The sequence below is a fragment of the Setaria viridis genome, chromosome 6, assembly GCF_005286985.2.
Source record: "Setaria viridis chromosome 6, Setaria_viridis_v4.0, whole genome shotgun sequence".
NCBI classification, from domain to species: Eukaryota; Viridiplantae; Streptophyta; class Magnoliopsida; order Poales; family Poaceae; genus Setaria; species Setaria viridis.
Genome location: NC_048268.2, coordinates 29,480,994 through 29,553,082, shown reverse-complemented (window position 1 = coordinate 29,553,082; position 72,089 = coordinate 29,480,994). Strand labels below are relative to the sequence as shown.

General features: G+C 43.8%; 4 protein-coding genes and 2 pseudogenes across 5 annotated transcripts in view; 5 read left to right on the top strand and 1 right to left on the bottom strand.

Annotated features, from left to right (window-relative positions):
• Positions 1–5,630: 5,630 nt before the first annotated feature.
• LOC117859899 (protein GLUTAMINE DUMPER 2) lies at positions 5,631–6,588 on the bottom strand. The gene has a single exon (XM_034743095.1). The coding sequence runs from the start codon at positions 6,469–6,471 to the stop codon at positions 5,953–5,955; it is 519 nt and encodes a 172-aa protein (XP_034598986.1). The 5' UTR covers positions 6,472–6,588; the 3' UTR covers positions 5,631–5,952.
• A 33,450-nt stretch (positions 6,589–40,038) lies between these two features.
• LOC117861517 (probably inactive leucine-rich repeat receptor-like protein kinase At3g28040) lies at positions 40,039–43,412 on the top strand. The gene has a single exon (XM_072294495.1). The coding sequence runs from the start codon at positions 40,944–40,946 to the stop codon at positions 41,421–41,423; it is 480 nt and encodes a 159-aa protein (XP_072150596.1). The 5' UTR covers positions 40,039–40,943; the 3' UTR covers positions 41,424–43,412.
• Positions 41,615–43,412, top strand: LOC140223243 (uncharacterized; annotated as a pseudogene).
• Positions 43,413–44,855: 1,443 nt separating this feature from the next.
• On the top strand, positions 44,856–48,030 carry LOC117860069 (uncharacterized). Of its 2 annotated transcripts, none has more exons than XM_034743282.2 (2): positions 44,856–45,074; positions 45,480–48,030. In XM_034743282.2, the coding sequence occupies exons 1-2, from the start codon at positions 44,962–44,964 to the stop codon at positions 47,203–47,205; spliced, it is 1,839 nt and encodes a 612-aa protein (XP_034599173.1). In that variant the 5' UTR covers positions 44,856–44,961; the 3' UTR covers positions 47,206–48,030. The 2 variants fall into 2 exon arrangements, with proteins under 2 accessions (XP_034599173.1, XP_034599172.1); XM_034743281.2 differs by having other exon boundaries at positions 44,859–45,080; positions 45,480–48,026.
• A 5,210-nt stretch (positions 48,031–53,240) lies between these two features.
• Positions 53,241–54,366, top strand: LOC117861886 (uncharacterized; annotated as a pseudogene).
• A 17,131-nt stretch (positions 54,367–71,497) lies between these two features.
• Positions 71,498–72,089, top strand: part of LOC117861017 (uncharacterized) — a 5,285-nt gene continuing 4,693 nt past the window's right edge. The window contains exon 1 of the mRNA XM_034744471.2: positions 71,498–71,635. Within this exon, the coding sequence (XP_034600362.1) occupies positions 71,559–71,635 (77 nt within the window). The 5' untranslated portion in view covers positions 71,498–71,558. The remainder of the gene's footprint in view (positions 71,636–72,089) is intronic.

Genomic DNA, 72,089 nt, shown 5'->3' with positions numbered 1-72,089 from the left:
GAAATTGTAAACGGTTGCACTGATGCGAGGTTCATAACGCGTATAGATTTGAGCTAGGTCTACCACTAGTAATTGTCATTAATGGAGTAATTTATATTTTACAATCTAAGAAAATATTTGCTATGAATATTAATGTAAGTAAGTACATTTTTCAATGATAAAAGAGCAAGAAATACTTGTTGGTGCAAGGAAAACTTTAGATGCTGAATCTATCTTACCGTCAGATCTGCATTAAGATCTTTGTGAGTCAATCTTGTGTGAGCTTTTACCACACTTTGCTAGGATTGATCGATGATGAGCTAGTTAAATTGCTCCAATATAATTGCAAGATGTGATGATGGATTAACTCAGAAGGAATTAATGTTAGCCACTAGTGATGTCGAGTGGTGAAAGAAATGCTTGCTAGCAAAAATAGGTATTACAATTAAGGGGGGCTAAACTTTAGCCCTGTCACATCGGATGTTCGGATACTAATTAGGAGGACTAAACAGAAGCTAATTACAAAACTAATTGCAGAACCCCTAGGCTAAATCGCGAGACGAATCTATTGAGCCTAATTAATCCATCATTAGTGAATGGTTATTGTAGCACCACATTGTCAAATCATGAACTAATTAGACTTAATAGATTCGTCTCGCGATTTAGCCTAGGGGTTGTGTAATTAGTTTTGTAATTAATCTAGGTTTAATACTCCTAATTAGTGTCCAAACATTCGATGTGACGGGGGCTAAAATTTAGCCCCCTCCTCCCAAACACCCCCTAAATGGAACAAGAGACCTAATGACGCGTGACAGTTAAAAATTCTAGAAACACTAATTAACAAAGTAATTAAGAAATAAACTCTTAAGTAATGAATTAACACAAATATACTTATGTTGTTGAACTGTTGGGTGAAAAAGCTAATTCCATGCGGTGACGGGGAGGAGGAAGGTGAGTATATATAGCGCAGGGCGATGAAGTTCATTGATGTGTCGAGCTCCTCCTTTAGTTTCATGGTTGCCTCAAAAGAAATGTCACCTTCATGGTTGTGTGCAGCTGCAAAAGGCATAGCTCACCCTGTCGCACCTCACTGCACCGCCTCCCATCGTGGCCGTTTGCAGCTGCAACATGCCAGCTCGGCCCCACCAGTGTCCACCAGCCGCTCGCCGCCAGTGATAAAAATTTCGGCCAAAATTTCATGAATTTCGCGAAATTCGGTCTTTTCGATGGTGACCGAAATTACTGTTTACCGAAATTTCAGTACTATTCACCGAAAGACTACCTTTTTAACTAGGATTTCGGCTGAAATTTCACGAATTTCGGTGATGACCAAAAATGAGTGAAAACGAAATTTAGAACCCTGCTCGCCGCCCTCCACCTCCACTCTCAAACGCGAGTAGATAAGGCATGCGGCAATGAACAAACATGTGAAGTAAAAATGCCGTAGGTTGAGGTATCCAATTTCGTCTGTTGGGCCAATGTATTTTCCATTCAATTGTTAGAAAAACTTGCCTCGAGAAAAAATTAGCCAATTTAATCTATCAAATGGACGATTTTGGGTTCCGAGTGGATGATGTAGGCATATTTTGTAAATTCTTGATTTTGGGGTTTATCTATACGAATAACATATTAATTAATATTATAAAATTCATAATTTTAGTACCATTTAATTACTATATTTGTTTTGCAAAACTGATTACTGTATGGTATCAAAGCTTTTCCAAGTGTTGAATGGCTCAGGGTCAGTTTTTAACAGTTTTTTTATCAAGTAGCCGAGAGGTTTCTAGTCTAATTTAGATATTTTTCGAAATAGAACAAATTAGCAACCAAGAATAGCTGACCAACATTTGCTTAAAGAAAATACATACATTTTCAGCATAAGGCCTACGCCGACCCGATCCGAACGTGAATCGAAACACAATTGACAAGGATGTATGTATTCTTGTACGGAGAGATTTCCTCATTCCAGCTTCTCAATGTTCCGATGTCGTGCCGTCCATCTTTGGTCCCTAGTCCCTACTGCCTGTTGGATGCCAAAAGACGTACCCGTTCCCAAATCGAGCGCTGATTTGGTCCCAAAGAAACTCGCCGGGTACTGTTATACTTCTTGTCAGGCACAGGCGCACAGCATGATACAATGAGATGAGGCGCGGAGAGCTGCGGCACTGACGCGGCGTCGCGTCGCGTCCCCTTCGTGCATGGTCCAGTGCAGAAGCGCTGCCACCCCCATGCCCCGCGTCGATCTGCGCCGGTGCGCCCGGTGCCCCTCTCCCTTTCCGGCATCTTTTCGCCCGTGGCTCCTCAGCACCTGAAGGACGCCGCCCCACGCGTCGCTCTCCGCCTCCCGTATTATTCCCCCACGCCGGATGCTGCCCATTTCCAGTGGCCGCTCTCGCCATGTCTACGTCGTCAATCCGTCCGTCCGGCGGCCTCGACGCTGATTCCCTTTCTCTAGACTGTCACAAGGCTGAAGCTTCGATCAATGAGCGTTCTAACTTGTTGCGGTATGACGAGAACATTATTGCCGTGCATGTGGCACGGCCTGCCAGGATACCTGAGGAGGTAATAGTTTCCTGACGTGACTGATCTTGCTGATCGCATAAGGATGCTGGATGCACAGCGAGCGCCGAGTGGCCAGACAACGATGACACAGGGCAAGTGTGTGACGGGGTCACAGATTTTGGATGAATATGAGCTAGGGTCGTGGCATTAGGTGTGTTGATGAATAATGGAAGAGCTATCCTTGTTCGGTCCTCTGCACTTCTGCAGCAAGGATACAACAAATCATGCAAATAGCGCACTCAGCGAAGGAAGGCTCTCATCCATGCGCTCGCACGCCAACCTCAGCGCCACCGTCGGTCGAGCCCTACGATCGCGAGGAAATAATGGGCGGGGGGGGGGGGGGGGGGGGGGGGGGGGGGGGGGGGGGGGGGGGCGGGGCGCTGCAGCACCAGCACTGATGCCGCCCGCTGCTGGTGTCAGTGCCATAGCCCATAGCTGGTGGCAACCCACGCACGGCGGCGTCCGCCGGTTGGATATGGACGCGACGCGACGACGCGGCGGTCTACAAGCCCGTCAAGGAGGGCGCGCGGCCTGGCCGGCATGTCCTCCCGCCCGTCCACTACGGCATTGGCCCGCCGCGCACGCACGTCGCGCACTCGCCCTTGATCACTCCTAGTCCATGCCCGGTGTCGTCGCTAGCTCGCTTCGGGATCACGCGATGTGTGGCGCCCGCGCGCGGCCGCGGGGGCACACACTGACACACGGGCTGCCCTGCCTGCCATCTCCCTCCGTCTTGGTCTTGGACTCTCGGTGGTGGTCCTACTCTGACACTTGAACACTTTGGTGAGTTGGTCTGCTGCTAGGTAGCTCTATACCTGGTTGCGAGCAGCCGGACAAGAAGCGCGAGAGCCACTTGGGGTCGGGGTGCCAGTGCCACACACCAAGTTGCTGATAAGGGACCATGGCATGGCCCATGTGTGAGATGGAACTGCACTTGGGAAACGAGTGATGATGCCGAAGTATGAACCAGCAGGAACACCACAAGAGCTCACAAGAATAATACCGGTGAAAAGAACACCACAAGAGCTCACAAGAATATAACCTCTTTGTTTGGTGTGAATCTCCATATACACATCCATGTGGTTCCCTTACAACGTACGGCTTTGGCCACAGTAGACAGTACGGCGTACGGAGTGGTACAAGTTTCAGATTCCTTTTCTTGTCTTGTTAAAAAACAATCCCAGAGGTATATAAATACTATGTGCAAAGGAAAAGAAAAAAAAAGAAAACAGGGGAAAATATGATCAAGAAAATGGAGGGGAAACCAGGCCGGAAATGTACAATCCGTGGTCATGGACGAAAGTTCCGGTCGTAGTCGGCTGTGATGCGGCGGACAAATTAGACGGGTGCGTGGTGGCCGTCGTCGTCGTCTGATAGCTCCACTGAATCTGCCGTGCAGCCTCAGTTACGTTCCATTCGTACCGCGGCGCCCATGCTGTCCACCTCCATTCGACATCACCATTACTTGCCGAGTTCATACCCCTCCCCCAAAAAACCGTCGTTATCCCAGGTCTCACAAGATCATTAGTATACTCTAATGAACCAAGAAACTTTATCTATAAAGAGCCTTTTCCCCGCTCCGGTGTGGAAGTTCTTGTGCAAGTGGCCTCCACTACCTCGATGGAAGGATGACTTCATAAAGCAGCAGCAGCAGCTTGCTTGCTCGCTGTGGCTAATTACTGTTTGGGTGGATCCATCAATCATGCATGCACTAACACCGGCATCTCTTTTGCGTTCCTGTTCCAAGAAATCGCCAACCACTAGGCGTCCAGATCGCCAAATTGAAGCCAAAAAAGCCATGGCCAGACCGGCCCAGGACGTCGTCGTCGTCCTCGCCGAGCTCGCCGGCGCACCTGACGACTACCGTGCTTTGACATGGAGAGGCACTGCTAGCTCCAAGTTCACCTACTGTGCAGGTGGCAAAATGGCTCTCGTCAGCGATTACAACTGCACGGGGCAACGCAACCTGTCTGGGGTTTAGAACTTGTGGTGTCAGAACCCAGCAGCAATAATAGAGCGAGCGATCAGTGTAAACTCACGTCTAAAGTACCTAGCAGGCTAGCACAATGCTTATCCGATCCGTGAGGACGTAGGTTATTGGACGCACCATGACGACTTGACGAGCTCTTTGCTTCAAACAAGAGCCTGTCGATCGAATTGGCTCTATCAAGTTCCAACCACACCACTATGAATGCTGTATGATTAGTATATTTTGATGGCGTGTTAACATTTGCAGACATGTCATACTGCCGTCCCATCTAGTAGTTAGTGACTTAGTGGGCTTTGCATCAACTCTTAATGCTGAAGGTTGCCTGCTTGACATGGACTACCGAGTACTGAGACACACAGATTAACAGATGAATAACACAATTATGATTTCAAAACTAATTTGCAGCTAACAAGTATTTCACTCATCAATGTGCTGAGGAAATGAAGTAACAGGGAAAAATCTAGTAGCAGCACCGAATTCTTTACCACTCTGAAATTCTTGTGTTAATCTACGCTAGCTCGTACAGTTGTGCTGCCAGGTAAATCTGGGTGAAACGTCCATGCACGTCAACATCATGGATTCATGGTGGATATCTCACATTGAGAGCGAGTTGACACGATTTACCCAGATTTACCATGAACATGAAACGTCCATGTCAGGAATCTGTTCATTATACCCTGTCTCCAGAATAAGGCTGATTGGATATTCTGAAAACAACAGTGCCACAATGAAACAGCTGCTGAATTCTCCATTTCTCCTCCAAAAGGGAGAATATTTGCACTGTTGTTAGTTGCTGCTGACCTGATCATAATATTCGCAATCATGAGACTTTGCCCATCGACACACCGCGTCCGGCGTCCTACCTGAAACAAATAATCCTCTCCTCATCCACTTTGCTCCTTGATTTACTCTACTGCCCCTACATGCAAAGTGCGTGCCCTACCTGATTCCCACTCCCACACACGCATACAAACATCCCAGTTGGCCACTTAAGAGGAGAAAAGAGATAAGAAAAAGAAATCTATATTCCCACTCCCATTCACTAGAGAGCGAAAAAAAAAGGCGACCAAGCACAATCTTTTCTCAAGAAACAAAAGCCTTAGGGAAAGATCCGCTTCTCGATCATGATACTATAATTTCATTCCCATTATAGCAAAAATTACATTTAACTGAGCAAAATTACGGCCTCATCAGCCCCCCATTCTTCTCTGTTCGTCATTGCAAAAATTATAGACAACCCCACAAAATTACGACTTCGGTCGGGGTTATCTTGGAGATGGTTTTCAGGGTCACCAAACCAACACAAAAATGTTCTGCCTTTTGTTTCGGCGTCTCGCTAACGATTCCAAACCACTCTGGTCACCATCTCACCGATCGGAAAACCAAAACAAACCTAAACTGAAATTTTTCAAAAGTGGAACTCACACCTCAGGGATGTGGTGCTCCTCTCTTTCTCGCCGGCTCTCACTGTGCTCACCATTCTGCTCGGCGTCCTTGATGCTAGCCATGGCGACTTCTTGCACCTTCTTCTCGGCCTCGTCATCGCCCTTGTTGCTCCGATCTCCAAAGGAGGACGCCCTGCTCGACATGGGCGTGGCGAGGTACGTCGGCTTCACGTCCCCAGCCATGATCACAAGTATCTTCTCCTCCCATATCGGCGGCGGCAGGTCCGAGGCCGCCGGCTTCGCGCCGTCGGCGCCGGAGCCGTCCTCGTCGCCGCGGCCGGCGCCACCCTCCAGGTACCCGGAGAGCTTCCAGTAGGAGCACGCGAGGATGAGGAGGGCGAAGGCTATGAGGCCCAGCATCGCGGCAAGGCCGCCGAAGAGGTACGGCACCGGCGAGTGCCATGCGGAATGCGCGGCGCTGCCGGCGACCGCTGGCGCGGCCACGGCCTTCGCTGCCGCTGCCGCCGTCACATTGAACCCTGCTCCCGGCCTCATTGTTTTCTGCTGTTCTTGTACGCCTCTCCGATCCTCAGGGCTTCTGGCTTTGAGTTCTTGAGAACTTTTGCTCTGCTTTGCTTTGCTGTAATGGTGTGTGAGCCTGCAGTGCAACGGGTAGAGGGGTTATTTATAAGGAGGGAAAGGGAAAAAGGAGGGAAATTTGTCACTGCTTGGGTGGAATTGCTAAAAGAAAAGTATAGAATAGATTATGAGGTCACTCAGCCACTTTATTTGAGCAAACTCTACACTACATGGTTTTTGCGTTGTAGAATTGCATTAAGGGGCTCCTCAAGCTGTAGTATTTGCTTTTTTGGACAACCATGGGAGTTGGCACAGGGGTGGCAATGCAAAATGGAAAGGAAACCTATTATGCTCTATGTTTCTCCTTTAGAGCCACTTTTACTCATTTTTCTCAAATGTTTTGGGAGTATTCTAGCCTTTGAGGAGTATTATATTGGACTATGTGGGATGATGTACTTATCCACAAGAATGGTGCATCTCCAACTATTGTTAAGTTGCTACAGGATAAGGGCATCGCTATGTGTTATATCGCACTAAGCATAGAGCACTACCCTTAAAATGGTAGGACTTTCATCTTGCTGGGTTTCGGCCTCAACAAAAGGGTTATTTGCATCAAATTACATCCTACTTATAAAACAAATTGATATCGATATAACACGTGATCGTGGTTCTCTGAAAATTTGTTTTGTGAAAGCAATAGAAATTGCAGATTTGCAACTTAGGAGTCGATCTATGCATAGATGTAGAAGCTAACAATCACTGCTCAGGCAATTATTAGGTCGCATAGTTGTTTTGTTACAGTATGTTGTGCTACACAGCATATGTGTTATGCGTACGCGCGCTTCGAGTTACTTATGGTTAGTGCAAGCAGAGATTTTATCTATGGTTCACAAAAGGCTCTTTTTCAACTAGTCGCTAGGCAAAATAATCACTTTGGAAACAAGTCCCACAACCAGTGTGCTTATTAGGTCTTAACAATCTTGACTGCATTTACTCAAAAAAAAATCTTGACTGCATAGTGATGCACTATTTTTTACAGAAATCTCAGAGACATTCCTGTCCCACCCAAATGTCTTCTTTTTTTCCTTGTGATGTGCACACTGTCAATGTGGGATTCTGTTCATATTCGACTTAGATACCTGGACACAATCTTATCCGGAGGAGAGAGGCTGGAGCACTTAGCCAACACTATAATTACTTTTTTGACGCAGGTCTTCACCTTTGATGACTTTGAGGGGCTATAAGATGATGCATGAAGGTCGGGACAGTAGCAACTTGCTCTGCCCCTTTATGGACAACTCTTCCCATGTTGATCAGATCAATGATGAGCAAACAACGGAAATGGATGGATTCTACTATTCTGTCTTACCCTTTTTTTGACCCCCTTTTTTTCACGTCGCTCTTCTTTATTTACACATGCACCGGTTAGTCCATGGGTTTCTAGAAGAAAACCTTTTCTTCTCAGATGAATCTCCAATATTTGCCGAAGCATGCATGATGTGCCAACCGCGCGACGACAACAAATATGAAGATCCTTGTAGTACTTGTTTTGCTAACTTGCTACCAGTAAAACAACGTATCATAGGAATTCCGTGGAAACGAGGTAAACGAGGTCCAGAAAAATGAATCTTTTTTGTTGGTGGAACTCGGTTTGCTAACTTGCTACCCTTTTTTGAACCCTTTTTTTTTTCACGTCGCTCTTCTTTATTTACACCTGCACCGGTTAGTCCATGGGTTCTAGAAGAAAAAACCTTTGCCTCTGTGATGAATCTCCAATATTTGCCGAAGCATGGTGCGCCAACCACCTGACGACAACTATGAAGATTTTTTTTGTTGGTGGAACTCAGTTTAGTTGCTAACTTGCTACAAGTAAAACAGCCTATTATAGAAATTTCGTGGAAACGAAATGAAAAAAAAAGAAAAGGAAATTAAATGAGAAAATGTTCAAAATGCCTATGGAAATGGGATATTTTTTTACCGCGGACCAGGCTCTAAATGGGGCCAGACTTTTGACGACGAGTCAACCCAACAAGGATCATACCTAACAATTTTTACAGTCTCAATATTTGTGCGGCCGGCATATGCCCGTGCATATGCTAATGGCGGCAAAAAGACAAGCGCTAGTGCCCCCCCAGGCGCTCAACCACTCCGCCCGGCACGCGCACGCCCGATCCAGTAACCCAGATCATAGGTGGTTCGGAGCACGGGTGCGGGGGGTGCACGTACCGTACATGCGCGCGGCAGCAGTAGATCACGGGTCCTTCCCCCCGATTTTTAACAGTTGGTGGACGCGCCGCGCAACCAACCCGCGCGCACGAGTGGCATCCGACGGCACCCCGCCCGGGCGCCGGCCGAGGGGACGCGGCTCCACTGGCGGCCTGGCAGGGCACGAGTGCGCGCGGCGTTGCGTCGGATGGACGTGGGGGCGATTCCGCGCTGGAAGTGGTGGCCGCGCGAATATTACGTTGTGTCAGCCGGGCTCGCGTGTCACAACTCACAACTGAGGACAAGGCGCATCACCAGAATACGCTAGCGGGGACAGAAACGTAGACTAGCAAGAGTGAGTGCGTGGGTGACCGACGTGTGGGCCCTGCATGACCAGGGACGAGCGGCGTATAGGCCAGCTCTGTATGACCAGGGACGAGCGACGTATAAGCCAGCTGTGTAACAGACTGAATGGACTATTCTCTTTCAGACAACAACGTTCAATAGAACCTGAGGAAAAAAAGGTGATCTTCCTCCTCTACCCTCCGAGATCCAATTCGCGCTCTTTGATTCCTGCTATACTGTTCATGCTCCTGGTTGATCTCTCCAGTGAGCCTACGGGTGGTTACAGTGGTATCAGAGATAACATCGATCTAGGGTTCGTCGTTCCGTTCGATTTTGTCAATGCAGTTCGCACAAATAGAGTCCATAATCCAGAGCCCGTCTTCCGAATTCTATCCGATCCGCGTGGTGGTAGGAGGTTGTGGCTCACTCACGGAAAATCCTCCCTTCCATCTGGATCCGTTAAGAACAACCCAAAATTTTCCCAAAATTTGACGGTCATTCGATACTCGCTAGGGTTGTAGACCAGATCTCTGCATAAAATTCCAGGCGTGAGTCAGTCAAATTCAATTCTGCGGTGGCAACGACGGGCGATGCTCTTTGCTGAGGGTTTTGGTGAGGGTTGCAGAACGAGTTTCTGTGTAAAATTCCGGAACCAAATTCGCATCGTAGGCGTGGAGTCTTGACTTGGCACACCTACGCTGGGTGAGCTGGCTCAAGCGGTAGGTGAAGGAGGAGTGCAAGGTGTGTTCGCGGGTGGTGTTTGAGGAGTTGGATTCATCTGTTGCCCATAATTGGGAAGTCTCAAAGACGTTCAATCACTGCGCCGACCAATCCGTCGGTGCAGACCTAGATGGTGCTTGACGAAATGGCGTGCAGGGCTGAAGCAGACGATTCGCACTGGGACAGCCTGCAAGAGAGCTTGGATCTTCTTTTTGCCAAGATCAGACACAACTCAGTAGCAGATGAACGCACAGTTGGACTTGACTTCTCAAGTGGTGGGTCAATCAGTTCGGGATCAAATCACACTAGCAAAGTAGATCGCAGAGATAGGCAGAGTAGTGGCTCAGCTATCTCTAGATGGTTGCAAAGCAACAATGAATGAAGAAGAGGAGAGCCCAAGACCGAGGTTTACTAAGCAAGGTAATGACTTCCATCATCGATCTCATCAATTTGATCACAAGGATGAAGTTGTTCACCCACATTGAGCTTTTGGAAACAGTGGTTTTGATGATCGTGGTTACAAAGAGTATAAACAACCACTACCAAAGATGAATTTTCCACAGTTTGATGGCAAAAATTCCAAGATTTGGATTGACAAATGCAATGACTACTTCGCCATCTTCAACATCCCCAAGTTTCTATGGGTCTCATTAGCTTGTATGAATTTTGATAAGAATGCTTCAAAGTGTTTGAGGGCATACAAAATGCAACATGATATTGGGACATGGGAGCAGTTTACTGCAGCAATTGAGGAGAAATTTGGGACTTATGATTACAAACAAGCCATGATAGAGTTAATGAACATGAAGCAGAAATGCTCTATGCAAGAATCAGCAATTTGAAGATGCTAAATTCCAACTGACCATGCATAACACAGGCTTGGATGATATGTTTTTCACCACACAATTTGTTCAAGATCTCAAAGAAGATATCAGTTATGTTGTGCAAGCACAAATGCCAAAGAAAGTGGAAAAGGCCCTCTTACAAGTAACCATCCAAGAAGATATTTTAGAGAAGACTAAAAGAAAATCATCAAGAGCTTATCCAAGTTCAAGATTCACTATTGGGGTCAGAAAGAAATCAAGACCCAGAATCAAGGTGGGGAATTGTGGAAGGCAAGATAGGCCAGAGAATATAGAAAAGTCAACAATTTGTGTTATTATTGTGCTGCACCTTTTACACCAGCACATTTGGATGTCTGTGAGAAAAGACCAAAGCCACAGATTCATGCACTGTCTGTGGAAGAGTTAAATTAGCAAGAGCTAAATGATAATATTCTTTTGCGACTAGAACAAGAAGATGCTATAGCTTAGGATCTCTTTCACTTGTCATTGAATGCCATATCAACTAGAGCTAAAGAAGATACAATCTGGTTGAGAGCATTGGTCAAGAATCAGGTAACGTTGACACTTGTGCATTCTAGAAGTTCTCATAGTTTTGCTAGTGCAGCTTTTGTTTAGAAATTGGGTTTGAAAATAAAACCTGTACCCAGGGCTCAAGTCAAAGTTGTTGATGGCTCCTCTCTCCTCAGCACTGCTTATGTACCTTAGCTGGAGTGGTGGATCCAGGGTCATACTTTCTAAACTGATATAAGGGTAATTGACTTGGACATACATGATGCTATATTGGGTTATGATTGGTTGGAATCTAGAAGTCCCATGGATTATCATTGGAAGAACAAAACAATTTCCTGGCAGGAAGAAGACAAATATATCAAACTCCAAGGAGTAGTGCCCCAGCAACAGCTTCAGATCCAAGAGTTACCAGCTAAACAGTTCCTGAAGTGGACAAAAGGAAATGATATTTGGACTTGTGCTATTGTTGAACATAACAATCACGTTCCAAAAGTTGACAAAGCAGTGAAAAACATAATCAATGAGTTCCAAGATTTGTTTGTAATTCCTAATCAATTACCACCTCAGAGAGCCTATGACCATACAATACCATTACTACCCAACTCAACTCCTGTCAACTCTAGACCATACAAATACTCCCCAGCCCATAAAGATGAAACAGAGAAATAAGTGAAAGAGTTATTAGAAGCTGGACTATTCTCTCACAGCACTAGCCTCTTTGTCTCACCAATGCTATTGGTGTATAAAAAAGATGGCATCTGGTGTTTCTGTGTGGACTATAGGAAGCTTAATTCTCTTACTATGAAGAATAGATTTCCCATACATGTAATAATGAAATATTGGATGAATTGGTAGGTACCAAATACTTCACTACTCTGGACATGAGGTCAGGGTATCATCAAGTGAGGATGAACGAAACTGATGAACACAAGACAACTTTTAAGACCCACCATGGCCACTATCAATTCAAGGTGCTGCCTTTTGGTCTAATTAATGCACCAGCTACATTCCAATGTATTATGAATACTGTACTTAATCCATATCTTAGGAAATTTGCACTAGTGTTTCAAAATGATATCTTAGTGTATAGTAAGGATTTGCAGTCACATTTAGTTCATCTTAGAGCTATATTCACAACATTGCGAGAAAATAAGTTCTACATCAAGGAATCCAAATGTTCTTTTGCTCAGAATTAGCTACAATACTTAGGCCAATTATTTCAGCAAATGAAATAGCTACAGACCCTAAAAACATTGAGGCAATGCATAGCTACAATACTTAGGCCAATTATTTCAGCAAATGAAATAGCTACACACCCTAAAAAGATTGAGGCAATGCAGAAATGGCATATACCAGCTACAATGACTGAATTAAGAGGATTCCTAGGTTTGATTGGCTACTATAGAAAATGTGTGCATCGCTATGGAATCATTGCAAGATCTCTCACCAATTTTCTCAAGAAGAAACTGTTTAGTTGGGATCACCAAGCACAATTGGCATTTCAAAAATTAAGCTATGGCCACAACACCAGTGCTAGCATTGCCTAACTTCAATGATACTTTCTGCTTGGAGATAGATGCTTGTGACACTAGTATTGGTGCAGTACTTATGCAGCAAGACAAGCCAATTGCCTATCTTAGCAAGCCACTAGCCCCTGCACATCAACACCTCTCCATATATGAGAAAGAGTTCCTGGCATTAACTATGGTAGTAGAAAGGTGGAGGCCATATGTCCAAAGGAAATAATTTATTATTAACACAGATCATAGAGGTTTATGTTATCTGGGTGAACAGAATTTACATCTGACTTACAAAGGAAAGCTATGACAAGGTTAATGGGTTTTTACAATTCAAGATTGTCTACAAGCAAGGGAAAGAGAACAAGGCTGCAGATGCTCTGTCAAGAGTGGGACATCTAATGACTACTCAATTGATCTCAGTAACAAATCCAATATGGATTCAGGATATTTTAAATTCTTTCATCACTGACCCCATAGCACAACAGCTTCTGGAATAGCTTTCAGTCAGAAGCCCAAATGAGCAGGATTATCATTTACAAGAAGGACAAAAAGATTTGGGTGGCTCAGAATACAACCATCCAGACAAAAATCATTGCTGCCTTCCACTCTTCTGCATTGGGAGGCCTCTCTAGGATCCAAGCTACATATATCAGAACAACAAGTTGTTCTGTTGGAAAGGTCTCAAACAAGTTGTGGATAGTTATGTCAAACAATGTGCCATTTGTCAACAAGCTAAGTATGAACATATTAACCCTCCAGGGCTACTACAAACTCTGCCAGTTCCCCAAGGTGCCTGGCAAGATATTACAATGGGCTTCATCAAAGGGCTACCAAAATCTGAGAGATATGACACTATTTTGGTGGTAGTCGACAATTCCCCAAATATGCTCATTTCATTGCACTGCATCATCCTTTTACAGCACAAACAATGGCACAAGCTATTTTTGATCAAGTGGTGAAATTGCATGGCCTTACAAAGAGTATTGTGTCTGATAGGGATAAAATCTTCACTGCACATTTTTGGACTGAACTATTGAAGATGATGGACATTAAACTGACAATGAGTACAGCTTACCATACACAAACTAATGGTCAAAGTGAAAGGGTGAATCAATGCTTGGAGATGTTTTTGAGATGTGTTGTTCACAATTCATCAAAGAAATAGAAGCAATGGTTGTCACAAGCTAAGCTATGGTAGAACACAAATTACCATTCTTCCTTGGGGTGTTCTCCATTCAAAGCATTGTATGGGTATGAGCCCAACATGATTTCTGTGCCTACTGAAGGAGAGTCCTCAAGCGCATCTCTAACTGACTGGCTAAAGGAGAGGGAGATCCATAATGAATTGTTGAGACAACACTTGCTAGCTGCTCAAGAATCAAGAACCAAGCCGATAAGAAAAGAACAGACAGAAGGTTCCAAGCTGGAGAACAAGTGTTGCTCAAGTTGTAGCCCTATGCACAAACTACAGTAGTTAACATACCTTGTCCCGATTGGCGTTGAAGTTTTTCGGGCTATTCAAGGTGTTGGAGAGAATTGGCAAGGCTGCTTACAAAGTGGCACTACCTGAAAGGGCTCAAATACACAACACATTCCATGTCTCTTAGCTTAAACCCTTCACACCAAACTATACAACAGTGTACAAGGATCTTTCTAAACTGATTGATGTGGAGCATGAACACTTGCAACCGGAAGCAATACTGCAACGAAGGCTCGTGAAGAAAGGTAACAATGCTGTTTCATAATGGTTGATCAAATGGACTCATCTTCTTGAAGATTATGCTACTGGGAGGATGCCAAGGTCGTCAGCAAGATGTTCCCTAATGCACCTGTAGGGTGCTGTCACAACTGAGGACAAGGTGCATCAAGAGAATACGCCAGCGGGGACAGAAGACGTAAACTAGCTTAAGAGTGAGTGTGTGGGTGACCGACGTGTGGGTCCTGCATGGTCAGGGACGAGCGGCATATAGGCCAGCTTTGTAATAGCTGAATGAACTATATTCTCTTTCACACAAAAACGTTCAATAGAACCTGAGGAAAGGAAGGTAATCTTCCTCCTCTGCCCTCTGAGATCCAATTTGTGCTCTTGATTCCTGCTGTGCTGTTCACGCTCCTAGTTGATCTCTCCAATAAACCTACGGGTGGTTACATCACGTCGATGGGATGGGACCACCGATCACCCTCCCTCACACAAAGACCGCGGCAAAGCACGCGCGCGGGGCGTTGTGCCTGGCCCCGCGGTGGTTCGCCATTCCGGCTCTCGTTCTCCTCCGGGAGATTCCCTGCCGATCTCGCGTCCGTGCGCACGGCAGCTCAGATCATAGGTGACAAGTGCTCGGGTCGCTGGTTTACCATGGCGGCCCGCCTGGACCGCTGGGCGCCTGGCTTGCTGGCCGCACCTTGCGCAGGTCGCGTAGTGCGCGCCGCCGCGGCGTACGTAGGACGGCAGCAGCAGCCAGCAGCTAGAGGTAATGGAGGTCCATCGCTCGATCTAATCGTCGTCCTCGTAATCGTGACATGTAGTAACATGCGTGGGTGTGTACATGTCTGTGGTCTGCCGGTTTTGGAGTGGGTATAATCTGATCCCATATCTTTTAGCAACGTACTACACGGATAGCGCATTATACCAGTACGTATCACACGGTGATTGGTCTAGCCCCGGGTAACGAACATTTCGCGTGTCCTCTGTCCGTGGTGGATTCTTCACTGACAGCGTGCTTAAATCTTAGTATCATAATCGTCAACTTCTGATGTCAGGTGCTAGCTTTTTCTGCGTTCACCACCACCTGTGCTACGCTTACCGCTTACGTATGTATGGGCTCACTACTACTACAGTACTACGTGCCTGTGCGCATGCTCCTCCACTGTGATCTTCTTGCCTCCAGGCTTCACTACTCGGCCGGAACTTAACGATTACAACCCTGAGCTTTTCACATATGAGGACTGGAAAAAGAAAAGGATCGTCAACAAAACAAACAAGGGTGAAATAATTCCGATTACCATATATCCACTCGGCCCACCGCTTTGTGCCCTGTCTGCCAACTCCCCTAATCGATGAATGATGATGATGATACACCCACAAGCCCTTGGGACCCACTTCATTTTCCCGATGCTGGGCCCACTGCCATCGTCACCTCCCACCATGCAAAGCTTATTCGTTTGCAGCCGAATGCGCCGCGTATGTGCAAGTAAACGTTAACTTCCGTGACATGACAAAAAGGCAATCTTATCGTACCCACACATTGCATACAAGTAATTTCGCGTGCAGTTTCTTGGAGACAGAAAATCATACGATGACACTCTTTTTTATGATGGAATAAAACACTATTCTAAATGATAGATGCGACTGCTTCCAAAAAAAAAAGGTTACTAGATAACTTCTTGGCATCCTTCCAAAAACACACTATAAAAAAGAGTGGTATGCTTTGACATTGTTTCTACGATATAGCATTGCTAGAGAAAGGTCCCCATTATGTTAAAGGAAGGTGTTTGTAAAAGCAAGGCCGGGGGATATATGTAATCTTAGTTCATGTCACAAGTTTACAAATGTGCTTGTGATTGAAGCTAATACTCCTATGAGAAAATTTTATGTTATATGGCATGTGTTTAAATGCCATAGAAGTCTATATTAATTAAGTTGTCATATCTATAAGATTATTAAGATTTTCCGAGTGTTATTTTACAAATGGCTGGTTATTGCTACTTTTCAAAAAATTTAAGTGACAAGGTGCTGGTAGTGCGGTATTCTAATAACTGGGACATTTCCTTGTGCATTTAACCAAAATTGCAACAAAATTAAGATCACTAACAAATATTTCTAACCAAAATAATGTTAGCTACTTAGTAAATATATTTTTAATGATCTTGATTAAACTAAAATCCCTTGGCTATTCGAAAATTTTCTAAACAGGGCCCATATAATAACCATCGGCCACTTAAAACCACACACTCGGGATGCTTTGAGAATCATGCAGTTTATGCATTGAAAGCAATCAACAATAGAACCACTGTTAGATGGTTGTGATTGCTGCAATTAAAATTTCAAACTTCTTCATGTAGTTCCCATGGCAATTCCCCAGGGTTTGTACTATATTTTGAATATTTTCCGATGGTGAAAACAAACTAGCAACAATGAATAAGCTAACCCATTTTTTTTTTAAAAAGCACATTGACCACTTAGAGTTAAAAGCGCTCAGTAAATGTCTTAACTAGACTAAAAAACTTTCTCCTCATCCAACAATATATGATGTGTGTATGCTGTCCTCATGCACCAAATATTGACATGGGTTACCTCAACTTATAGATGCAACCGCCATCCACTTATAGACGTGTAAAATGAAACACCTTCTTTCACGGGTGCCATGTAGGACACTGGCAATGACAATTGTCTTCACCCTGCCCTGTTTTGAATGCAAGCATTCAACTGAAATAATATCATTCATAGATTTCTCGAGTGATTTGTTTTTATGTTACGTCACAACATGAATCGCTGAAACGTAGAAGAAAATGAATTGATTATGAATCTTTATTATTCGGGTTTTGCTAAGGTACTCCAAAAACATGAATAAAAACCAATAAAAATATGTATAGTTAGGAAACTTGGTCAGTTCACCGGAACAAGTACTCGAAGGCACGCCAGATCAGTTCCGTGTTTCTGGGGCATTGTTGTGTGCTCCGCCATCTCTTTGTCGTCCCTTCCTTGGCCCTTGAGAGATTGGTTTGCCGTGAGGTGACACTGAACTGCAGACAGTGACTAATTAGCTGATAGTTTAAGAGGCCAACCATTCCACTATCCAGTGCAAAAAGAAGTCGATTCCAGCTTTCCAAAGTCATATTTATGCAGAGTTGCTTTTGGTTCCAATGCATCTAACCTAGCTTGCACCCAGCGTTCACGCATATTTCACTTCTGCGAGCTCATGATGACCAAATCTTTCCTGCAGGCAAAAGCGAGGGCCAAATAATGTGATGTAGCCAACCTTTGTGGGAACCATTAGCCAGCCAAATGGATTCCAACACATATGAGCTAAACTCACACCAGACAACTACACGCCTAGTCCCAATTTTGTACTAGAAAAAAGAGTGTTAAGCAGTTTACAGTTCAAGAGAACCAGCCTTACAAACCATTGGCAAGCCAGCAACATGGACGGAGGACAAATGCAGTTCAGAACAAAAAAAAAATACGAAGTCCATCGCCTAGACTCACAGTGCCACTACAATCTATTTCTTCACCATCACTAGTAGAGAATTGGCCTTTAGTCCCGGTTGGTAGGGTGCATATCTCCCGAAAATCCATCCGGGATAAACCAATCGGGACAAAAGGGGGGTCTTTAGTCCCGGGTCTTTTAACCGGGAGTAAATGTCCCCCTTTAGTCCCGGTTGGTGTCACCAACCAGGACTAAAGGGCCTACCACGCCAGGCGCGGGACAGGCCCTTTAGTCCCGGTTGGTAAAAGCAACCGGGAGTAAAGGGCGCCCCTTTAGTCCCGGTTGGGTTTCCCAACCAGGAACCCTTTACTCCCGGCTGGATTCCAACCGGGACTAAATGGCGCCCTGCATGGCACCTGCCTGGCGCCTGAATTTTTCTTGCATGCATCACGTACGTAGTACCGCGGCCCTTTTGTTAACCTTTAATAGTTGAGATTTTTTTAGAATGAAATCAACTAGTATTTAAACGAATGGGATTTGTAATTATACAATTACTATATATATACACAATTCATATACACAATTCAACTAGTACAAATCGATCATAATTAGCGCGTATTATATATACAAATAAATCAAAGTATCTATCTACAATCTTTCCGTCGAGGTGTTGCTGATCGGAGTGTCTAATTGTCGTCCATCATAATAAAATTCTCCTTTTGGATCTACCACCTCGTCCATTAGGAATCCAATAAGACCTTCACATATTGCCACTACTCTTTCTTCCTTCAAGAGTCCTTGTTGAATATTTAACATCTATAATTTGGAAATTTGTGAATGTTACACGAACAAATACATATAAGGAGCTAGAAAATAATTAACTAGTAATAGTTTTATTTTACGTACTTTAAAGTTGTGTGGCGTCATCTTTAGTCCCTTGGGTCCTATAAAACTGTGCATGTGCTCACAGATGTAGTAGCCACATAGATTATTCCTGGGTTCCTGTCTTAAGCACTTCAGTGCGGAAAAAATAAGTTATGAAATATTCGTGTTATACAATATAATAAATGTGCAGACTTCATACGTACCGGGAAGTCTGTGTTCCATGTAAGTTTTCTTTGAATGGACCTTTGTGTGTCCTTATGAATTGTTTCCATGCACCGCGGATTAGAATAATGAATGATATAGTGTAACAGGGATAAAATTTAGGAAACAAACTTTTGCATAGAGATAAAGGTCCAGAATTATTACAAGCCTAACATGTCTTGCATTTCTTGGTACTCCACCGGATCTTTCCTCAACGAATCGAAGACAGTGACGTGGCTTCTTTCAGGCTCAATTATAATAAGGATCTAGTGGAAGCTGCGTGCGTAAAATGTTCATGCATATTAGAGCTAACTAACATGTAGAGATAAGGAAAAAGACATCGAAAGTAGACGGTATACACACACTTACTTGAAGTTGTATGGAAGTAGTATGAAATCCTTGAATGTTTGTTTGTCTAGGAAATTGTATACTTCCACCAAGGTTTTTTCCGGCGCTAATTGTATCTGTTGTTGGTTAACTACAGATGGATCCATGAAGCCTATATGTAGGTACGCCTCTCGGCGGCATGTCTGAATTAGCATCCTACATGAAATGGAAGACGAAGTTAGTATGGTGACGCACGCCAAAATTTACATGTAGAGATAAACGGAGACTTACAGAACCCAAGCGCTGATCAGAGAGACATCCAGGGCATCATGATGGTACACTTCGTATATATCCTTGAAGTCTAGCCACAGCACTTTCTCGCCTTCGCCGTGAAAATCTATCGGTTTTACCTTCAGGCCGAGCATCTCCCTCGAGTCGGCGGATGCCATCATGTACCATTGATGGAATGCGTACATCTTTGTTGATAGCTTACGTACCAATGAAGGCTTTACTAGAGGTTTGCCTAGCTCATAAGGCCATCTCGGCTCAGGGGGCGGTGCAGTTGGCGTCTCAACTTGCCCTAGGCATTCATCAAGTCCCAGACTTGTTTCTTGCATGAACTTCAATACTTCTGCTTGTTGATCCAAGGGCATTGCTTTTACCCGTTGAGCGTCTTTTTTTGATAAATGACTGAAGTCGGGGACAGCACCGCTGGAAGATGACTTTCCTTTCCTTTTATCCTTTTCATCAGCCTTTACTAAAGCCCGTTCATAGTTTGATAAGAGTGGTATCCTTTTCTTGGCTCCTTCTTCCATCCTGATAAAAAAGTTTAAATCTCTTCGATTTACTGGCGATGGCTCCATCTCCCTTACTTTTTTTTCTTCGGCTTGTTTCTTGAACCACTCACTGGCCTCTCGTTGGATTTCTGCCCACTGTTACGCATGAGACATTGCCTCCCAGCGTTCCTTACGAGTCACTTCAGGCTCCTTTGTTTTCTTCTTTCTCTGTCTTTGCTTGGGAGGTGGTGCTCGTGACTTCTTTAGTGGTGGTGTAGGTTCCTTCATGGGGGCCGCTCTTGGTGCCGGCGACGGTGATCGGTGAGGGGTGTTGTTATTGTCATCGCCGCTCCCACCACCAGGATGTGGTGGAGATGGAGACCTTGATATAGATGGAAGGGACGGTCCTGGAGCAGGTTGTGCAGGAGATGACGGTCTCGAGCTATGAGGAGAAGGTTGCTGCTGGGGATCTACGGGGAGCAGTCTTGAGCTCTGAGGAGATGGCTCCGTGCCAGGAATAATGATGTAGCGTTTTTGCCATAAAATGATCCCATGAAGCGCATCTGCCAGTGTCATTTCCCCGTCGCCTCCCGGGAGGTCGAGCTCTAGACCTTCATATTGGCTATGAACTACTTGCTCTACGCGGACGCTGGCGTAGCCAGGTGGAATCTCCATGCCTTGACTGCTCTGCCCCGCCAGGGTTGCTAACGTACTCCCGTACGCTACCTGTACATATAGCAGAAGTAAACAAGTTAAACTCCGATCTCGAGGCGTGGATCAATTGACAAGATTGCATAAATATTATGTATAAGTATACCTTAATAGTGAGGTTGCCGACCGGTGCATGCAGCTCATATGTGGTGCGTTGCGTGATGGCATCCACGGGGAACCGTTGCTCCTCCACGGGTAACCTGGACGTCTGCGCATCGGGGACCCCTGTAGAAGCACAACTGCTCAAGAGGCGTTGAGAAGGGCTGGCGTTGTTAGGATTCGGCAATGCTCCAGATTGGACCAACTCCGCAACTGCGTGGGCCACTCGACGATTGATTTCGTCCATCATTCTTTGTTCTTGTGCCTGCACTTTGGATTCTAGCATCTGCCGCCAGCTCCCTCGATCTGTTCCTTTCTTCGCTTCCGGCTTCTGTACGAGGCGCTGTCGCCTCGGAAAGCAAACTTCCATGGAACGACCCCGAACCCTCGGCAACGTCCTGGGTGCTCCGGATTACCGAGGGCTAATGTGAGCTCATCATTTTCTCAGTCCACCTTCAACCTCCCAGCCTTAGAATCTTCAATGTTCTTCACAAGATGTTCGGCCTTCTCACGTATTGTGTCATTGAAAATCAACGTCCCATCCTCTTGGCTCAGGGAGCCTCCATGAGCGTAGTACCAATTTTTTGATCGTTCGAGCCATTCAATAGTTGCCGGTACGATTTCCCGTTCGATCAGATCTTGTTCCATCTTCCTCCACTTGGGAATTGCTGAGCCATAACCACCTCGCCCCCAGATGATGATGGTAGCCCTTCTGACTAGCATTTGTTGTGTTGGTCATGATCTTTTTCACACCGTCTTCACTCCTCTTATATTCAACAAATGCATCCCAGTGGTCCCTCAACTTTGGCCACGCGTTGAAGTCTGGAGTTCGGCCCTTCTTAATGTAGTGGGTATCCAGCATCTTCTTGAATGTCTGGAATTGTGTAGCCATCTTCTTAAGCTTCCACGCTTTCACATCCTTCTCAATATATCCTTCGGGGAATGTGAAATGTCTCTTGACGTCTTCCCACAGCATATTCTTTTCTGTCTCCGGGAGGGCGTATGGATTAGTGCTTCTGCCCTTCCATTCTCTCCCGGACGATTGCCCCGATCTGACTCACGTACTTCTTTGCTACTTTCTCGGGAGCAACCGGCCTGCCCTCTTTTGTCACTTCCGTGATGACAAGCCTCCCTTCCATCACCTTTGTACGACCTCGGGTCTTCTGCCCTTGCGTCGATCCAGAGGGCTAACAGTTCAAGATTCATTAATTAGTACGTAGTAGTAACGGTGGCGTGAAACAATACAAGAATCGTTATATATACCTCGCCAGAACCTTCCACCACGGCAAGGTGTTGCTGGGGCTCTTGCTCTTCATTCCCATCGGCGGACATGTTGAGGAACATGTCCACCTGTGTGCCCTCTTCATCGGTGTACGATAGTGGAAGGTTGTCGCCACTACCATCACCAGCGATTATCTGCTCCATGAGATACCTTGCGGTCTCATCGTCTGCCATTTCAACTATTGATTGAAACATACATGGAATCATACTGAAACATACATGGAATCATACATGACAGTTATAGAAATCGCCTTAGTTATATGTACATAAGGGTATATACATGAAATCATAAAATAACATGAATCCCACAAAGTTCGAAATATTTATACAAATTTCTACAAATTAGTAGTACTTTATAACGAATTTCTAGCAATAACATGAATTTGCACGAATTTCTAGCAATAACATGAATTTTGTACGAATTTCTAGCAATAACATGAATTTTTACGAATTTCTAGCAATAACATGAATTTTGTATGAATTTCTAGCAATAACATGAATTTTGTACGAATTTATAGCAATAACATGAATTTTTACGAATTTCTAGCAATAACATGAATTTTGTACGAATTTCTAGCAATAACATGAATTTTGTACGAATTTCTAGCAATAACATGAATTTTTTACAAATTTCTAGCAATAACATGAATTTGCGGAGGCCGGGGCGGCGGAACGGCGGAGGCGGGGACGGAGCGAGGTGGCCGCAGCAATGATTAATTTCTACTAAATTTCTACTAATTTGTCCATATTTATTGGAATTTCTAGCAATAACATGAATTTGCGACGGAGGCGGAACGGCGGAGGCGGGGATGGAACCACGGACGGTGCCCAGGTTGGGACGGTGGCGGTCAGGGCGGCGGGACGGCGGAGGCGGGGACGGAACCACGACGAAACATGATTCATTTCTAACCTAGGCGGAGCGACGAACCTAATTACTACTAATTTACACTAATTTGATTTTCTAACACATATACAAAAATCTATTGAATTTCTACCTAATTACTACTCCTTTCTATTTATTCTCTAACTTAAAAAAAAGGCCCTTGCTGACGCAAGCCCACCGCCTTGCGTCAGCAAGGCGGTACTCCTGGTGCCAATGCCGGCGTGGCGGACCTCGCGCGGGGTCGATGGTGGCCGGGGCGACGAGGTGGCCGGGGCGGCTGGGGCGGCGGGACGGCGGAGGCGACGACGGAGCGAAGGCGCGCGGGACGACGGGACGGCGGAGGCGGGACGACGACGAGGCGGCGACGAGGGGTGACGAGGCGGCGCCGAGGATGGAGGCGGCGACGAGGCCCCGCGATGGAGGTGGCCGGTGGCGACGAGGTAGGGCCGGGCGCGACGGAGGAGGATCGAGGTGGGCCGGGACGATGGAGGAGGAGGCTGTCTGGGCGCGGTCGGGCGGCGGGACGACGACGGCCGGGGCAATAGGGGACAACGACGACAGCGGCCGGTGAGGGAGGCGGACGGGCGGCGACGGAGCAGAGCGCGTGCGGGATCTTGGCGAAAATTTTGCTAAGTGTAACTGGCGTGGGGGGTAGAAGGGGCTACAGTGCCTTTTGACCCCCCCCCCTTTTATCCCGGTTCGTAATGGCACCCGGGACTAAAGGGCCTTTTGTCCCGGGTCCCATCACCAACCGGGATAAAAGGCCCCCCCTTCTACCCCGGTTGGTGACGGGACCCGGGACAAAAGGGTGCATCCGCCAGGTGGGGCTGGGAGCCTACCCTTTTATCCCGGGTGCCACCACCAACGGGGATAAAAGGGGGGGCATTTTATCCCGGTTGACAACTGCAACCGGGATAAAAGGGTACGTCCCAGTGGGAGTCGAAAAGTACCATTTTATCCCGGTTGCAGTTTGCAACCGGGATAAAAGGGGGGGCTTTTGTCCCGGTTGCTGTTGGCACCCGGGACAAAAGGTCCTTTTCCCAGTTTTCTTCTCCCGCCTGTTTTTTGGAAATGGATTTTATTTATGTTTTCACTGCATTTCAGGATGAAAAACAAAAACCTTCACATATTTTGTACATGCAAAAATATATTTAATTAGCGAGTAAATTGACAATAAGTGTGATTTAGTCATTAATTCTATACCAGTTCATTTAGCCTCTAAAATATTTTTTTACTGCATCGCTGTGATCAAGAAATTATTCAATTAAATCATTTCAATGCGCAAAAAAATCCATGTATGTATGTGGTTAACATTGTTCATGTTTATCTAATAAATCTTCACCTAACAAATTTAAGAACAGATGAAATCATACATAGGATAAATTAAAAATTGTATCAATTACTACACAAAGGTCATGTAAATTTAGTGCATTACAGTACAACGTTGTAAAATTTCTTCTTCACAAAAGTTCCTTGATCATGATCGCGGCGTAAGTACGGAGCCTCTTCTTTGGATAGCAGGATGCTTGGATCAACTTCAACGGCGAATGGAGGCATGCCATCAAACTGATCATAATCATCTGATTGGTCTGTTTTATCCTCGACTCCCACAATTTTTCTTTTACCTGGAAGAACTATGTGGCATTTTGGCTCCCATGTCTCTTCTGGATTTCTCTTGGGTTTGCTACACATGTCCTTGACATAGAACACCTGATGCACATCATTAGCAAGTACGAATGGGTCATCACTGTATCCAATCTTACTCAGATCTACTATTGTCATTCCGTACTGATCTTTGGTTACGGCAGTTAGCTTCACCCAATTGCAAAGAAATAGAGGGATGTACGGCGGTCCGTATTCGAGTTCCCATATCTCCTGTATGAAACCATAATATGACTCCTTGCTATTATTTCTGTCCATGGCATCTATGCGGACACCACTATTCTGGTTCGTGCTTTTCTGGTCCTAGTCTCTCGTGTAAAATGTATAACCATTTATCTCATAGCCTTGGAATTTGACGATTGTGCTAGCAGGTCCCCTGGCTAACCAGGCAAGCTGTGGGTGAATCTTAGAGTTACCCATAAGTTGTTGGCGCAACCAGGAGGGAAAAGTTTCCATGTGATGACGGGTAAGCCAAGCATCGGATTTGGTTGGGTTTTTGGAAACTACCATCTGCCTGTGCTGCTCGATATACGGAGACACAAAGGATGGCTGTTGTAGAATAGTGTAGTGTGCCTTGTCGAACAAATCAGTACCATTGCTCAAACTTGATTTCCTTCCAAGGGTGCCCATTCCTCGGAGCCTCCCCTCGTGGCGTGAAGTTGGAACCCCAATCGAGTCAATTGAATCAATAAAATCAACACAAAACTCGATCACCTCCTCTGTTCCATATCCCTTGGCGATGCTTCCTTCTGGACGGGCACGATTAAGAACAAAGTTTTTTAGGACTGCCATGAACCTCTTGAAAGGCCACATATTGTGCAAGTATACAAGTCCGAGAATACCAATCTCTTTTACTAGGTGAACCAGTAAGTGCGTCATAATATTGAAGAAGGATGGTGGAAATAACAACTCAAAACTGGCAAGACATTGCACCACATCGTTCTATAGCTTTGATAGCTTGGATGGATCGATTGTCTTCTGTGAAATCGCATTGAGAAACGCGCATAGCATTACGAGCGGCAACCGGACATTTTCTGGTAGAACACCCCTCAGTGCAACCGGAAGCAACTGGGTCATCAACATGTGGCAGTCATGGGCCTTGAGATTTGTAAACTTCGTTTATTTCATATTTATTATTCCCTTTATATTCGAAGAGTACCCAGACAGGACCTTCATACTATTCAAGCATTCAAACATGCTATCCTTCTCTTCCTTGCTGAGAGTGTAACTAGCAGGACGTAAGTAGTGCTGTCCATTATCTCTCTTTTCCGGATGTAGGTCATCTCGTTGCCCCATGGCTTTCAGGTCCTGTCGTGCTTCCAATGTATCTTTCCAGGTCCCATAAACACCCATGAAGCCTAGCACGTTCACGCAAAGATTCTTCGTCAGGTGCATCACGTCTATTGCGTTGCGAACCTCTAGGATTTCCCAATAAGGTAGCTCCCAAAATATTGACTTTTCTTCCACATGGGTGCATGTCCGTTATCGTCGTTCGGAACAGGTTGGCTACCAAGACCCTTTCCAAAGACTACATTTACATCCTTCATCATCTCGAAGACACGCTTTCCATTACGGTGTGCAGGTTTTTTACGATGGTCTGGCGCCACTTTGAAATGCATCCCGCTCTTTCTCAGCTGGTGGTGAGCAGGGAGAAATCGACGATGACCCATATAGACGACCTTCTTACAATGCTTCAAATACATGCTATCTGTGTCGTCTAAACAGTGGGTGCATGCCCGATATCCCTTATTTGTCTGTCCCGAAAGGTTACTCAGTGCAGGCCAATCATTGATGGTTACGAACAACAATGCTCGTAGATTAAAGATCTCTTGTCTATCCTCATCCCACACACGTACACCTTCTTCCTTCCAGAGCTGTAAAAGGTCATCAACCAACGGTCTTAGGTACACGTCAATGTCGTTGCCGGGTTGTTTTGGGCCTTGGATAAGCGCCGGCATCATAATGAACTTCCGCTTCATGCACAGCCAAGGAGGAAGGTTGAACATACATAGGGTCACAGGCCAAGTACTATGGCCACTACTCAACTCACCGAATGGATTGAATCCATCAGTACTTAAACCAAACCTTATGTTCCTTGCTTCACTTTCAAAGTCCGGGAATGCTCTATCAATTGATCTCCATTGTGCCCCATCTGCGGGGTGTCTTAGCATCTCATCTTCCTTACGGTCTTCTTTGTGCCATCGCATCAACTTAGCATTTGCCTTGTTCCTGAACAAGCGCTTCAAGCCTGGTATTATAGGGAAATACCACATCACCTTCACGGGAACTCTCTTCTTGGGAGACTGCCCCTCAACATCACCAGGATCATCTCGCCTGATCTTATACCGCAAGGCTTCACAGACAGGACAAGGATCCAATTTCTCGCATTCATCACCACGATAGAGGATACAATCATTAGCGCATGCGTGTATCTTCTGAACATCCAATCCGAGAGGGCAAATAATCTGTTTAGCTTCATATGTTGTGGACGGTAATTCATTATTCTCGGGGAGAATCTTCTTGACAATGTTCAACATCCCCTAAAATGCCTTATCGGACACACCATTTTTTGCCTTCCATTGCACAAATTCTAGTGTCGTACCTAGTTTTTTATGGCCCTGCTGGCAACCTGGGTACAACAATTTTTGGTGATCATCTATCATGCGCTGCAACTTTGCTGCTTCCTTCTCAGTTTCGCAATCTCTGTATGCATCTCGTATCACCTGACCAAGGTCATCAGTAGGGCCATTTTCTGCAAACTCATCTTCATCAGCCTCGCCCATTGTAGTACCTGCAAAAGCTTGGCCTGCAACCTAGTCCGGAATGGTGTCATCTTCCTCCTCCTCCTCGCCATCTTCCATTACGACCCCTAGTTCACCGTGCTTGGTCCAAACCAAATAGTTAGGCATGAAACCGTATTTAAACAAGTGGCTGTGAATAGTCCCCCAGGAATCCTTTGAATACTCCTTCTTGTTATTGCATTGGAAGCATGGACAGCATACGAACCCATTCTCTGGCTTGTTCGCTTTGGCCACTTCAAGAAAATAATGCAAGCCATCAATAAACACCTTGCTCCGCCTGTCTTCATTATACATCCATTGCCGGTCCATCTGCATCGTATTACGCATGAAAATGGATTACACTTGACAATGGATTACGCGTGAAAATTGATTAAAGATCCAAACAACATGGTACAATACAACAACATGAAGATCCAAATACACATATTTAAATTAAAGATCCAAACAACATGATACAATACAACAAGCCATCCACTGGTTATTATCTAGGAGGACTTTAAGCATCCTTGGACGGTGAAGACGAAGGTTCCACTGATCCAGCCTCATCCTTAGGTTTATTTGTGCCGCCTAAAACGGTAGTACTATGTGGACGTGAAACACCCGGGACTGAGGGTGGAGCATAATGACCACCAAAAGGAGGTTCCTGACCCGCGGCAATAGCTTCTTCATGACGTTGCTGCAAATAACGAAGCATTGCTTTTTCCAGCGCGCTCTTTTTCTTCGGCTTATGCTGAGGGCCAACTATGATTTTCCCCTTACCGAAAGAGGAACCACGATCGCCCCCACCATCGCCACTTCCTCCAGTAGCAGAAGCCATCTATGTACAAAAATTATTACCTTAACACTGCATAAGTTGTTGAACTTGAAGACCGTGATCATCTCGCGAGTATGTCCTCAACTGGGCAGCACCGCACTTCGTCATGAAAGAGGTTCGATTCTATGGAAAAGGGGACACGGTCACGATGTCCGTATCCACTCTTTCTCGTAGAATCGAACCTACTTCTTGACATACGTTGCTGCTCGGCGGAGAACATCCTCTGCGAGATGACCACGGTATGCAAGTTCAACAAGTATGGATTTGAAAAACCTTATTGAATTTGATAAGTTCAACAAGTAGCAGAAGTCATCTATGTACAAAAATTTTTTCCTTACCACTACAGAAGTTGTTGAACTTGAAGACCGTGATCATCTCGCGAGCATATTCTCAACTGGGCGGCACCGCACTTCGTCATGAAAGAGGTTAGATGCTACGGAAAAGGGGACACGGTCACGATGTCCATATCCACTCTTTCTCGTAGAATCGAACCTCCTTCTTGACATACATTGCTGCTCGGCGGAGAACATCATCGCAGAGATGAACACGGTATGCAAGTTCAACAAGTATGGATTTGAAAAACCATATTGAATTTGATAAGATAAACTGTCTAGACAAGGTAGCATCATTCTTAAACCACTGCAAGAATGCATACTATATATGACACAACAATCTTCCTCACATTCTAGCTCAAAATACCTCTCCATTTTCTACTTCATCACATTCTACCAAATAATCTTTCCATCTCCAAAGCATAACACGAGGATGAAGTAGTAAACCTTCACAACACTTGTGTTGGCTGAGTGAAATTCCCACGAAAATGAGGGAAAAAACTTCGGGCAGCACCTCCCTTGCTTTGGCACCACCGGAGAGTAGGTGAAGCTCAGCTCTCTGTCAATGTGCTGGACTGGCTCGGGCTGGAGGAGGAAGAAAGTCCTCTGTCTTGGTATATAATGGGGATGAGTTTTTATCCTGGTTAAAAACTCCAACCGAGACAAAAAGGAACACCTTTTGTCCCGGTTGAAGGTTTAGTCCCGGTTGGAAGCTCCAACCGGGATAAAAGGGACACCCTTTTATCCTGGTTGGAGCCTCCAATCGGGATAAAAGGGTGCCGCCACCGACAGCCCGCAACTAGCCGTTGCAACCGGGACTAAAGGGGGGCCTTTAGTCCCGGTTGCAATTACCAACCGGGACTAACTCTGCCCTCCATTTTTGCCTACCGTGGCGCACCCCCTTTTGTCCCGGGCCAACTTTAAACTGGGACAAAAGGGGGCGCATCGAAAGCCAATTCTCTACTAGTGCATGGAAACCAAAATAATACATGACAGAAACAAACAGGGCAACTCCTTACTCTCGCTTGCCAAGCTTCTTGGCACGTGTCTTCATCTTCTTTACAGGGCATTGATCTTCAGAGATGAGATTTGGTCTCCAGGAACGCAGACTATAGCTCCATCGCTCATGACAAAACATCTTGATTGATGGGCTGACATGCTCTCGTTGCCTTCAAGTTAATCCTTAGAACCATCTTGATGTCCTTCCACCTCTGTTTGCGGAAAATGAAATTGTTTCTTGTATGCCATTGCCATGCACTCCACATTACAACATCAGAGAACTTGGCCACACAAAACTTGCTGAAGAGCGCCATGACCGCGGAGTCCGCGAAGCAACCCACACCGGCAGAGGCCAAGCTCCACCGTAGCCTCCCAGCCAAACCCCACCACACAACCGGCGATGCTCGGTCACCTCATCCTGCAACCTACCACCAAAGCCAACTAAAATTCACCGGCTCCTTCGCACGCTGCGGAGGAGGCCCTCGACCTACTCTATTGCTCGGATTCAGAGGAGGACAGCCCATACTCTCATCACATCAATGAGCAGGCATTAAAGACGGAGAAGGCTCTGGCAGTAGTAGAAAGAAGGGAGCAGGAATCCGAGGACAGCATAGGGGGTGACACGGCACCTGCTGCCCCTCGCCGGATTCCCTCAGTCATGGTAAAGCCGACCAACCACCGGGTATCGTACAAGGATGCACTCTTGAAGCCAAGGACCTTCAAGCCAAGATTCCCCAAGGACTCGTCGAATCACAGAAAGCAGGTATGGCTCCATGAAGAGAGAAGGCGGACGTCGCGCAAGCGGGCTGCTTTGGTATGGTCTCTGCTTGGACCTGGATAGAAGAGCATTCATGACCGGATAGGTGTGAGGGAAATCCCAGCTTAGGATAGGCTTGGAGCATCCCCACACACCGTTGGGCAGTGGCTTCAACTGCTCAAGGCAAAGGCTAGCAGACACTGCTTCAATTGCTTAGCTCCCGATCAACGCATTGGTGTATGTAGAGACCCGCCTAAGTGTATTTTGTGCTTGTGCTCAGGTCACAAAGCTCGCCATTGCCGTTCCAACTCGCAACCCTCTTGTCTCCCCTCTACCACCATCGCCACCGCTGCTGGTTCCGCTACCTCTTCCACTAATACCACATGCTGCCAAGAAGCAAAGGTTGCTGCGGCTACTTCCTCACGGCTGTGCCCTGCGGCTGTGGTGAGGAGTGCTTCTGCTAAGGTTGCCATGGAGTATGGTGCCCCTGAGCTCATCCCTGGTGCAGCACACAGGAGACCTGATCATGTTACAGTCTGTGTGTCGTGCTCGGCTGCGGTGAGGGAGGAGGAGAGGTGGCTATCCTTGACCGCGCTCATTGGCGTGCAGGGCGACGGCCGTGCAAAGCTCTCTGGTGATGTGGTGCGCCAGGATGCTCTACAACAACTCTGCATCCTGGAACATGATTTGGGGGTGAAGCGCCTAACTGCATCAACCTTCCTGCTTCACTTCTCCACCTCAAAACGACGCACAGCGACGCTCCGCCTTAGGGGGCTTGCTGCTGGGTGCACTGCTCTACGGCTCATGCCATGGACGCATCAGGTCAATGCATCTACTTCCAAGCTCATGTATCGTGCGAGGGTTTGCATTAAGGGTATACCAAAGCATGTGCAACAGATTGAAACCATAGCTAAGCTATTCAACGCCCCAACCTTCATTGATGAGATTGACATTGAGCACGAAACCGAGCAAGAGAGAGATTGTTTGTGCCTCTAGGTGTGGACAGCAAATCCTGATAGGTTAGCTAAAATGGCAACTTTGCAAGTCGCAGAACCACTCACTTTTCCTGAGGAGTACTATTGGTAGATGGGTGACATGGAATTGCCAACCACTAGAACTGGCCCTGCTGAGATGTTAGATTATGCAGTCATTATTCATTTGGATAGGATTCTTAGATTAGTCACCACTGCCAAGTAGCCCCTCACATAGGAGTGTTGACAGTGGGACAAGTGGTCTGCCTGATGACCTGTATGAGTAAGAGTGGCAAGTAAAACATAGATTTGTGTGGCATTATGGTGTTCCTGATGATCGTGTGGTTCGTCGTCGAGTTCTGGTTCAAGAATGGCTTGGAGGATGGAGAGATAGGTTGTCATCGGGAGGAGGAGGTGCCGGTGGACGGGGTGCACCGCAGTACCCTCCTCCAAGCTGGCATGATTTGAGAAGGGCTGAGGCCAGAGGCTTCCATGGTGGCAGTAGCAGTCATGATGGGCAACAAAGCGTTCATGGCCGGCGACATCAGGCTGCCAGAGAAGATGCAATCCTCATGAGGAGCAGTAACCATAAAGGATGCTCTGACGAGATGGGCAGCGGCCAGGTCAAAGATGGACCAAAAGAGAAGGTGATTGCAGCAACTTTGCAAGATGCAGAACCACCATTCCATTGTGGTGAAGGTCTGATGCATGGGCCAGGCTTAGACCCAATGAGAGAGGAAGCCACATTGATGGGCAAAGAGATGCAGGGACAGACTCTAAGGGACAACAAAAGAAACAAAGAGACAGGGGGCAATACAATAACAACAGTGCAGCAACAGGACTGTGCACCACAGCCTCTGGGTCAATCAAAAGAGGTAGAGCATGCCAATCTGGTTGACAATGCTAACCAGCCAGGACGGGCAATGGAAGTGCAAGAGGGAGGAGAAATATGACAGGATCATGCGCAGGGGCACAAGCAGATCGACATTGCTTTGGCTCAACCAGAGGTGATGAGCGAACCGAAGGTTGATGGGCCGATATTGAAACAGGCTGGAGCCTAGCAAGCTGAGGATGGGCCATATGATGGTGAAGCTCTGCCGGTTGTCGGATCAGCTACAGTACAGAAGGGGATTGTCCTGCTAGGGATGCACATACCAGTTACCAAGCCAATTTCAAAGGCAATCCTGGCAACCCAACTGTATCACCCGTGCTGCAAAAGATAACACGCCAAGGAAAGGGCAAAGAGAATGCACATGTCAATCTAAAGGAAGCAACTGAATCTACAACAAAGAGTAACAGACTTGGAGACCATCCCAAGACAAACCTGACGATGGAAGAGCAAGCCACCATGTTACTGATGAAGAAGTGTGGGACTTTGGAACAGGGAAAGACTGCAGATGCGGCTGATCACAACAAGTTCAGAGAGCAATTTGTGGAACCTCTGAAAAAAGAAAGTGGTTAACGGTTTTAGAGAGACTTTTGGACTGATGGAAAATGCAGCTGAAGATCCCCTCGGCGCGTTAGCGCTGGAGGGAGAGACCTGATGATCCCTTCAACATCAGGTGTGTGTGCGTGCGTGTGCATGTGTGTGTGCACGTGTGTGTGTGTGGGTGGGTGTGGGTGTCACAATGTGTATGTGCAACATGACTATTAAAGCCACCACCTACTTGGGGGTGTGTATGTGGTGTGTGTGTGTGATCTGGGGTGGCTGTCATATGAATCTGGGGTGTGATATGAGACTATTTAGTTTCCATGAATGAGCAACGCTGTATTACACTCAACTGGAATGTAAGAGGGCTTAATGCCAAAGCACGAAGAAAGGTTGTAAAGGACCTTGTCAAAGACGTCAGTAGTACAATTATCTACTTGTAAGAAACTAAGATCAGAGAATTCAATAAGAATCTAGTGATAGAATGCCTAGGTCATCAGTTTGGCAAGAGTTATGCTTATCTACCAGCACAAGATACTAGAGGGGGGATTTTGCTAGTAGTTCATGATGACTACTACAAAATAAATGAGTTTTTTCTCAGAGCAAATTTAGTAACAGCATGTGTGGAAGCAACGACTACTCCGGTGCAATGGTGGGTAACAGTGGTTTATGGACCACAGGGGAACAATGCTAAGTTGGAATTCCTGAATGAGATAAGAGAAATGAAAGGCCTGACATCAGACATATGGCTACTACGGGGAGATTTTAACATGATATTGCAAGCACAAGACAAGAGCAATGATAACATAAATAAAATATTGATGGGAGCTTTTAGAGTTGTGGTAGATGATCTGGAACTGAAGGAGCAAAATCTAAGAGGCAGAAAGTTCACATGGACAAACAATGTCACCTATACCAGAATTGACAGAGTGTTCTGTACTGCAAGTTGGGAGTTTATGTTGCCTAATGTATTGCTTCAAGCTGTATCATCATTGGTGTCTGGTCATTGTCCTATGTTAATCACTTGGGACATTGCAGTAAGAAAATACAAAGGCTTTAGGTTTGAGTCCTTTTGGCCAAAAATCAGAGGATTCAGAGAAGAGGTATCTGAAACCTGGAATAAACATGTAGCCCTGCATAATCCATTTCTGAGGCTGCGTACAAAAATGCAAAGAATAGCAAAAAGACTGAGATGCTGGATGAAATCAATCATTGGGAACAACAAGATCCTGTTAACTGTAGCCAGGCAACTGATTTGGATTTTGGATGTGGTCCAAGATCACAGAGTATTCAGTCAGGATGAATTACTACTGAAGAGGGACTTGAAGAATAGATATTTAGTAATGACTGCAATTGAAAAACTGAGGGCCAGGCAAGAATCAAGATTGACCTATATCAAAGCTAGAGATACCAATTCAAAAATTTTCTTCCTAGGAGTGAATGGAAGGAGGAGGAAAAACTTCATACAAACACTAGAAACCTCAAGTGGAAGGGTGCACTTACAAGCAGAGAAAGAACAGGAAATTCCAAAACATTTCTAGTCTGGGCTGGGAAATGAAGGAATCTGAAACCTTAAATTGGGAAGCATTAAACATCCAGAGACATAATCTGCAATACTTAGAAGAGGAGTTCACAGAGGAGGAAATCAAAGCAGTGGTCATGGATCAAAAATTTGAGAAGGCAGCTGGACCTGATGGTTTCATTGGTATCTTTTTCAAAACCTGTTGGGATATTATCAAGGAGGATCTTATACTAGCAATACAATACTTATACAACTAGCATGGTCAACATTTCAATATCCTAAATTCTGCACAGATTGTCCTAATACCAAAAAAGATTGAAGCAAAGAGGGTAACTGATTACCAGCCCATTAGCCTGACCAACAACATAGCTAAACTCATCTCTAAGCTGCTTGCATCGAGGTTATCTTAGGTGCTGAATGATCTAGTCTCAAGAAATCAGAGTGCCTTCATAAGAAAGAAAAGCATTCACGATAACTTCTTCTACACACAAAACTTGATCAGAGAACTATACAGAGCAAAGAGGCCGGCACTGTTCCTAAAGCTTGACATTGCAAGGGCATTTGACACAGTAAGATGGGACTACTTAATGGAGGTAATGAAACATATGGGATTTAGAAGTAGATGGAGGGAATGGGTTTCTATACTACTGCACATAGCAACATCGGCAGTACTGGTAAATGGGTCACAAACAAGAAAAATTAAGCATCGAACTGGGCTTCGGCAAGGAGATCCATTGTCCCCTATGTTATTCATACTAGCCTTAGAACCACTGCAAAGGCTGTTAGCAATGGCTGAAAATGAGTCTACATTATCACCAATTCAGAACAGAACAGTAAAGATTAGAATAAGCTTATATGCTGATGACGCAGCAGTCTTTGTTAATCCAATTAGAGAGGAGATTGATGTGGTAAGAGGAATTTTTTATGTTTTTGGTCGGGTGTTAGGACTGAAGATAAACTTGCAAAAAAGTGCTACATATCCTATCAGATGTGAGGATCTGGACATCAACTTAATTTTGGAAAGTTTCCCATGTGAAGCTAAAAGCTTCCATGCAAATACCTTGCCCCTGAGCCTTAGAAAATTGAAAAGAATATAAGTGCAGCCACTGATTGATCGAGTAGCAGCAAAACTCCCTGTATGGAAAGGAAAGTTGCTCGACAAAGCTGGAACGCTCACTCTTGTGCGATCAGTTCTGACTTCTATGCCAATCTACTTCATCACAATATTTGCAGTGAAAACTGGGCATTGAAGAAAATAGACAAAATTAGAAGAAACTTCCTGTGGAAAGGATCAGAGCAAGATAGTGGAGGACATTATCTATAAAGTGGCAGAAAACAACATTGCTGAAGAACCTTGGTGGGTTGGGTATCCTTGAACTTGGAGCATTTAGTAGAGCTCTTCAGCTTCGAAGGTTATGGTATGAGTGGACTGAAACTGATCGGCCATGGGTAGGATCTCCTACCCCATGTGATGAGGTGGACAAGCAACTATTTAGAGCCAGTACAATTGTTGCATTAGGAAATGGGAATAGGGCCAAATTCTGGCAATGCTCTTGGATCAATGGAAGGGCACCTAGAGATATAGCTCCAAGCCTCTACAAATTGGCATGGAGGAAAAATAAGACAGTGAGGGAGGATCTAATTGACCACGTATTATGCAGGTTACAGTCAGTGGAACAAATGGCAAAGTTTGTCATCTTATGGGACTTGGTGCAAAATGTTGAATTCAGTGATGAGGAGGACCAAATCAAATGGAGGTGGACAGCAAATGGCTCATACATCTCAAGATCAGCTTATCATGCACAATTGAGAGGAACTTACAGTACTTTTGAAGGCAAAGTCATTTGGCAGGCTCATGCTGAAGCTAAGCACAAGTTTTTTGCGTGGCTGTTGACACAGAGCAAAATTTTAACAGCTGATAAGATGGTGGCTCGAAATTGGCAATGCAAAATGGAATGCCCATTGTGTGATCAGGAAGCAGAAACAGCAACACATCTGTGCCTTCAATGCAGTTATGCCAATGAAGTATGGTTGCTGGTGAGTAACTGAACTGGGGGGATAATCAATATACCGGAAGATGATGATGTAGAAGTGGAACAATGGTGGAAGAGATCACTTGCGCCATTCAACAAGAAGCAAGGCCGATCTGTGGCCGCGTACCTAATCCTCACTGCATAGAACATATGGAAGAAGCGCAACCGACGAGTGTTTGAAGGAAAATCTCTCCAGCCGATGCCAGTGTTCGACATGATACAAGATGATGTTAAGATGCGTCAAAGAGCGTGCGGTAACTCCGAGTTTAGTTAGTGTATGTTAGTTTTTATTAATGTGTAAGCCTAGAGAGCTAGTTATCCTATGTAATGTCGAATTTATTGTAAGCATGAACTTCTATCTCATTAAATGAATTAGCAGTGCTCCTACTTTATTCAAAAAGAGAACAGTTAAATAATATGTACTATATACATGTGTTGCCATCCAGCATAACATTGTGCTTGGCTTTAAAAGAGACTTTAAGTAGTAGTAGTAAGATTCTGCTGCTTCTTTTGCACACTGCCAGAGGGATCACGCATCCGAGTAAGAGGCCAAATAAAACTGCACTGCCGGCATATGCGCAGATCAGATTTATATGTACCCATTGGTAACGGAATGTAATTCTGTCGAACCATCAGCCACAAGAGTAGGAACAAATTCGAGCTATCAACCACGCCATCTTGCTTTACGGCAGTCTCGCCTGATCCTCTGACATGTCGAATTGCTATATGAGCCATGTCTTTTCTAACAGAAAGGCACAGCCTATTATCAGTCAGTTGGCTCTGATATGGCGATCGTAGCCTCAAAAATCACGGCTACAGGGGACGAAAATGAGCTTCGTTTTTTGGCGTCTGAATTCCGGAGGCTGCTGCTATCTTTGGCGTGGAATGTGCAATATCTCTGTTTTGAGTTTTGACAAGCTCACAGGCACGTAGCCACTGACCCAATCAACTTGTTAATCCATCATCCACCCAATCAACTCGTTCATCCATCAACCATCATCAGTTAGTTCATCATGCCGTGAAGTGGGTGCATGCTTTCGTTATCTCGTAAATCAGAATGTGCATTGAAGAAGTGTGGACATGAAAATGCGATGGGGATATACACGCATATGCACCGAATTTCCTCTCCAGCACTATGTTTCCTCCAAATGCAGAAAAAGAAGAGAGTGACAGAATTGTACGTTATTAACTCTTAATGTCGTGTCAGTGTACGAATTTGAGTGCTAAATCTTTCCTTTTCTAAAAAGAAAGGTAATGTGTAGCGCGTATGTGCATTCATCTCCCTTTATATATGTTTCTCTGTTTTCTGAAGATGTTGCTATATGGTAGGGCCTAGTTATTTTATAATATTTTCTCCACTTGAGATATCTCTAACAGATTGTGTACTGTCATAAAGTTTATATAATGGCTCCTTTACAGATGCTCATGATCTTAAGTACGGCATATTGTATTTATAACAACCCCTCCGAATTCCAGCATTGGCAAATGAAAGCAAGTAAAAGCAATAAGGGGGCTCTTTTCTGCAAGTGGAGGTGCTATTAGGATTAGATGATGCCAAAGGGAATATTGCAGGGATTTGAGATGGCTATTGTATTTTCATGGGAGAACTGTCAAGCTAACATCCACCAGTTAGCAAAGGCAAAACAGCCAACACCCTGCTGATGTTGTTGCTGTTTGTCTTGACATTTGCTGTGAGCCCCCTTGCTTCTTTCCTCGAGCAAACTTAACTCGAAACTAAACATATGAGTCGTACATATCCCGTCTTTCAACTCTTTCTCTAAAGTTTCCAACTCAAGCTAAACTTATTTGCATTTTTTAAAAAAAACTCTTTAAAACATATGCAGTTTTGCAAACTATCAATACAATATTTTCACCAAATCTATAAAGGTACAAGTACAACGGATAAGATCAACACACTTTCAACTCTAGTTTTGAAACCTTAGACTAAACCTATAGAAAAGGGATGGAAAGTCTACTCCTTTTATCCCAACTTGAAAGTTCAGTTCGACCTATTATACCCCAATTTTCACCAAATCAAAAAAGGTACAACGGTTCGCACCATTGATATGTTGCCCACATATGGACCGGTGGCGGCAAGAAGTTTGTCTTACCTCACATTCTGTGGATCCCTGCAGGACCGAACCACCGCAGCATTGACGACTCCAAGTTACACATAAGAATATTAGTTGTATCCTTAATATAGTTTTAATTATGTTATGTTGTGTTACATGTAAGTACAAGAAAAGGAATATGTCGTAATATTGCAAAACTTGACGCAATGAAAATATTATTGTGAGTAAAGTATTTTTCTCTTTCTTTTTGCAAGGTTTTTTTTTCCAACTTGGCATAATCGTTACTGCCCTAAGCTTACAATAAAAGAACTGCAAAAGTTCTAGGAGGTACCGAAACTCAGGGATAAGGTTTCACCTAACCATCAACGCAAAGCACATAATTGGCTAATTGCAGAGTTTCATCGGCAGCAGCTTATCCAGACGACAAACGGGATCTACCTGAGCTCATTGCTCGATGACGTTGGAAGCACTCACTAGCCATGAGTGAGAGAGGTTGGTGAATCACATATCCACTACTGCCTCTCCAGGCACCGAACCAGATCCGCCGTATATATTGTGATGTCAAACGATGAGATGATCCACCACAAGAAAGAGGGGCAGGCCAGGGGAACCTTTTGGCCTTATTTTTTTAGTTTTTGTTTGGTTTTCGAGATGCGCAATTCCATCCCATGCATGGTGGTGCAGCATTGTTGTTGAACTTTCACTAGCTTGGTAGCTCGTTTGCTAGCCCGGAATCCTTTTGTACTTGCAGTAGTGGATATTTTGAGCGCCAATCATTGATGTTTTGAAACCGAGCGATTTTTGTTCTGGATAAGCATGAGAGGGAGATGCTACGTTGCTACTGTTCGCATTGAGATGGGTAGAGTGTTTGGTAGTAGGCCAGATTTTGAATTTGCATTTCGGAATTCAGATAGAACATATGAATTGTCAACACAAAAATATTAAATAAAATTCCCAAGCCTTGGACGTGCATAGGCTTGCATGACCAGTAAATTGGCACGTCCACTTTACGACAAAACTTGCATGTCAGCGCCGATGATGACTCACTCATTTAAATTTATCGTTATAGAAATTAGAAGGCAGAAAACAACAGCATCTATCACAAAACAACAGTCCCGAGAACTACTTGGGCTGCAAGCCCATGTCTTTATGCTATGCACAGCCCACTGGGGGAGTGTGGGTGCGGTCCATCACACAGTTTTTTTGTTTTCTATTTTAGTATCTGTTCCTCTTTCGGTTATGACATTCAATTTTAACCATTCATTAATTTTCAACTTTTTTATGCAAGCTATATTCACTAAGTTCTACATATTCTCATGTAGAAGAACTAGTACAATAATATGGAGATCTACGTAACATTTCTAAAGACATAGTATAACGATGCAAAAAAAAATAGAACAAAATAATTGAGGGAAAATAATAGAAAAATCTACCATATATAGGAATAAATTAAGAGACATTTTTGTGGAATATAAGACCCAAAAAACAAATTCAGAAACCAAATCCAACCATCTAGGGAAAAACTTGCTCAATAATTTCCAAGATATTTTTGACAATTCAACAGGGCATTTATTTCTTTGCTATCCATGTCCAAATCCCCAATTAAATATTTTGACAATTCAGCAATGGAGCAACTGGAGAGGGAAAGAAATAACAGCTGCAAAATGCAAGGATTTTAATGACAAAGATCTAAAAAGAAAGGATTTTGATAATTAAAAACAGTTCATAGTTTCTTATTTCTTAACCCCAGAAAAAAGTTACCATGTTTTGAAACCTTGTTCTACCTATGTTACAAAGTTACCATGTTTTGAAACCTTGTTCTACCTATGTTACCCTTCAACTGAGGTTCATATTATATTTTGGGCTCTAGCAGTACTAAGGAAACACCGTACAAACTACAAAGGAAGGCGAAGGTCTCCCTCCTCACACCAATCCTACCCTCTAGCCCCAATTTCCCAGCAGGAGCTTCATCCGTGGGCACCAAGTTACCGACTGGTATGCGCTGCTCCCTCGCTTCCTGTGTTTTTGTTTATTCTTTTAGCGGAGAGGTGATGAAATCTTTGACTGGAGCTCCCTAGGTTCATTCCTATTGGCGCCCAAAGCAGTCCTGTATAATAGTAGTGTCTCATGTATTTGCATTGCTTGCCTGTTGCCTGAATTGACCTTAGTTCATGGATTCTTGGTCGCACTGGCTGTCCCAGTTCAACCCTTTTCTGCTAGGTTTCAGAGTAATGTTCAACAGAGAAGCGAACATTCAATTTTGCAAGTATTGTCTCCAGCCAGGCATGGTTTCTGATCCCTCATAGGAGATGTGTTTCCGTGTAATGCCCCATTTGAGAATGGCTTTGAGGAATTATCTATGCTTTCTGACAAAAATCATTTTTTATATCAGGTTTCGCTTCTAGCGTCTTGTCTAATTGTTTTCATTGCGCATTAGGCCATGCAATTTACTGGATAAAAGTAACCACAGTGGCCATGTAATTTTTTGAATAAAAACAATTGTTCCGCTTATGTAATTTCCACTTGATGGAGCATCGACCTACTTGCTTATAGGAGAAATAATCTCGTCCTGACTTCTATGCAAATCTTTTGATCAGGGGTGAAATGAAGCTGGTTTTCTGGAATTGGTTTTTGCTATTCTTCACATTAGTTTTGTTGTCATGGGGTTTGACATTGGATGGCCTAGCTCATCTTGCTCTGTCCAAAAACCTCATGCTACCGAGCAACATAAGCTCTAGTTGGAATGCTTCTAATGCAACTCCTTGTAGATGGAATTCGGTTACTTGTAATAGAAGGGGTAATGTGATTTCTCTTCATTTGACATCATTAGGAATTTCTGGTTCACTAGGACCTGAAATAGGGTATCTCAAATACCTGCAAGTCCTCAGTTTATCCAGTAACATATCTGGTTCAATTCCTCCGGAATTGGGAAACTGCAGTATGCTTGAAAAATTGGGTCTGTCCCAAAATTTCATTTCTAGCAATATACCATCATCAATCAAAAACCTCAAGAGATTGTCATTGCTATCATTATACATCAATTCCCTGAATGGAACTATACCAGAGGAGTTGTTCAAGAACTAGTTTCTGGAGCAAGTGTACCTCCATTACAATCAGCTCACTGGGTTCTATCCCCTTCTCGGTTGGTGAAATGAAAAGCCTTATATCCTTATGATTGCATGAAAATATGTTATTGGGTACTCTCCCGATTCCATTTGCAACTACACCAAGTTGGAGGAGCTCTATCTACTTGATAATCAACTGGGTGGCGGTCTTCGAAAGCCTTGAGTGAGATCAAAGGCCTCAGGATTTTTGATGCAACAAGCAATAAATTCACAGGGGAGACCACTTTCAGTTTCGAAAACTGCAAGTTGGAGATATTCAGCTTGTCATTCAATAATATAAAGGGTGAAATTCCATCATGGCTGGGGAATTGCAGGAGCTTGACACAAATTGGATTTGTCAATAATAGCCTGTCTGGAAAAATTCCAACTTCTCTAGGCTTATTGAGCAACCTAACATATCTTCTACTTTCTCAAAACTCCCTCTCCGGGCCAATCCCTCCTGAGATTGGTAATTGTCGGTTGCTACAATGGCTAGAGTTGATGCAAACCAGCTGGAGGGCAATGTTCCTAAAGAGGTGGCAAATTTACTGAACTTGTCAAAACTCTTTTTATTTGAGAATCACCTCATCGGAGAGTTCTTTGAGAATATTTGGAGTATACCAACCCTTGAGAGTGTCCTAATTTACAATAACAGTTTCACGAGGAAGCTACCTGCAGTGTTAGCTGAGCTGAAGTCCCTCCAGAACATTACAATATTCGATAATTTCTTAACTGGGGTAATTCCACATAAGCTGGGTGTTAATAGCCATTTGGTCCAGATGAATTTCACAAATAAAAATTTTGTTGGTGGTATCCCACCAAACATCTGTTCAGGAAAAACATTAAGAATTTTGGACTTGGGGTTGAATCATCTCAATGGTAGCATTCCCTCCAGCGTTGTGGACTGCCCAAGTTTGGAGCGAGTTATTCTCCAAAACAACAATCTTGATGGGACTATTCCGGAATTTGGAAACTGTTCAAATCTAAGCTATATAGATCTGAGTCACAATTCTTTGAGTGGTAGCATTCCAGCAAGCTTCAGCAAATGTGTAAATATAACTGACATAAACTGGTCCGCGAACAAGCTTTCAGGAAGAATACCACCTGAAATTGGAAATTTAGTGAATCTGGGAAGACTTGACCTTTCACACAACATTCTATATGGCTCTCTCCCTGTGTAAATTTCCAAATGCTCCATAGTTCCCTTGATTTGAGTTTTAACTTTTTGACTGGTTCGGCACTCAGTACAGTAAGCAACCTGAAGTATCTATTGCATCTACGGTTGCAGGAGAATAAATTCAGTGGAGGCTTGCCTGATTCTCTTTCACACTTAGGTATGCTTATTGAGCTGCAGCTTGGTGGCAATATTCTTAGAGGCAGTATCCCTTCAGCATTAGGAACATTGCTACAATTGGGTACTGCCTTGAATCTTAGTGGCAATGGTCTAGTTTTTTATATTCCACCACAATTGGGTAATTTGGTGGAGCTGCAATGCTTGGATCTGTCATTTAATAATCTCTTGGGAGGCCTTGCGACATTGGGAAGTCTACATATTTTGCATGCCTTGAATGTTTCTTACAATCAGTTTAGTGGACCGGTCCCAGATAATGTTCTAGTGTTTCTAAATTCCACACCAAGTTCCTTCAATGGAAATCCAGGCCTCTGTACCTCTTGCAGTACCAACAATCCTTATTGTAATGGAACTTATGTCTTGAAACCGTGTGGAGGTTCTAACAAAGGAGGAGCACATGGATCTAAGAAAATCCCACCAAATATGTTTAGGGAAAATTTGAGATAAATATTTGGATTTGGGGTTTTGGAAATGGTATAAGCACGGATATTTACCATGTTTGTTTTTGTAATCGGGTAAGAGAAGGTGATTTACAATGTTAATGTGATTTTTGAATGACAGAGTAAAACAATTATCCAGCCTTGCTTCTGCAGAAGCATTAGCCTTTTATCATTGCAATCATGCAGTTGTTAGACTGTCCATATCGTGCAGACAACGGTTAAATTTTTTGACAAAACCAGCATAGTTTTGGAACAACTTAGGGCCTATTGGACGTTCTAGTTTTTAAAAATTCATGGTTTTAATGAACTGTTGTTTAAGAGATCAAATACTTGACAATTAAACAATTGACAATTGTTTAAGAAAAAGATGTCCCAAGTGAAGTCTCTTATAAACTCAAAAAGGACTACCATGTTTTCAAAAATACAGAATTTATTATGTCGAAGCACCTCTTAGCTTTCAAAAATCAAAGTAGTTTGTAGAACCGTAATATTCTCTAAAACTCTGAAAAACTTTGTATTCGAACAAGACCAGTAGACACACGATCTAATACTAATATGATACGTTGTAGCTTATAATGTCACTCTGTGTTTCAGTGAAGGTTCCCATGCTGCGCTAAGCGTGCTCGGTTCGGTAGCACTGGCATATGATGTTGTACATATATCTATGGGCCCATCAGAAGGTTTGGACAGATCCAAATATAGGATTAGACACCAAGACACATCTAACATGGAGATCATGACGTAGAGCGGCGTAGTCTACATGGAAAGACAAGAATTAGTCGAGAATTAGGAAGGTACTCGTTGTAATAGAGTAGGGCTTCTCTAGTCGTATTCGACTGGTATTCTTGTAACCAACCGACCTGTAACCCTGCCCCGTGTATATAAAGCGAGGCAGGGACCCCTCCAAAGCAATCCAACACAACCAACATACAGGATGTAGGGTATTACGCTATTCAGCGGCCCGAACTTGTCTAAATCGTGTGTCTGCGTTTACCTTCAAGTTTCTGATCTCGATGAGCCCCACCAATCAAAACACTACCTTAGGCACCCCTCGGTAGGTTACTGGGTCCAAACACAACAATCAAATCAAACCTTGTTTTCTTCTTCTGGATCCAAAATTAATAAAATAAAAGAATCCATACCAGTTACCAGTTGGTTGCATTGTTGACAGTACCAATCCTGGTGTGCAAGTAAGAGGGTATGAATTGCTTTTCAAGTTTAGCAACAAAAGGAAATTAATGAAAGTCTTTTCAGCCAATGAAGAAAGGACGAGCTTGACGGGACGAACAGGTTTTGCCAACGGAGAACCACCCATATCTACCTACAGGTTGCACGACGCAGCCAGCAGAGAGTCACGCAGACACGCACGCATAGTAACGCGTCGTTGCAGTCGTTAGGAAACAGCATGTGGACACTGACATCAACTGATTCTATGGCGCTGGTACCTGCAACAATAATTGCTGATACTGTACTAACCTTTGACGAAATTGACTAGGCCTTTCAGATTCAGACTCTCGGTCCTTTACCTGTCTCTCCTCGCCAATGTGAACCCGCGCTGCCATTGAATCCCTGTTTGAACTTTGAAGTCCGAATACACGCGTGGATGATTTGTGTGCAGACTGCAGAGTTTTTGAGTCATTCTAGAGTCAACCCATGGCGTGACGACTGGACTGCCTGACTGCTGTGCAAATGGGAAGGCCATTCGCGCTCCCTTTTTAAGCACATCGATGCCAAGTGCAAGAGATCAGAATAGCAGCACCTTGCCGTGCTCGCCGCAGCTTGATCAGTTGACCAGTTCGGCACGGACACAAGCCCGTTGCAAGGATTCCAGTTGGCTCCTGTACGTGTATGTTCTTCTGCCTCCTCTGACTTATTCGTACCTTTATTTACTGCTATCCAGGTTTCTTGGTTGCATAATGTGTTAGAATATTTAACAAATGAGAGTAAAATAAGCAATTTTTTTCATAAATTTCTAGTACTTTTGCCTGTGGGAGAGCATGGGTTGAGGGATTAATTCTACAAATTTATTAGTAAATTCCATTGAACGGATAAAATTTTCAAGCATACGTTTAAGAATTGAAGGCATGTTTCTTCAAAGACATGGTGGGAAGGCTAAAAAATTTCACAGCAGCTGGTGGCTTAGTCACAACGCTTTGCACATTAACACTTCTCATTCTTTTTGTGCTTCGGCCTGTGACCTTTTGTGAAACTAACGGTCTGCAAACTTTTATGAAACCTTTTTCAGGTACCAAATGAGCCTGCTTTTGTGGCCTTGGTTTTCTCTATTCTTCTCTTTAGTTACGTCATCATGGAGTTTGAGTTCAGATGGTCAAGCTCTTCTTGCTCTGTCGAGAAACCTCATACTGCCAAGTTCTATAAGGTCCAACTGGAGCGCTTCTGATGCAACTCCTTGTACATGGAATGGAGTTGGTTGCGATGAAAGGAACATAGTGATTTCTCTTGACCTGACATCATCAGGAGTTTCAGGTTCACTAGGACCTGAAATATGTCGTCTGAAATACCTGCAAATTCTCAGTTTATCTGGTAACAACATATCTGGTTCACTCCCTCCAGAATTGGGGAACTGCAGCATGCTTGAACAATTGGATCTCTCCCAAAATTTCCTTTCTGGCAATATACCAGCATCAATGGGAAACCTCAAGCGATTGTCACAGCTATCACTGTACAGTAACTTGCTGAGTGGAACTATACCAGAGGAGTTGTTCAATAACCAGTTTCTGGAGCAAGTGTACCTCCATTCCAATCAGCTCAGTGGTTCGATCCCCTTCTCGGTTAGTGAAATGACAAGCCTTACGTCCTTGTGGTTGCATGATAATATGTTATCTGGGGTTTTACCCGCTTCGATTGGTAACTGCACCAAGTTGGAGGTCCTCTATCTACTCAATAATCAACTGAGCGGCAGTCTTCCCGAAACCTTGAGCAAGATCGAAGACCTCAGGATATTTGATGCCACGAACAATAGCTTCATAGGCGAGATTCCTTTCAGTTTTGAGAATAGCTGCAAGTTGGAAATATTCATCCTGTCATTCAATCAAATAAGAGGGGAGATACCAAAATGGTTAGGGAACTGCAGCAGCTTGACGCAGCTTGCATTTGTCAACAACAGTCTGTCCGGACAGATACCACCTACAGTTGGTTTACTGAGAAACCTCACTTATCTTCTACTTTCTCAAAACAATTTGTCTGGTCCGATCCCTACTGAAATTGGCAACTGTGAATTGCTTTTGTGGCTGGAGTTGGATGCAAACCAGCTTGAGGGCACTGTTCCAAAAGAACTAGCAAACTTGAGGAACTTGCAGAAGCTGTTCCTTTTTGAAAATCATCTCACAGGGGAGTTTCCTGAAAATATATGGGGCATCCAAAGCCTTCAAAGTGTCCTCGTCTATCGAAATGGTCTTACTGGGAAGCTACCTTCTGTGCTTGCTGAGCTTAAGTTCCTGCAGAACATTACACTGTTTGATAATTTCTTCACCGGAGCCATACCACCGGGACTGGGTGCTAACAGCCGTTTAGTCAAGGTTGATTTCACCAACAACAGTTTTGTTGGTGGGATTCCGCCAAACATTTGTTCAGGGAAAACATTGAGAATTCTGGACTTGGGCTCTAATCATCTCACTGGTAGCATCCCATCCGGGGTTTCGAACTGCCCAAGTTTGGAGAGATTCATTCTTCAGGGCAACAATTTCAGCGGGCATATTCCTGAATTCAGAAATTGCAAGGGATTAAGTTACATAGATCTTAGCCGCAATGGTTTCGACGGTCCGGTCCCACCAAATATATTTTCAAACTGCCCTTGTTCGCTGCAAATCAGTCCCCAAGCTAACAACCTGAATGGATCCATTCCAGGATTCAGTAATTGTACAAACCTAGGTGTTTTAGATCTTAGTTACAACAACTTTTCCAGCAAAATTCCGCCAAAAAATGCTTACTGTGTTCGTTGTAAGTTGTAACTCACGAAAGATAGGGTGATTTACAGTTAATGTGATCTTTGATTGATAGAATAAAACAAGTGTCTTCCGTTCAAAAGAAAATAAAACAAGTGTCTCGCCTTTGCTTCTGCAGAAGCATATAGCCTTTGATATTTACAGTTATGCCGTTGTTACACACATCGTATAGGGAGTTTTAGACAAAACCAGTGACGATTGAAGTTTTAGACAAAAAACCAGTGTAGTTTTGGAAGGAGAAACTCGTCGGTGAGCATAGTAGCACATGCATACCAAAAGACTGGTTAAACGTAACGAGGTGTGCACGGTCGAAGCAACATGGCATATCGTAAAAGGTTCTGGAATTGGGAGCACCTTGTTTTTGTCCCAGTTCCAACCAGTTGCTCGTTGACAGTACGAATCCGGGTGTAAAAGCAGGAGGTTGTGTATGCTTTTCAAGGTTAGCAGCAAAGAAAATTAATGAAAGTCATTTTAGCAAACGAAGATAGGAACAACTGGACAAGACAGTGTCTACTAAATCCGTAATGTGAAGCACATTCCGTTTTTTCCAAGATAGTTAGAATGTAATGTCGATGAAACTCCCTATGATGAAATCCCATTAAGACTGATGTCACAGCTACTTTCCTTTTTAGAGTTATTACCACTGCCTAGCGTGTAGGTGTCACGTATGCATGGCTGTGTGCCTGTATTGTGCTTCTCAATCTTCCCTGCGTTTGCTTCTATCCCAACAGGAATACAAGATGTATGCAGGGTTTTTAATTTCACCGACCTGCGTTTGAGTCCGTCCGTCGTTGTGCCCACGAAGACGTGTTGCTTTGCTTTCCCTGGACCCTACCTACCGTACCATGGCACGGTCGTGCCGCCGTGGGCAGCAGCTCGCGGCGACAGACGACACGCGCTAACACTGCTGCTACGTTGGCCGATCCGACGTAGTAGCTCAGACTCCCTCCTCAAACTCTTTTACGATGCATAATACTACCACTAAGTAGTGTATATATATAGTAAAAAAGTTCTGAACATTCATTAGTAAGAGTAATATAGTAATTGTACTAAGATGTTAATTAAGGATCGATTAGTTTTTCATGTTTGCAAGTTAGGAATTTTATCTCCGTTTAATTCTTCCAAGTTTACGAGTTAGGTACGATTAGATGTACGTGTAATCAATTAGACGTACATGTAATCTGCGAGCTTGCCTTTCAAGTTAGTTGACGCGTTTGTTTCGGTTAAGATTCATTTTTCAAGTTTGCTCGAGCAGCCCCTACGCCGTTGTTCAGTGCCGTTGCCAGGGAGCTTTCTTCTTCCTTCTTCTCCATCTCCACCCCTCCTTCCTCTTTTTTCTTCTTCCTTTTCTCTCTCCTCCTCCTCTTCCTTTGCTTCCAATGGAGTTAGCCCCCCCCCCCCCCCCGATCCGTCCCTATCGCTCGTCCTCTACAGTGCTCTCGTGGATCCGCACGCTGTCGCTCCCGCGACCCACGCCGTCACCGCCGCCGCCAGTCACACGAGAGGAGGCCGCTCGACACTGCTCGAGTGGCGCCGCGTGCCGCTGCTTACGTACCCTCCCCGGCGCTCTCGAGGACCCGCACGCCGCCACTCCCACGCTATGCACCGCCGCCAGTCACGTGAGTGGAAGAGGTGAACAGGATAGGAGTGAACTTCCAAATGAAATGGAGCCCTACAACAATGTAAAAAAACTACTGAAAAAAACAACTGTCAAAAATCTTTTCCCTAAAATATCCTTGTACCACGTATACTACTCACATATATTATCTATATTACAGATGAAGTTTCCAGTAGTATACAATTAATCTGAACCATCGTATTTTTATACTAATCCTTTTTTAATATTAGCATAGTCTAATATAGTGTACCGTAAAAATCCTCATTTTCTGAGGCGGACACGTGAACCGGGGTTCAGACTTCCTTTCAAACCATGGACATGGAGTATTTTGGTTCAGACTCCACAAACTCCTCCATGTGCCGGCCTCTGGGACAACCTGATCCATGGAGGTCAAGCCCTGTCTCGACTCACACGAGGTATGCTCAACAAACCTTGTCACAAAAGCAATGACAGTGCACACTACTGGTACATGCATACGGATGCCGTCACTAGCTGATCAATTAAACCACATCTTGGGTCGCTAGTGCGCTGTTAGGTCGGCTGGCACTTAGCCATCTGGTACATTATGATATAGGATTTCGTTTAGCTAAAACATCACGAGAGCAAATGGTATCACACTTTTCTATCAGTGCTGTATCGTTTCCCTAACTCTGCTCCTGGGTTTTGATTAATGTTTATTTGTCGCCATTTTAGGTGACGTAGTAGTGCCGGAACAAAGTTAGGATGTCTCCAACAATGCCACATGAGATAGCTATAAGAGTGCTTATACTCCCTCTGTTTTTTTACATGTCACACTTGAACATATATAATTCTCATTGATTTAGTGCTTCGGCCTATCACCTAATTGTATATAGGGAAAATTAATTGTCAACTGACTTTTATCAAACCTTTTCAGGGACAAAATGAGGCTGGTTTTCTGGCCTTGGATTTTGCTATTCTTCACTTTTGTTGCATCATCTTGGAGTTTGAGTTCAGATGGCCAAGCTCTTCTTGCTCTGTCGAAAAATCTCATACTACCAAGTTCAGTAAGTTCTAGCTGGAGTGCTTCTGATGCAACTCCATGTACATGGAACGGAGTTAGTTGCAATAAAAGGAACAGAGTGGTTTCCCTTGACCTGTCATCATCGAAAGTTTCAGGTTCCATAGGACCCGAAATTGGGCTTATAAAATACCTGCATATCCTCTATTCATTTGGTAACAATGTATATGGTTCGATCCCTCCAGAATTGGGTAACTGCACAGTATACCAGCATCAATTGGATCTGTCCGAAAACTTCGTTTCTGGCAATATACCAGCATCAATGGGAAACCTTAAGCGATTGTCACAGCTATCACCGTACATTGTACATTAATTTGCTGAGTGGAACCTATGCAGCACGGATACGGATACGTGACCGGAAGGATACGAATACGCGGATATGGCAATTTCTTAAACAACCCGATACGCGGATACGTTTTAACTATTTTATTAATAAATAGATAACAATGCATATTAAGTTGCAAAATAGATGTTCAAGTTCAACATTGAGACATTTAAGGTCTATTACACTCAGAATAACATGATAGCAGGTTTTAATTTAGGAAATTAATAAAAGGTAGTAGCAAACTAGCAATATAGTACTATCCAGTAGGATAGGATAGCATCAAGCCATCAACATCAAGCTCTTCCTCGGTTTCCTCATTCTCCTCCACACTTTCAACCTCAAGATCACCCAATCGAAATGATACAGCCTACAAGTCAGGCTCATCAATGGAGAGGTCAGCAACTTCAAGAAGACCTACACCACTAAGGGAATCAAAAGAATCTTCTCCAACATCTGACATCCTTGTCTCTCCTGTCAGATTTGAGTGCACAAAGACCAAATCTTCAGCCCGCTCAGGAGTTAAGGCATTTCTCTTGACACTATGGATGAAGCTATATGTGCTCCAATTTCTTTCACTGCAAGAAGAGGAGACCGATTGGCTTAGCAATTTTAAGGCCAAACTCATCAATAGAGGGACAGATTATCCATGATTTGTCCACCAAGTCATTGGGGGAAACAGCCCATCTATCATGTATAGAATCAGGATCATTGAATTCTTCTGAACAATTAGAAACCCTTGAGTATTCTTCCTTTACTTTAGCCAACTCTTGCGGTATGTGAAAGAACTTCTTGAAGCAAGTCATCCTCATTTGTGATACATCCTTATCCTTGTTGGGGGGGGGGGATCGTCGGCCAGTACCTTCTTCAAGCCACTTGTTGCTGTAAAATCTGCATTTGGCAATTTAGCATTACAATTTAGAACATGAGCAACTGAAAAAATAAAAAACAAAGAATCTGAATTCTGAACTATATAGTGTATAGTGTTACCTTGGGGATTATTGCCTTTTGTCCACCTAGCAATCAATATATTATGAATAACAAAGTAGAGATCTGACTCCTCATTTGGTTCCTTCCCTTCGTAGATATATCTCTTTCTTCACTTTCTCAATCATTGAATCCCACATCTCATAGATTAAGTGAAGACACGGGGTGTCGGTGTCTACAAAGCGTATCATATCATAGATAAGAGTAGTGATCCTAAGAATGTAATCTACATTGCCCCACCAGACATCACTTAGTATTTTTTCCTTTACATGTTGGGCAGTTGAAGCATCCTCTTTGTAGATGCTCCATTTGTCACTAATCACCATGTGTTGGAGAGCTGCTTTTACGTCAACAAACCGTTTTAGCATACACACAACCGATGCAAATCTTGTTTCAGCAATAGAAAGCAACTTCAAATGGTTGAACTCATTGAACATGGAAAGACGCATGCCATGATTCATTATGAAATTCCTGATCATACTAGCCCCAACTTTAACATTGTGTATAAATTCTAGTTGTCCCCAAACATGCATATCCTCATCAGTAGGTGTCCTTGGCAGTTTAGGTTCACATATATTTTTCATAGCGAGGTTGAGAGTATGCACTACACAAGGTGTCTAAAATATGTGATCATTTTCAGCTTCAATTAAAAGACCTGCACCTTTGCAGTTTGCAGCATTATCTGTGATGATTTGTACCACATTTTGTCGACCTACTTCACCAATAATAGCCCTCAACTTCTCGGCAATATATTCTTTTGACTTGTATTCTCCGTCATAATTGCCAGCCCTAAAAAACATTGGAGCTTTCTTAGAAACAGCAATGAAGTTGATGATTGGCCTCCTCTGAGGATCTGACCAACCATCACTGCAGATTGTGACCCCTTTCTCTGGCCATGTGCTCTTTGTACTCTCCAATAGAGTCTCTATGTGCCTTCTTTCTTGCTTCAAGAGTGATTCCCTAGCCCTGTTATACCCAGGGATTGTGTAACCTTGCAAATGTGGCTGCAAGCAAATGAAAAAGCTTCTCTAAAATATGGGTTTCTCAGAAAGTTGAAAGATACCCCTCCAGAATACATTGCTCTAATAATTAAAGCATCCAAGTGCTTGCGGTCTTGCAATGCCCAAGATTTTTCCAATATAGAAGCAGGTCCCCTCTTGTTCTTCTTGTTGTAATTGGCTGAAGAAGGAGCTACAAGCAAAGCAACGGTGCGTGTCTTTGCTCTTTCCACCAGCTCCTTGCACCTTTCCACTTCCCTCCTCATCTCACTCAGCATTTCATATGAAACCTTCGGACATTTGCTAATCCCCTTCCCTGATTTCTGCAGCAAATGAGCTTCAACTCTAGTGTAGCTGCTGCTTTTTTCCAATGGACAATAGTTGCATCTCCAAAAAGCATTTCCTCCACCAGCTTTAGGCCTCTCTAGAATGGTGACATGATCCCACAACGGAGCCTTGATATCAGTTGTTTCTCTGGACCCAGATCCCACACTACCACTAGCAGTAGCACTAGCACTACCTGCACTACTCAAATTTGGAGATGCCATACTAGACAATGAACATTGGACAAAATCAATAAGGCTCTAATCAGTAATCAGGAAGGGGTAATGGCCTTTGGCCTAATGGGGCAGGGTGCACTGGCTCAGCTCTAAATTGGATTGGGGAGGGAGAGGAACTCACCTAAGCAGGGGGCACGAGGCAGGGTGCAGTCTCCGACTCGCCGTCGCAGGGGCTCGTTGGCGTTGCAGCCGGCCGGCCGCAGCTCTTTGTTGCCGTCGCAGGGGCTCGTTGCTGGAGGCCGGGTGCAGCTCTTCGTTGCCGTTGCAGGGGCTCCTTGTCGCTGGCGAGGGCGGAGGCTGGTCGTCGGGGGGCGGCGGACACGGGCGCTGCGTGGGGGAGTTGGCTAGACGGGAGGCGGAGGTGGATGCGTGAGGCGGACTGCGCGTGTGAGGGTCGAGAGTAGGGCAAAGGCAAAGAATGGGATGGTGGTAAGTTGGGTTGGGCCGTATCGACTGGGCCGAAACATTTCCTTTCCTTAGTTTCTAGCCCAAATAAGCAGGGATACGCAAACACGCCATGGATACATATCCCGGTCGTATCCCAGGCATATCCATATCGGATACGTATCCGATACAGGATACACACCTTCCCTGCCGTATCCGTGTTTTTGAGAGTGGAACTATACCATAGGAGTTGTTCAAGAACCAGTTTCTGGAGCAAGTGTACCTCCATTCCAATCAGCTTAGTGGTTCGATCCCCTTATCAGTTGATGAAATGACAAGCCTTACGTCCTTGTGGTTGCATGATAATATGTTATTCGGGGTTTTACCCGCTTCGAATGGTAACTGCACCAAGTTGGAGGTCCTCTATCTACTCAATAATCAACTGAGCGGCAGTCTTCCTGAAACCTTGAGCAAAATCGAAGGCCTCAGGATATTTGATGCCACAAACAATAGCTTCAGAGGCGAGATTCCTTTCAGTTTTGAGAATAGCTGCAAGTTGGAAATATTCATCCTGTCATTCAATAATATAAAGGGTGAAATTCCATCATGGCTGGGGAGTTGCAGGAGCTTGACACAACTTGGATTTGTCAATAATAGCCTGTCTAGCAAAATTCAAACTTCTCTCGGCTTATTGAGCAACCGCACTCATCTTTTACTTTCTCAGAACTCCCTATCTGGACCAATCCCTCCTGAGATCGGTAACTATCATTTGCTGGAGTGGCTAGAGTTGGATGCAAACCAGCTGGAGGGCACTGTTCCTAAAAAAATTGGCACATTTACAAAAATTTTCAAAGCTCTTTTTGTTCGAGAATCGCCTCGTAGGAGAGTTCCCTGAGAATATTTGGAGTATCCCAACCCTTGAGAGCATCCATATTTATGGTAATAGTTTCACGGGTAAGGTACCTTCAGTGGTAGCTGAGCTAAAGTCCCTCCAGAATATTACACTATATGATAATTTCTTCTCTGTGATCGTACCACCAAAGCTGGGTGTTAATAGCCGTTTGGTCCGGATAAGTTTAAGAAATAATAGTTTTGTTGGTAGGATACCACCAAATATTTGTTCAAGAAAAGGATTAAGAGTTCTGGACTTGGGGTTGAATTATTTCAATGGTAGCATCCCACCTGGTATCATTACAGATTGTCCAAGACTGCAACGGTTGGCTCTCAAAGATAACAATCTCACCGGAGCTGGGTGTTAATAGCCGTTTGGTCCTAATAAGTTTCAGAAATAATAGTTTTGTTGGTGGGATACCACCAAATATTTGTTCAGGAAAAGGATTGAGAGTTTTGGACTTGAGGTTGAATCATCTCAACGATAGCATCCCACTTGGTATCATTACACATTGTCTAAGACTGCAACGGTTGGTTCACAGAGATAACAATCTCAGCGGGTCAATTATGTAGTTCGGACGGTTTGGAAATTCATATGTATGTATGTATGTATGTATGTATGTATGTATGTATGTATGTATGTATGGAACAAATTGCAATCTTACTATTAGGCTTCTTTTGAAGCCTCTAGGTGAAGCCACTTAGGAGAGGAAGTGAGTCTAGCTCAACTGGTTAGAATGGGAGGTGTGGTCATGCACTATAACCATCCAAGTTCAAGTCCTCTCTAGCTTGAATTTGAGTACCTATTTCTTCTTCTTAATAAAAAATCACCTAGCTCCTCCTAGGTTGATCTAATTTTTTGAAGCCACCTAGAATCCTAGGTGGACATTCTACAAAAAGAGGAAAATTCTAAAAATTCTCACAAAAAAGCAAAACATTTGGCCATTCATCGGTAGATTCAAAGCATCATAGCCATCGGATCTATTATGTTTTTAAAAAATTACCCACCTATGCCATTATGAAAATATCCTAAAGTAACCCCCTAAATCTATATCTAAATTACCCACCTCTATCATTATATAAAATAAACTAAAGTAACCCCATAATCTTCATCAAAATTACCCACTTATGTCATTATAAACAATATTTAAAATAATCCCTATATTTACAAGTAAATTGCCCATAGATAAATACTTAAAAATAACTTAAAAGTAACTCCTTAAATTTGCATCTATATTATCTACATATGTTATTATTAAAAATAACATGAGGTAACCCTCCATTTAAATCCAAAACACCATATTAAAAATTACACCAATATATGATTCTAAATCATCTATTTCTTACACTATTGGTATATGATATAATAATTAATGTATATATGCATGATGTTGTCACCATTTATAAAGATACATAGGAAGTAATGAGAATATAGATTTCTATGTTAAAATTATAGCTCAAACTTAGGGTCCATCAAACATACTCAAGCACATACCTGCAATGCAAAGTGAAAAGTTAAAGATTATAAATGTGGATGAAAACGTTATAGAGTAATTACTAACTAAAATCTATCATAATAAACAAAAATAATAAGTATAGATTTATATAAGTATTGTGTTTGAATATTTAACAAATGAGAGGTAGTTAAAGGTAATAGTTTATAGCAATATGGTTTTATTTTTTTATCAGAGACTCCGCGTTAGTTCTCAAAAGACATGCTAGAAAAAAGGGATTTTTGTCCCTAGGACATTGTGAAAACGTGGTTTGGTCCATAGCACGCTTCACTCCCCGATTTAGTTTGCACATCCCTAATTCGTGTTTTTGTCTTCTGGACATTGTACCAAATAAATTAATCCTTTTCAGCTAAAACAGATGTTAAAAGGACTGTAGAATGGCCACACTGCGCAGAACCTCCCCAGCTTGCCCTCGAGGCTGCCGCTTGCTCTTCTCGCACCCACGCACATGATGCCCCGCGGCAGGGCGAGGTCGGCAACTGGCGGTTGGCGGAGGGGATTCACGTCATCACAGGGATGCTCGCTGTGGTGGCGACTTGCTCCATCGGTGGCAACCTTGCACCTGCACCCATCCTCGATGAGCTCGCCCCCATCTTCATAGGGAACGCTGCGTGCACATTGAGGTTCGGGCAACTGATAATTTTGTGCTCGCCGACACACCGCCGCTGCCAACTTCGAGCCTAGCTGGGCACCCACAGATCTCTACTCCCTTGCCAAGGGCACAAGTGTTCATTCACCACCTTCTCAGACTAGAAATGAGTAAAATAACACCAATAGTGTGTTGCGTACAAATTCACATTTTCACAGTGTGCCAGAGCTAAAATCAACGAATAGGATGTGCTATAGACAAAACCATACTTATGCAGTGTCATGTGGATAAAAAATCCTAGAAAAAATAAAAATCCTAAAAATTCTCACAAAAATCATGTAAATTCAAATAATCATAGTCATTGGTCTATTATATTTTCTAAAATATTACCCACCACTATCATTATGAAAATATTCTAAAATAAACCCTAAAACTATATCTAAATTACCGAGCTCGGTCATTATAAAAGATAATGTAAAATAACCTCATAATTTTCATCCAATTTACTCATGTTATTATAAAACATAACTTAAAATGTCATTCTAAATTTGTATCTAAGTTAGCCATATATGTCGTTATTAAAAATAATCTAAAGTAAACATCTAAATCTTAATCTAATTATCTTCATGTGCATCGTATAGAAATGTTCAATATTAAACTAATATATGACTCTAAATTACCTATTTTTGTTATTGTTAATATAGAAATATTTAGTTAAGGTATATACCCATGATTAGTGTCACCATGTATGTGAGGAAGTGATGAAAAATATTGATTTTTATGCTAAACACAAGGTATAGAGGTGCAATACAAAATGAAAAAAAAAATGAATGTGAATTGAAAAGTGTATAGAGTAATTACTAATTAAAAATTAATCACAGTTGGATATAGATCAGTACACATCTATATGAGTATTATGTTGAAGTATTGAAAAAATAAGAGAGTAGTAGGTAATTATGATTATTAGATAGGAGTTTAATTTCTAAATACCTTTTTAAATATTATAACTTTTAAAAATATGAGTCCGTGCGGGAGCATGGGTTGATCGACTAGTGTCTTTCTAATTTGAAAAAGGAGAAAGGAAGAGTGATCCACATGGATTAGATGTGCCAAGCTTTGCTTTTTGTACCATTTCGTTTTCCAGCCATTCTTGGTGCTAAGGTCTGCTTGTCTTTGAAGAACCATGGGGCAACGTGCGAATTTTTTTAACCTTTTTTTAAATAAAATTTTAAAAATAACCTGTTCGGAAATTTATTTGCATCGGGTGACCCTTTTACCCGCACCAGCGCGCCTGGCGCGGCAGGAAGCCTTTTGCCGCGCCACATGCACTATGCGGCGCGGGAGGCGGGCCAGCGTGTCGTTGACGTGGGGTGGCGATTGCCGCACCAGCCCACCTGGCTCGGCAGCTCCTCTCCTACAGCCGCGCGCCGGCTCCCTCCTTCCTCCCTCCTCTCTTCCTTCTCCTCCAGTAACCCCCCGCACCCAAGCTCCTTGGACGCTGCTGGCCATCGCCCCCACCCCCAAATTTGACGATTTGGCTTGGGGAAAGTAGTGGGAATTTATCACCACGTCATGTGGAAAGTATCTTCCAACTTTTTTCCTTGTTTTAACGTTGCATTTGGTAGATCAGATGATGTTTAGGTGACCTAGGGTTAGGTTGATGATTTCAATTTTGGATGAAATACAATGTTGTTATGTGTTAGATGATGCGGTTCATATGCAATAGAGTCTCTGCCCGCGATATTGACGTGTAGAACTTGTTGAATGCTTTGATTTAGGTGATATTCATCCAATTGTGTAGTGTACATGACATGGGTAGTTTTTTTTGCAATATGTCCAATATGTGGAATGTGTCCAATTGATATGTCCAATATGTGCAATGTGTAGTTTACATGATATGGTGAAGTGTTTGTATTTTGTAGATGGATCGTTTAGTTCATTTTTTTGATGGTGGTATTGTGAAAGAAAATGGGGAGTTAGAGAATATGAATGAGGCAGTTGAATTCTTCGATGGTCCTACAACTTTTACTGATTTAGTTGACCGTGCAATGAGGAAGTATGGATGTAGAGTGGATGAGATAACATTGAGAGGCCGTTTTGATTGTGGGAAAGCTAGAGCTCATTATGTTCTCATGAACTTGGCATCCGATTCAAATTGGAAGCACTATAAGGATGTAGCTCACGAAGCAAATGTTACATGCTTGGAGGTTGTAGTTGAAATTGTTCGTATGCCTAGCCCAAATGTTGTCTTGAGGGACGAAGTGGCGGTAGTGAATCGTAATGGTACCCAGGAGTCAGAAATTTTGCAACACGTGTTAGGTGAAACAGAATCTGATTTTGACTTGACCATTGCTAATGATGATTTTCCCAATGACACTTTTGAGAGGGATGAAGCAAATATAGATGATGATGATATATCTATGGGTTCCGAAGGTAGTGAATTCAAGGATGATGGGGTAGAAGATATTGAGGGAGAGGAGGAGTCACCATCTCAGAGTGGTGGGCATAAAAATGAGGACGAGGAGTCACAATATGAGGAGGATGGACCGCAGTTCGACACCGCAACCGTGGATGATGTAGAAGATATTGGTCGTATGGACGAATGTTTTTCTTATACCTAGAACGAGTTGCTATTGTTGAAAGAATGTGATGTCAAACTGCCATCCGTTCCTAATGATAAGGATATAAGCATGGTCCACAAAGCCATATGTGAATCTAGTATGCTAAATTCCGAAGGGATACCCTTTAGTGAGAATCCAGTGATTAAGAAGGGAATAAAGTTCTAAAGTCTTGAGGAGCTGAAGTTTTTCTTGGCTGACTACGCAGTGAGGTTACACAGGCCTTTCAGCGTAGTTCACTCTGACAAGAACTTAAGGTACAATGTGATGTGCAAGTAAGGATGCCATTGGCGTGTATGATCTTAGCTAATTACAAGCACCGGACAATGGAGGATTTCAAATGTTGTGCAACCGCATACTTATCGTTCTTCACAACCGAAGTGAGTGCACGTCCAGTGCACAGCAAAGTACCTTGGGCGGCGTATCCTAGGCATTATTCGTAAAGACAGCGAGACATCGGTGCCATCCGTCGTGGAGTCCATCTTCGCCTTTAGTGGATACCGTGTCAAGTATTCAAAGGCATGGCGGGCGAAGCAACACGCCGTTGCCCTACTAGGGGTTCTGGAGGGAGTCGTATTGCATGGTTCCGAGGGTACTCACAGTTATGGCCTACTACAATCCTGGGGTTAAATGGTTCACTGACTCATGTGGCATGATGCATCCTAACAATGGAGTTTTGAAGCACGTGCTCCAAAGGGTATTTTGGTGCTTCCCTCAATGTAGTGTGGCATTTCAACATTGTTGTCTTGTGATACTTGTGGATGATACATTCTTGACCGGAAAGTACAAGGGTACACTACTGATGGCAGTTGGTGTAGATCCAGAATAGCAACTTGTGCCTCTTGCTTTTGCCTTGGCCGAGAGTGAGAACAATGAGAGTTGGTCATGGTTTATGATCTTGGATAGGCACCATGGGCTCCTAAATTGTGCGAACGACCATATGGATGGGTTTCCACCACTTGTGCACAGGTGGTGCACGACGCACTTTGCCGCCAACATGTCGCGTTGGCAAAATAACGACCGCATGATTGGAAAATTGAATACTTTATGCAAGGTACATACGGAGACAGAATTTGATGAGAAGTTAGAAGATCTAGTGAAGGATTTGAACAATGACGCAAAAGAATGGTTGAAGGGTGAAATAGAGGATGAGGACAAATGGGCACAGGCTTTCGATGAGGGAGGGATGCATTGGGGTATTATGACCACGAACTACTCGGAATCACTAAACGCTGTTTTAAAAGGCAACCGAAGTAGGCCCATTTCTGAAGTTATGGAATACTCCTTTGAAAAATGCAACACCTACTTTGTGGACCAATGGCAAAAGGCATGTGCAATGTTGGATGAAGGTCATAGGACTGGGAAGGTTGCAAATGAATTTATATCAGAGGCTGAGCTTAGGTCCGTGCACCACTTACCAGAACTGTACGGGCTAGAAAGAATAGTATATTCTATAAGAGGTTCTGGTACTACTAATGTTGGGAGTGAGAGCCATGGAAGCTGACACTATAGAGTGGATCTGAACGAAGTTTCATGCACCTGCAATGTTCACCAATTGTTGCACCTTCCATGTTCACACTTCATTACAGCTTGCAAGGTAAAAGGTCTTAACTACGAAAGCCCCTTGTACATGTCACCATTGTACTCTAGGGAGCACACTGTTAGAATATGGGAATATAGCTTTCAACCTTACCTTGATCCGTCACAATGGCCGCCTTATGAAGGGGTAAAGTACGTGCCCAACCCCAATTTGATGAGAAATAAAGTAGGAAGGAGGTGGAAGAAGCGTTTGAGAGGCGACATGGACATGTCGCAAGGGAGGCTTTCTGCAGATTATGGCACTGGCGATTTTGATGTGGACAAGTTGGAAAATCGTTGCTCAAAGTGCCACAAGATCATTAAGAATTGCACATGCTGCAATAGAAAATATAAAGCCACGAAATCTAGGGCGAACAATAATAGGCCGCGTTCTTCCAACATGAGGATAGACGCGTTGCTCATTTTTTGCATGGTTATCATTATAGCATTTACTGAAAGTAAATTTTCATTGTTACTGTACTTATTATACAATAAACCTTTTTACTAACGAATGTTGTTTATTGTTTTCTAGGATGGCGGTCCCAGCATACCCGTTCCTTGAGGCCACGTACGATTTGCAACACCGCGCCCACCACCTCGCCGACCTGCACGAGGTACTGCACCTCGCTGCACAGTTATTGCATGTCCTTGTGTCTGTGTTAAGATTCCTATATAAGAGTTTTATAATTTTCCATTACCCTTTTGCACCACTTTGAAATACTAGCTGATTAAATTAGTTGTAAACAAACCATAATTCTGCAATGCAACGGGTAAGGTAATGACCCTAAATTTCCTGACCTATCCTTTCATTGTTTCTTCTAATAGAAAAAAAGGGCGCAAGTCTTAAGATCTATGTAACATTGTAATATCGTATGATTCTACTGTTTTGGTAGCATTACAGCACTATTGTTTTTAAACACATTTGGGAGTACTAGTCCGTACCATTTCATTATGTCCCAATGTGAAAATTTATGCTGATGAATGGGTATCTTAGGATGAGAATTGCAACATTTTTATATAAACTATTATCAGCAATGCTTGCTAATTTCTCGCAATAGTGCTTAACATACGTTCCTTCCTCTAGTACTTATTTTCTTATGTGCCACAGCCCCGTATTGACTTGGATGTTGACAATATGACTAGTCGTTCTGAAAATCTTATGACTTGATGCTAAGTCTGTCCCTGAATATTACTATATCTAATTCTCAGCTAACATTAATTTTAACCTGAAAAAGGTGATGAAAAACACCATTCCGGTTTCTTGTGTACACTCAGCACAATTTCCTACTCAAAATGTCATTTATATCAGATCTGTGTTACTTAGCACTTTAGCAGCCCTTTATTTCTAGAGTTGATGAGCTTTCATAGTTTTCATCTCAAATGCATTCACTTTCCATTATTTTTCCAAACAACCTTTTCCATCTATGTCCATTTGCTTGTATGGTAAGAAATAAACTTATTTCCAATTATTTGGTTGTTTTGCAGGATTTGAAGCCATTACGGGCGAGAGTGCACTCACCATTTAGGTGGGACGAGCGCTACGCACACTACCTGCAGAGAGCAGGATTCCTGAACATTGCAGTTCAGGTTGTTGCGGGTCTCCCTCCACTGGATGGACCGTTGTTGACCGCCATGGTTGACAAGTGGCATCCGGAGACTCACACCTTCCACCTCCCATTTAGCGAGATGACCATCACGATGCAGGACGTCCCCATGATACTCGGTCTTCCACTGGAGGGGCATTCAGAGACGGGAATCATACAAAGCGAGAATTGGTGTGATATGGTAGCAATGCACATTGGGATTAGGCTGCCAGAGCCAGAGGACGGAGACAACTCCAAGAAAACCCCCGGTGTGAGCTCCGCATGGTTGAGGGAGCTATTCAACGTTTGCCCTGAGGGAGCAAATGACGAGGTTGTGCAGAGATACACTCGTGTTTGGCTATGGCACTTTGTCAGCACATTCCTCCTTCTTGATGCAGCCGGGAACATGGTGTCTTGGATGGTTCTCCCACTTTTGGGTCAGTATTGGGACAACATCCGTTTGTACAGTTGGGGCTCAGCGGTCCTCGCCTGGCTATACAGGCAGCTGTGTGAGGCTTGCAGACGCACTGCAAGGGATTCAAATATTGGAGGGTGTGCATATATGTTGTAGATCTCGATTTGGGAGCGCTTGCCTATGGGTTGACCTTGCCATCTTCGTGTCGATGTAAGCCACAACGACGACTTCCCTTTTCCGCTTTGCAGTTCTCAAAACTTCAGTAACATGCTAACAATTGGATTCCTTTGAATTTTCAGCAATGGCATCAAAACTTTAGCACTGAAAGTTCAGTGCGGTTTGCGCGGCAGCTCAGGCCTACTGCACCTGGCAGGGTGGCGTGGCAACGCTTGCCGCGCCAACCCGGAGTGGCGCGACGGCCCCTCGCACCTACTGAAAGTTCAGTGCAGTTTGTGCGGTAGCTCAGCCTTGTCGCGCCAGGCAAGGTGGCGTGGTAGCGCTTGCCGCACCAGCCGGAGTGGCGCGGTGGCCCCTCGCACCTACTAAAAGTTCGGTGCGCTTTGCGCGGCAGCACGCCTCTGCCGCGCCAGGAAGGGTGGCGCGGAAGCGCTTGCCACGCCAGTTGGAGTGCGCAGCGGCCCTCTGACCAACTAAAAGTTCAGTGCGCTTTACGCGGCAGCTCACCCCTGTCGCGCCAGGCAGGGTGGCGCGGCAGTGCTACAGTACCACTTCTACACCTTACTGCTCTCAAGCTGTTAGGTACTGTTGCAAAGGGATTATAGGAAAACAATAGACCAAAAAGTGAATAAAGAAAAACCTAGATGATACACTTCAATTTACACAATTCAGTTGCTTATGTCTAAATTATAAATTTTCAAAGTTGGTTGTTGATTAAGAAAGAAAATAAGGACTACCTTGGTGGTTACTCTATTTTTCTCAAAGCAAGGGTACCTTCTGTATGAGATCACAAGTGCTAAATCACACACACTTGTTGCCTTGCAGGTTTCCAATAATATCATGAAACTTCCAAGTAGTTGCAACACAGTGTGGTATTAGCAAGTAAGTAATTTTCTACCCTATGTGTGAACAAAGTAAGTAATCGTTAATGACTTGTGTTATGGAACGAAATAGCCCTTGTAATAGTATATGCAAATAACGTATTATCAAAATGCAAACATTGACCACGACCACGCACGCGCACTCAATGCAGATAACATATTACATGTTTGTTAACGAATAATCATAATTCTCACAATAAACATAGTTCTCTCACAAATGAACATAGTTTTCACAAATAATCATAGTCCTCACAATAAACATAGTCGTCTCACAAATGAACATAGTTTTCACAACTAAAGAGAAATATGATCCAACTCAATCAACATGTTCATCTAGTCGAAGTCACCTTCACATAGTAACTCATCATCATCATCATCATCCCCCGCAATAATAACTTCATTCCCTTTTTTATCCACATTAACCTTACCAACAGGTAAATCGGCAACAAGTGCCTTCATCGCCTCCATTTGTGCCTCTTCCACTTTTTCTTGTAACTCTTCCATTTTAATCCTTCTCTTCCTTACCCTAACCTGTTGCAAATATTCTTCCCATGAACCCTTAGGATATTTCGCATTCGAGTCAACCACAAAACCTATGCGATCTCTCTCCTCCCTCAACCTTTGTTTCTCCAAATCCCTCTCCTCCTGCAACCTCCTCCTATTTTCTCTCTTCTCATTTTTAATTAGAGGTTGTGGATACTTGGTTCTGTTCTGCCTCCAATACTTAATAATAGTTTCCTTCGCATAAAGTCCTTCAGGCTTCACTCCAGTCTCCCGAACCATGTCCTGGTATATTTTCCCCCAAAGCAAGTCGCTGTCAGGTATAGACACATCATACTCCTTCCTAATCTTTTCTATCAGTTCTTGTGTTTGTCTTGACTTCCATGATTCCGATGTACTACCCAACTTTAACAATAAATCACAACGAGCAGAAAAGTCTTCCCAATCACATGTCCTTCCCTGCTGCAACAAGATTTTCATATTCTTACAAATTTGAAACAATGGATACACATTTCACATGTAAGCTCTCAAGGCACCACAAAAGAGACAAGTAGTTACTCACCCAGTACTCGCCATGTGCATTGTCAAAGAACGAAGCATATCCAAGCTCAGAAGGCACCACACCTTTTGTTGCCAATATACCACACTTGCATCTACGACTAGGAGAGGATACACATGGTTATGGTGCCTTTCCACTCTCGAACTCCCACACTTGCTCCTCCGTTGGCCACATCGCCTGTGACCCGTAGATATACTCATTGAAATCACATAGCGGCCACCCATCCTACATAAAACCGGTGACAAGATTAAAAGTGAGCATAAATCAATAAAACTATCACTACACGTCATACTAACATTCTCCTAATAAACTTACATGAGTCTTTAGCGAGCATCGAAAGAATGGAGTTAACTTAGGTGGAACCCCTAAGTTAGGACGCATAAGCTTAGCAGCAACTCCACACTTGCACATGGGAGGATCCCTCACACGTCTACAAGCAGCCTCCTGCTTCTCCTCCTCGATCATTCTAGGTGGGTTTGGTGGAGGAGGAACCCAACGCCTAAATTGATAGTATGGTTTAAGCTCTGTGCTATGGTATGGGAATAGACGGATCCTAGGATCATATTTATCGGGTCCATTTATCCACTAAAAGAAATCACAAGACGCAGCAGGCATTGGATCAAAAGTCCACTATCACACATAGAAGGCTCTTCCGGTTGTCTTTGGATGCCTTGATTGTTTCACCTCAGCTTGCACGCCACATCTACAAAGAGGTACTGGAAGGGCAGGAGGTACGGGAGCACCCGCATTGGACTCGCCCACGTAATGCACGTACCACCTACGCCGCTTGTATTCACAACCGGACAACATCATCTCACCTACAAATCAAGTGACCGTAAATTAATACACATAAACTTTAGACACGTAATCCATCTACTTTACCATACGAACTATATACATCAATTCGATAAAATACAGACACTCCATCTACAAAATACAAACACTTTACCATATAAATTATAGCAACTATATTACGAAATAAACATATTGGACAAATTAATTGGACATATTGCAAAAAAAATATACCCATATCATGTACACTACACAATTGCATACCAACTTTCACAATCCCACCATCAAACATACAAATTAAACAATCCATCTACAAAATACAAACACTTCACCATAAAAACTATAGCAACTATATTACAAACTAAACATATTGGACATATTACAAAAAAAATAATGACATGTACACTACACAATTGGATGAATATCTATCCTAAATCGAAGCATTCAACAAGTTCTACACATCAATATCGCGGGTAGAGACTCTATTGCGTATGAACTACACATCATCTAACACATAACAACATTGCATTTCATCAAAATTTCAAATCAACAACGTAACTCTAGGTCACCTAAATATCCTCCAATCTACCAAATGGAACGCTAAACCAAGGGAAAAAGTTGGAGGATACCTTCCACACGAAGCACGACCAATTCCCACTCTTTTCCCCTACCGAAATCGCCGGATTTTCGGTGGATTTGGGGGTGGAGACGAGCGGCGGCGTGTGCAAGGGTCGGGCTCGGGGTTACTGGAGGAAGAAGAAAGGAGGGAGGGAGGAGTGAGCCGGCGCGGGAGTGCTACATAGCGTTGTCGCGCTAGGCAGGCTCAAGCTCCTGCCCACGTTTGCACCACGCTGGACCACCTGCCGCGCCGCGCTAGCATGGCGGCCTCCGCCGCGCTAGTGCATGTGGCGTGGCAGAAGCTTCCTGCCGCGCCAAGCGTGCTGGCACGGGTAAAAGGGTCACCCAGTGCAAATAAACTTACAGACATGTTATTTTTAAAATTTGATTTAAAAAAGTTTAAAAATAAAAAAATTCGCAAGGTGCAAAAGAGAAATTGCTCCTTCGTAGTAGGAATCCTGGTGTACAAAACGTTAGTTGTACTTGAATAGGTCTCCTATTCAAAATCTAGCAAACATAGCAAATAGTCCCTTCATTTCAAATTGTAGATTTATAGATATTATTATTTCTCTACCCAACCCAACAGAGTATTTGTTTCGTTGGTTGACTGCCCGTCAAGCGATTCCATTAGATAGCGACAAGCTGGAATCAGCAACGACGCCTGTCACACGATGCCTGCCCGTATTTCACTGGTTGCCCTCATTGCCTCTGTCCAAAGTCCAAACCCAGCCATGTCCATGTCGATCATTTGCACCCCGGCCGGGTTGGTGGTTCAGACAGGTTTTGCCGGTGGAGAACGACCGACATCTGCCTACGGGCAGCCACCAGCCAGCGGAGTCACGGTGACACGCGTAGTAACGCGTCGTTGATGTCTGACATTAACTGTAGTTAGAAAACAGCAGCGTTTCAGTTCGTGTGAACCTCAACTGAACACACACTACAAACCAGAAGGCACGATGCCAAGGGTCGTTGCGTTGCATTCTCTGCTTAATTTATGGTTGGAACGCACGCGAGCGGGATCAACGAGCTGTGCAGCTTGTTCGCTTAAGCTTATTCAGCCGGCTTATCAGCCATCAAACAGTATTTTTCTCTCACAACAAATCAGCTTTTCAGCCGGCTTATAAGCTGAAGCGAAGAGGCCAGTGATTTTTATGGTATGGAATACTAGTTGTTCGCTCATTCCAGAAGCAAATAGTGATGACTGTTTTTGGCCCTCCCCCTTCCGCTCCTGCGCTACCAAGTGACAGGAGTAAGAAGCAGACTCTCCAATCTGCACTCCATCCAGCATTGCGCAGTTGTTGCCATGCTTCACCAAATGAGCTTAGCGTCGCTGCTCGCGCCGTCCCGGCAAGGCAGCGACGCGCTGCGTTGTTATTTCCGCTGGGCATGCGGAGAAAGATTAAATAAACACTACATTTGTCCACGATACATGATGTTTAGGATGTTTAGGACAGACTAATTAGTTAAAAATAAACTAATTTGCTTGTTTATATATTTATGGAAGGAGGGAGTACTCATTAAGTAATGATGGGTGTTATCTTGTCTGTTGAAGTACATCTGATGTCCGTGTGTGTACCAGTAAAAATGAATTATGCCACGTATATAAGTCGGACCGACGGTTCTATTTCAAAATCATTTTAACACATCGTACGGAGGATACTATTCAACGGCGTCGCGCCTTGTGCAGCAGCTCCCGGACCACGCGCTATGCTACTGTTGCTCTTGGTCAACTTTTCAGCAGCGGAGCCACCGTACTGGCCGAGACCCCTTTCTCCGAGGACACGTGAACGGAGGTTCAGACTTCGTTTCTCAACCGCGTAGAAGTATTTTGGTTCAGACTCGAGAAACACGTTTCCGTGTGCACGCCCGCCGGGACAACCTGGTCGATCGATGGTGGTCAAGCCCTGTGTTCACTGGAGATGGGAACAAAAGGGAACAAACAAAAAGTGAAGCAGATGGCACATGGCATACTCATCAAACCTTGTGAAGTTGTGAGAAAATAAAGCAATGACCGTCCAAACTACTTGCATACGCATAGAGATGCCGTCACTAATCAAACAACCTCTCCTGTCTCTAGTGCGTTGTTAGCCTGTTAGGTCGGTTGGCACCTAGCCATCTGATGTATTATGTTATTATGGTATAAGCTTTCGTTTAGCTAAAACACCACGAGAACGAATGGTATCACACTCTGTATCAGAGCTGTGCCGTTTCCTCTGGCTCTGCTCAGTGTGATAGGTAACGTATTGGCGCCGGAACAAAGTTGGGATGCCTCCAACAGTTCCACTTCCAAAAGAGTGGTTATATATGTTAGATATGAATGACTTTAATCTATGCATGAATCTCTCAACATTTTGGTCCCGAACTTTGCACCTGAACTTTGCACCAAGGGTCTTAACTTCCAGAATGGCTAATATAATCCCTTAACTTTTGTTTTTTTATCAAACATGTCCATGTGTTGATATGAACTCCATATTAGTATGAAAAATTAATAAAAAAATTATTTTTACCCTTAGCTCCCCCCTCAATTTCCATTGTACCAAATATATATGTTTACCAAGAAAGTATGAATACGTATATAGAGCATGTATACCATACCACGAGTATACGTGCACATGCCAACTTTAGAGTATGTGTGCATACATTAAGTTGTATATATCATAAAAGAATATAAGTACATACATTTTGCATATCAAAATTTAATTCGTATGAGCACATGCATAATTTTACAGAGTATGTGGATATACTTTTGTAGAAGCTAATATTTTATATCAGTTAAAAGATATATTATTATGTATGTATCAAGAGCATGAGCATATACACGTTTGACCTACATGAGCTAAGGGTAAAATGAACTTTTCACATTACTCTCATACTAAAATATAGCACCACGTCAGTATAAGGATGAGTTTGACCCGAAAATGAAAGTTGGAGGACTAAATTGACCTAATAAATGTTGAGAGATGAACTTGACTCTTGGTGTAAAGTTTAGGAACCAAAATGCCTATTTTGCCCATCATAACATACGTCTCTCTATATATATATGACCACCTGACATTGCTTGTTGAGTTAAATGGATCGGTAGATGCATCAATTTTTTTCTTGTTATTTAGATCAAAAGACTTTTCTTGTTACTTACGTGGTCATAGAATGGCAACACTGTCAACTGATTGTATGGCTTTGCCGCAGCCAGCAATTCATGTTGACACTTCGCTTTGACGAAATGGAATAGGCGTTTCAGATTATTCAGACTCTCGTGCACGCTTCGCCCCTATCGCTCCATGACAGTGTGATTGTGTGAACCCACCCACGTGGGCAAAGTTGATGCTTGGACTGTCTGACTCCTGGTATCAATGGGAAAGCATTTGGGGCTAACCACCCGCAGGTCCCAAGCAAGTGCCAGCGGCCAGCGCTCAGAACACCTAGGGTTTGTTTAGTTCTTCCTTTTTTCCAACTTTGAACGATGCAAAAGAAAGATTTCCCATTACATCAAACTTGCGGTACATGCATGGAGTACTAAATGTGGACGAAATCAAAAAATAATTACACAGTTTTGTTGTACTTTGCGAGATGAATCTTTTGAGTCTAATTAGTCAATATTTGGACAATAATTCATAAATAGAAACGAAATACTACAATTGCGTATTTATAACAAAATGTAAACTTTGCCACTCCTGAGAAACTAAACAAGGCCTACAGATCAGCTTTGCCGTGCTCGCAGCCCAAGAGCTTGATCACGAGCCCGTTGCAAGGACGGTTTTCAGTTGGGTCCCGCACCTGTACGTCCATCTGCCTCTTATCACTTCTTTGTACAATGGTACGGTCTACGGAAGCTTTTTTCTTGCGAGTTTGAGACGCTAGTGCATCTAAAACAACTGATGAGGCTTGCGTTCACACCTAACAACAATCACGAGGGCAAATTGTATCAACCTTCCCTTCTCGTTTCGCCGAACCTGCTTGTGGGGCTTTGGTCTTGTTTAGTTCTCAATTTGGGAGTGGTAAAATTGGCATTTTGCCATAAATGCGTAACTGTAGCGTTTCGTTTGTATTTGTGAATTATTATCCAAATATTGACTAATTAGACTCAAAAGATTCATCTCGCAAAGTACAACAAAACTGTACAATTAGTTTTTGATTTCGTTTACATTTAGTACTTCATGCATGTACCGCAAGTTTGATATGATGGGTAATCTTCTTTTTACATAGTGTCAAAGTTGGGAGTTTGGAGGGAACTAAATATGACCTTTGTTTAGTGCTTGACTGTCGTTCTCGAGTGATTGAAGTATAAGCGCAGGAACAAAGTTTGTTACATATGAATTGAGACAAAGTTATCTGCACACGGAATCGTCGGTGCGGGAACTGAAACCTCTCGCGGCTGCTGCTGCTGATTAATTAATTAATTAGTAACAATATATTAAAATAGCATTGAGAGGTAGCTACGTGAGTTAAGTTTGGCTTCAACGCGCTAGTTACTTTTCATTGAGGCCGGCTAGACACTGAACCGCGAGGTGTATTCTGTTTTAAAAGGACCGCAAGCTTTATCAGATGAAAGAAAAGAAAAGGAAGGCAACAACAAAGAGAAAACAAGGTGTACTTTTATTTAACAAAAATCATATTTTGACTGACAGTTGGCAAACGGTATTATATGTTTATTAGAGCAACTCCAAGAGTATCCTAAAAAATTCTTCCCCAAAACTATGTATTGGGGGTTCTCCCAAAAAAAATTTCCCCCAAAAACATATCAATCCACAGCAGATCGCTAATAAATAGCCCCCAATATTTCAAACACAGGCCACGTCATCGTATTGGGCCCATCGGAAGGGACACGCGGGCATGCGGGAAACAGGATTGGGGGAGGAATGCCAACGCTAAAATATACGCAGTGGCAGGCTGTTTTTTAGCGTCGCTAAAAAATTGGGGAAGGTTTAGGTGGATTGTTGGAGTTCATTTTTCTCTCTTTTTTCCTTAAAAAAGGTATTGGGGGTAAGATTAGCAGCCTCTTGGAGTTGCTCTTAGTATATGAGCTCTTTTATAGCGGTTAGCGGTTACTTGTTGGTACTTTTGTCTACGACTTTTGCTCATCGTCTGATCTAAAAAAATTTAAAAATTAAATTTACGGATTATCTTTTATACTTGATCCACCAATTTAGTAGATAATTTGGTACATCTTAGTACTTCTCTTTAGATCCTTACATTATTTTCACTTTGAATGGACGACTCTCATTCTTTCCAGCAACTCTAAAACTTCTATTAGTATATACTGTGCTCAAAATCCATGACCGAATTATTCGAGCATCCATACCCAAAATTCCCCCATCAAATAACTCGATAGGCGGTAAAATTTCACAAAACCCGCGCCAGGTGGGAACCAGCGCCCAGCCGCCCACGGTTGCTGACCACTGGAACTCCTGGAGCCACCGAGCCAGGACGCGCTCCCGGTACGTGTGTGTGAACCGCTCGCAGGAAAGGTGGTTGTTTGTCGCCATCATAGTGTGCCGCCGGTGCCGGCGTGCCCCCTCCCGCACTTGCGATTACTGCAGCCTGCAACCGCCTTCCCTGTCCAAACGCGTTCCGTGCAAAGGCGGCCGGCAGCCCGGCACGGTACTTCTCAGGAACGGCCACCCTCTGCGGCTCTGCCTGCTTGCTCCTCCTGCCTCCTTTGCAGTCCAGCGTACTCTCTCTCTCTCTCTCTCTCTCTCTCTCTCTCTCTCTCTCTCTCTCTCTCTCGTCCGCCATGGATGCCGCTACGGATTAGCGTGCCACCCTCTCAGGCCGAGCCCCCAGGAGCTTCGTCCTCGAGCACCAAGTTACTCCGGTACGCGCTGCCCTCCCTCTCCCTTGCTCGCTCTCCCCCTCTGCTTGGGCGGCCTGGCGCGCAGTTACAGCTTATGCTTCCCTGCGTGTTGCTTGTTCTTCTAGCCACCGGTAGGTGACGGAATCTTTCGCTTGCCCTGACGAACCGCCGCTCCTTGGGTTTATTCCTCCTGCATTGCCCGCCTGGATGGGCCTCATTTCCAGCCGGGTTCTTGCCTGCACACGGGCTCCCCCAATTCGATGCTTTTCCGCTAGGTTTTCAAGAGTAATGCTCAACGGCGAAGCGAATTTGGTGGCGGTTCCCTTCGTAGCTCGCTGAAATAAGCTTTTCTGGGTGCCCATTTTGAGCTCGAGCCATGCTTCCGCCTGCATCGGAGGTTTTCTTGCTCGGGGTGGTGTCGGTGGATTCTGCAGCCATTCAAGGTGCCCATGTGGTGGCGGACGCAGCGCACGCG

Coding starts and splice junctions, on each gene's coding strand:
- LOC117860069 (XM_034743281.2), top strand. CDS start 44,962: ATGCCAAGTGCAAGAGATCAGAATAGCAGCACCTTGCCGTGCTCGCCG. Junction 45,081..45,479: donor TCCAGTTGGCTCCTGTACGT/GTATGTTCTTCT, acceptor AACCTTTTTCAG/GTACCAAATGAGCCTGCTTT.
- LOC117859899 (XM_034743095.1), bottom strand. CDS start 6,471: ATGAGGCCGGGAGCAGGGTTCAATGTGACGGCGGCAGCGGCAGCGAAG.
- LOC117861517 (XM_072294495.1), top strand. CDS start 40,944: ATGAAGCTGGTTTTCTGGAATTGGTTTTTGCTATTCTTCACATTAGTT.